The sequence below is a fragment of the Apodemus sylvaticus genome, chromosome 15, assembly GCF_947179515.1.
Source record: "Apodemus sylvaticus chromosome 15, mApoSyl1.1, whole genome shotgun sequence".
In the NCBI taxonomy this organism is placed as follows: Eukaryota; Metazoa; Chordata; class Mammalia; order Rodentia; family Muridae; genus Apodemus; species Apodemus sylvaticus.
In genome coordinates, this window is record NC_067486.1 from 70,399,477 (window position 1) to 70,470,733 (window position 71,257).

Here is a 71,257-nt window from a genome sequence, read left to right on the forward strand (position 1 = left end):
ATACTCATGGGGTCTCACACCCTGCTAGCTCTGCTCCAAGGGCAGAAACTGTGTCACACTGTCCCTTCACATGCCAGGACTTGGCAGATAGCTCAAAACAAACAAACAAGAAAGATGCATTATATAGAAGATAGAAGAAGGCAGATCCAAGATATCTGATAACTGGGCATAGTGGTCCATCCCTATAATCTCAGGTACCAAGGAGGTTGGGGACACAGTGGGTTAAAAGCTTGAGGCTAACTTGGAACATCTAGGGAGACTGTCTCAAAATAATAGAGGCCATGCACTGATGTAGCTTAGTAGTGGATCACTTGCCTAGGATACCTGGGGCTTGTTTTTGATACCTAGTACCTTTGAGGTAAAAAAGATAAGGTAGGGTGATGAGCATGAAGAAAGTAGAGGGGGCCATGAAGTTGGAGAGGAGGAAGTGGACCAGGAGAAATCAGGACAGTGATATTTCAGTCCTAGAGCCTACAAGATATCTAGGAGAAGTTAGTGGGCAGAGAGCTAAGACAGGATGTGGGTTTGTAGAGGAGGGATGCTGTGATCCACTCCAGGCACATTGCAAAAAGGTAAAAAAAAGTTCTTGGTACATGTAGGTTGGACATGCCTGTGGGGAGTTTGAAACACAGGCCTACTCTCAGGGAGTGGCCACAGCTGAAATAGACTTACAAACCAGGTAATGATGGAAGTTCCCATACAGGGAACTCAGGTGGGTCTCTGCTGGGCCCCCTACGAGATCCGTAATCTCTGTGCCCTAGGCAATGTCAGGAGTTGATTGTTCTAAAGCACAGCTCAGACTCGGTGCCCTGTTGAAATGTGTCCTTTGGAGGGTTTCCAATGTACAGTGAGATACTTCCTATAAGATTCTTTATGACCTGGCTGGCTTTGTCCTTCTAGAATGTGTTTCTTGTTTATGGAAGTATTCCTGCATTTTGCAAATCACACTCTCCTTTTTTTAATATGCTTTAATGTCTGTTTTGTTCTCTCCTATCTACTCCAAATGCTTCCTTTGTCTCTTCCTGCTGAAAGTTTATTATTGAGTCTTCAAAGAGTGAGGTAGCCATGGTCTTAATCCCCTTTGTAGGTGATCTTTAAGGTTCTCGCATCTCTTGGTTTAAATCATGATTGGTTAGTATTTTCTGCTGAGACATCCCACGCTATACAATACTGCCAGCAATAAGTGCCTTGTGCCACTCACTAGCCCCTGAAACTACTAGGGCTAAATTTTATGTCTTCTGCCCCCCAGTAAGGGACATAATAAATGCAGAGTACAGAGAATGTCTCTGTTAGATCTTGGCTTTTGAGTTTCAGAAGTTAGGAATGTAGAGTTACAAAACTAGACTTTTGAGTTCATATTTTATGTCATATAAAACAGATTAAAACCCAGACTTGCTCACTCACAAACTAGATGAAAGTTCTCCAAACTGAGGAAAATGGGAGGGTGGGGACTATTGGGGGAAGGGAGGGCTATATTCTTTAAGATGAAAGAGCCAACCTTGGAGCTGCCTCTCAGAGAAGAATCAGCCTGAAGGATGGCTCAGACCCTGCTGATACTCATTGGTAGGGGAGAAGCACGCGTAGACCACGTGGTTTCCACACCTGCAAGTGTTCATCCTGCCTTCACCTTGCTATGTCAAAGACCCACACGGACAACTCTTGCTCTTGGAACATCACCAGGTGTAGTATTAAATATTTATAAATAAATCCCAGTGTGGGGGTTACTACCTTCCTGCCTCAATGGTTTATGTTCCCAAAAGAAAGACACACACACACACACACACACACACACACACACAGCCTTTATATTATAATATGCCTTAGGCAGCACAATAGCACAATAGCTGGGTCACTGTTAGAATCTACCTCCCACCAATAATTCTGAGTTACTACTTACTAATTTCTAAGTCCAATCTTGGCCACTCTTGATCCAATTGAGCAGCCCCCTGGGCCACGTTCTCTTGGCCCCCTTATATGGTGGCTCTACTTCTCTTTCCTGCACACACTTCAGACTTGGTGTCTCCCTCCTCCCCCTTCCTCTGAGCCCTGAAACACTAAACCCTACCTCAGTCTCTCCTTCCCAACTATTGGTTACTGGCATCTTCATTTACCAATCAGAACTAACTGGGGGCAGGTTCCCTGCAGGCTACCCGCAGACCCTCTCCTGTAAACTGTTGTGTGTATAGGACCCAATTAGCATTAGGTTACAAGCAGCTACAACCATGGACCACCCATCAAGGGTAAGTAAGTTCTGTTAGCACTGGTGACTCTATGTAGTCTTGGTCTACATATTGCTCGGGTGTTTAATACCTTTTCCACAGCCTGGGACTCAATTACAGATTCTGTCCACAAGTCCCCCAAATACAGGCCGGGTCTCTGACAAACTGTGGGTGTTATGAGCTGCTTCTCTCACCATGTCTATATTGCTGGAACACTGCAGATGCAGAGCTCAGAATCTCCCTCCTGCAGTAGTAGCCTCTGCTACACACATCCAAAGCTTGGACTTTGAGTCTCTGTCACCCTATGAATTCCTACAGGACATCTATCTCCTTTGGCCTCTCTACTCTCCCCAACCCCACTCTCTTCTGCAATGGCTGGTCCGTGGGACATCAGACTTTAAGATTTCTTGTCAGTCCCAGCCCTTACAGATCTGAGGAGACTGAGGGGAGGGGACAGTGCGATACCTGCTGAAGTTTTCTGCTCTCCAGGACTTTTCTCTGACTGCTTCTTCCAATATCATTCCTGCTATATATTATTGCTTCTGAATCAGGGCACTGACAATTCTTCTGTTATAAACAGTCTCTGTCATACCTAGCTTTGGGTTTTGTCTTCCCTTCCTCTGCAACTTCTTTAGGAGTGTCTTCATGGACTCCTTTCTGAGTTATCACAGATCAGATGTGGCACCAGGCGTCCCATGGGAGCTGTCATAGAGTACATTTTTTCCAAAGATGGCTATGATGGCCTCTCTTCTCCCAACGCTCCTCTTCCAATAGAACTTACAAGAGTGAGTGATACTGCAACTTCTGAACTCAGGACAAAAGATGATGTCACTTCTGTCTGATTCTCTTGGCATGCTTCAGAGCCCTGGGCTGTCATGTAGAGAGTCTGACTTTTGGAGACAGGCAGGCTGTAAAAACCATCCCTCAAGAAGGGATGGCACAGAGAGGCCATGGCACAGAGAGGCCTTGACACCAGAGCAAGAGATTCCTGGGCTGCTCTCGAGGTTTCAGCAGGACTCTATGTGACGGTAACTGTAAGAGGGAGCGGAACACTTCTATTTCCTGAATTACAGATACACAAAGGATTGTTGTCTCCTTCCTCTACAGTTGGGGTGATGAACTGTGTAAGAGATGGCCACTGAGGGAGGCACTGGCGTGTCACAGAACACCCGGAGCTGTGCATCTTCAGAAGCAAGCAGAAAATGTCCGCTCTGGGATCTGTAATGAAGGGATTGGGTCTACTGTGTCTGCCAGAGTGGCCGTCATACAAGAGTCCACTCATGGGATTTAAAAATGTAGCTAATGCGTTTAGGCATTCTGATCACTTGAGAAAGGAGAGGAGGGAGAACACTGTGTCACAGACCATGTGAAGGAGACCTCAGATCCCACTTTTTCCACTCACAAATATGTCTCATTGACCCAGTGACCAGGGTAAGACATCTTGAGTTCTTCTTTTAGAATAACATTAAAGTAGCAAGCTCAGTGTCCATTCTGTTAAAATAAAATCCTGGGCTTTCCAACGATCTCTCGAAAGCTCTGGCTAAGTGTACCCTCCCTGTTTCCTCATGTGTGTGCATGAGTATGTACATATCTGTATTCATGTGTGTACATGTGTGTATGCATATGTGTGCATGTGTATGTACATGTGTATATGCATATGTGCATGTGGTATATGCTCATGTGTGTATGCATATGTGTGCATGTGTATGTGCAGGTGTATATGCATGTGCGCATGTGGTATATGTTCATGTGTGTATGCATGTGTGTGCATGTGTGCATGCATGTACACATGTGCTTGTGTGTATATATGTGCATGCACACGTGTGTGTGTGTGTGTGTCTGTGTGTGTCTGTGTGTGTGTGATCAATTCAAGGCCAGAATAGGACCTTCCCCAAACTGGGCAATGATGTTATATGTAGGGAAAGAGGCCACTGCTTGGATAACGTTCCTGCGATGACGGGTTTGGAAACTGGGAGTGCCAGAACTTTCCTGGAAAGTTTATTTTTGCTGAGTTTTAAGCCTGACTTCAGACCATTAGCTCTCATGGATAATGCCAGTTTGTTCAAACATGTAAAGGAGCCAGCTGTCTTAGAAAGGGGGTTATCTCTTGCCAAGTGAGAGTTTTGTGGTCTGGCTCGCCTCTGTGCTTGATTGCTGAACTTTTAAAGCAAATGGTAAGGGAATGTTAGAGGGGATCTCCGTTGCTCAGGCGGAGGGCGGGCTGGGGTGTGTTCATATTGGGCACTGCTCCCCGGGGGGGGGGGGTGTATTAGGGTGTGCACTATCTAACTTGGATGGCCTGAAGAGGGATTAAGGTTCTTCAGGCCTCCCGGCTCCTAACTAAGTACACAAGTTCTTCTAGTGAGCCTGGCTTACTTGAAGTGAGAAAGTCTGCTTACACATCTTCTTGCTGACCCCCCTATGTTGGGCTGCCTTTTCACTGACCCCCATGATGCCCTTCCCCCTACATCAAGAATCTTCTAAATCAGTGGTCCTCAGCCCTTCCTAACACTGTGACCCTTTAAAACAGTTCCTCATGTTGTGGTACCCCCCAACCACAAAATTATTTTCATTACTACTTCAACCATAATTTTATTACGGTTATGGATTGTAATGTAAATAGCTGATATGCTGGATATCTGATATGTGACCATCAAGAGGTTGTGACCCACAGGGTGAGAACCACTGCTCTAAACAGATAATACCCTTGGGCAAAAACAACATACAGGAAGGGCCTCCATCTGAATGTCAGCAGTGCTGCTAAAAGCAAAAATGTTTCAAACAGAGATGCAAGACAAACTATTCAAGGGACCATGATGACAAATGTGGAGATCACTATGCCCATCATCCGTATCTTTCCCAAGTTCCAACTGTCGTACCATATTCTGCTGACTGCTGTGGCCATCCCACGGCTATGGCATGTCCCTCTGACCACTGGGAAGAGATGGCTGTAGTATCAGGTCTGTGTTAACTTACCTGTTAATGGGAACAGTGTGGCTGGCTGATGCTCTGCTCAGGACCTCAAAGGCTGTGATTCATATCCACAGGCTGAGCCCTTTCTGTACACATCCAGAGTGCCTTCACAGTACAGGTCCTCCTTGCTGTCAGCTAGAAGGCCTCTGGCCTACAAGTCACACGCAGTGCTGCAGGCACCCCATCTACTTTACATTCCTCCTCTCTCTCTTTCCCCCTCCCTCTCCCTCCCCCCCCCCCAGATCTTTTGGTAAAGTCAATCAGGGCCACTCTGCTGACTTCCAAGTCCATTTCTATGCATCTATAGAGTGTTTTCATATATGCCCCAGACTTAAAATTATTGAATACCATGAAGGTGTGTGCACAGCAGCCACCAGGAATTTTGGAACCTTGGCTTCACTAAGGAATTCTGTTCCCTACACTTGGGACAGTGCCGGGACAGCCCAGGGCAGTGGGTTTAGAGCTGTGAGGATGCGAAGCATGGGTGTGGGATCTCCATCCCTCTTCTCCAGCTGGAAGCTAATAGCTCTACCCTGGCAGGTCTGGTAAGGTACCCTGTAGTGACATGTTCTTCAGGGACAATTGGAGCAAAGTGACAAGGAGCATGGGTGCCGAATCACACAAATCTAATGGACCTTTGATTCAGCACCTATACCCTACGAATTGCATTTTCTTTTTCTTTACAAATGGGAATGGGTACTAAGAACGTTCTTCCCTAAGGTTGCTGTGAAGACGAAAGGAGCTCATATTCACTGAGCACCGAGCTCAAGGTCCGGCATGGAGCAAGCACCTAGTAAAGTCAGGTATTACTATTAATAATAACTATTAATTATTATTAATAACAATTTTTAAAGATTTCTTTTTTTTTCTTTTTCAAGACAGGGTTTCTCTGTGTAGCCCTGACTGCCTTAGAACTCACTCTGTAGACCAGGCTGGCCTCAAACTCAGAAATCTGCCTGCCTTTCAAGTAATTTTTAAAGATTTATTTATTTTATTTTTATTTATATGAGTACACTGTAGCTGTCTTCAGACACACCAGAAGAGGGCATCAGATCCCATTACAGATGGTTGTGAGCTACCATGTGGTTGCTGGGAGTTGAACTCAGGACCTCTGGAAGAGCAGCCAGTGCTCTTAACCACTGAGCCATCTCTCCAATCCTATTAATAACACCAATAATGTTATTAATAACATTAATAATAACATTAATAACAATTTTAATTATTATTACTAACGACCTATCTCAGAGCAGTTGAGTGTTAGGAAAAGATAGAATGTAATGTCATCTCTAAGGCAAGATCAAAGAGAAGGGCTTATATGAGGGAGCCATATTCTCTTGTGCTTTGTGCAATAGAAGGATTTTCCTGCAGTGATGTCAGGCCCAGCCCAGGAACCTGAGCCCTCCTCTGAAAATCCCTTCAGTAATTTAGTGTAAGAAATACATCTTCCTTCAATTTAGAGCATTTGGGTGGTAGTGCAGTACAGATGCTAAATATTTTCTGCGTATGACTCCAGAAGGTGGGGGTGGAGGTTGGTAAGTCTGAATCCTTTGAACATCACAGGGTCTCACTGGATGAAAGGTTCGTGTTGAATGTGGCATTTTATAAAATTAAAAGAAAATAATTTTTGGCTAAAACAGCTGTGTGTCTCTGCAGAGCAGAGGGATATCTTGAGGCAGTGTGGACCCGGGAACTCAGGGCCTTTTGGAAAACATCTGGAAACTGCACATCCAGCATCAAACATCGCAAATCAAGTATGAAGTTGTTTATTGAGAAATTCCTCAGTGTCAGGGCATTGCAAGTGTGAACTCGTGTTCTACCATCCCAATTAGAATGATTACAATTTCCCATGATCCTTTGCACACCAACAAACAAACAAAAGCCACCCCAACTTCCCCTACTCCTCTTCTTCCTCCAGCCTCCCAGGGGGATTTACTGTCTCTGTCCTGCATTCTGCCAACCAGGTGGTCACACAATCAGCAACAGCCACAGTTACAGACATGACAATTTTCTACTTTGCTGCCATAAGCAAACACTGAGCAACCCGGCAGAGAAGGCCAGAAACACCAGCGGCTTCAACAGAAAAGGAAGACAACTGTTTGTCCCAGGATTTAGTTTAGGCTGAAGGCAGCTCTATAGTTTAAATAAAATAAAATAAAAATAATAAAAAAAAAAAGCACCCAGCTTCCTCCTCCTCCTCTTCCTCCTCCTCCCTCTTTCTCTTCTTTCCTTCAACACTAATGTTCCAGAGAAGGAACCCGTAATACCTAAGCTTAGTGGGGCTTAACGAACTGTAACAGGCCCAAACAGGGGCAGCTGTGACCTACACAATAAATCACTTTAGTACATCTCAGGGGAGAGGAACTTCCCTCCCTCCCTCCCTCCATGGCCCTGTTACCCTTCCTGTAGATATGCAGGGAGTTGAAGTTAAAGGGAAATTAAAGGAAAAGAATTCGCCTTCTCAAGTCAGTTTATTTATGTGGATTGTATTTCCCGTCCTCGTAAGGGGTTACATTTTGGAACCAGTTCTTAAATTTGAGTTGCTTTGCCCTCTTTTTCCAAGTCATTTAAAAGAAAGCTTCATCCCCAAGAGACTCTGATGTAATTTATAGCAATCTATTTAAGTGAGTGTCTCTGGGCCAGAAAGGACATCGGAGGTCATTTAAGCCTGGTGATGACACCACAGGGCTGGGCACCATCCACACCAGCCTGGGGTAAGGGGTAGGGAGGGAGGAGGGCCTTTACTGTGCAGTCAGGACTCCAGGGTCACCCCTGTCCTTAGAGGATAATAGGAGGTGTCTGCAGAACACTGGGAAGCTCACCTGTCTGGGTGTCTCCTCATTTATAGATGTAAAACCCAAGGTCTGGGAAGAGGCTGTGATCTTCCCAAATGAATGGCACAAAACTCCTCAATCTTGATGTTGAGCCACTCCCACAACCGGTCACACAGAGTGCCAGCGACAGTTTCCTAGCAGGGGCAGAGGGTGTGTTCTTGGAAGAATGCATCTCGAGAATCTATGACTTTCAGCTGATCCTCAGTCCAGGGCTCGGGGATGGTCCCACAGACGAGGAACTCGGTAGCCTCGGACAGGCTTACAGAGATTCCACAGCTCTTGGCGACCACCTTCACATCCTCAGCAGAACCTCTGCCCCTTACACAGCTGGCTTCTTCCGGTGTAGAGGTCTCCACGTCTTTTTTCTTGTCTGTCTGGGTTGTGTTTGTCCAAGATCAGTCATTACAGCTAAAAAGATTCAGATGACAGAAAATCACTGTTAGCAGAGTTCCATCTAAACTCTCCAGTCCTGCCATCTTTTCTCCAGCCCTTTCCCTTTAGCCAGGAATCCTAACAAAACATTCATTTGATTGAGATATATATTTAAAACAAAAGATCATGTGTGTTATTGAGTACGGACAGGGGCTCTGGAGGTCAGAGGGCAATTCTGTGTATTTGGGTCTCTCCCACATTTTATGCGGGTCCGGGGATTGAACTCAGGGCAGCAGGCTTGCACAGCCTCTGCCCATGATGCCCACTCCAGCCTTCTTGCTGGATTCTAACGAGTGTCTACAGAGGTGAGTGATGGCTCCGGCCTAACCCAAACACAGCCGGAGCCTGTCAGACATTTTGTGGAGCATCTGTGGACAGCTCCAGGCTTGGCTTTCTGGCTTCTTTACTGAAACAAAATGGAGGATTCTTCTCACACTCTAGTTCTGCCGTAGTGACAGCCTGACAAGAGGCATACTTTTTAATCCTGAGCATCACACGAACAGTTGATTCATAACTGAGAAAGCTACTCAGACTGCTGTTCCTCCATGGATCCCCTCCTCCCCCTCTCCACTCCCCAGACTCCCCCACTTCCTTCTCCCCCTCTGCTCTGCTGTGTTAGTTGGTGGTTCACACTGAGCTACAGCCTCAGCTCTTCCTCAAACTCTCTCTCCTTTCTCCCCTCCAGCCTATCTGTTCTTCTTCTTCTTTCTTTCCCCTGTGAGACTCTCCTCTAGTGTCACCAGAATTTCCTACCCTGACGCCTAGCATGCCTCAGGAGGAAAGATGGCAAGAGAAGTACGTAGAGAGTGGACTAACATCACAGAGTAGTTTGGACTCGACCCCCAGAGAAAGGCTAGACCAGTGTAATCTACCACTCAGACAGTGCTGCGGTGGGCTCCTTCCCTGCCTCCCTGCCCACAACCCCAACCATCTCATGTGGAGAAGCCAACGGAAGGCTCATCTTGGTGGTCTCCACCCTGAGCATAAGCCTCTTAGCATACCATCTTCCTGTCCTTCATTCCTATGCTAGATAAAGGCAGAGGGACCTCAGTGCATCTATCAATGCTGAAGTAAACCTCACGACGTCTACCCTACACCAATTCCTTCTCCTACAAACTTTTTCTTTTTAAAGCATTATGGTGTTGGGACCTGAGGGTATTCTATATCTACAGCCATTGTGAGCTACACTGGAGACCGTAACGAAATAAGAAAAAAAAATCTTGTTTTTATTCAATAATATTTTATACATCATGAATGTTGCCATTAATTTCCATCTATAAAACTATTGAATTGAAATACTATCTCTCTTATTCACTAGAATTTTTGAGTCTTGCTTAAATTTTGCCCAAAACTCCTCCCAACTCTTCCAATGCAATTTAGTTAGTGATAACCCTCTCAATTCTGAGAAACCCGATCAGATTCTGATGCCTGTCCTTCTAGAGTGACAACAGGACAGAAGTCACTGCCCTGGAGTCTGCCCTGGAGATCCCCATATTTTGTAGACCGTGGCTGTCACATTTTGCTAGTCCCTCAATTCAGGTCCTTGCCATTTGGGTCTGTGCCCTCTGGGCCAGCTCTAAGGGTGGATCCTGGATGCACAAACCTCAGAAGTTCCTTTGGGATGGAACCTTTAGCGCTACAGGTTACAGCTATGGAGGGTGGAGAAGCAGAGTCGAGGTTCATCTGACATGACCAGAATTCCCCTACGACTGGACTCTGCCAATGACTCTACTATTACTTTCGGTGCTCTTTGTAATTGGAGGCTCTTTGTAAAGGGCTTCACTAAAAGTGTTACATTGTATCTCATGGACCCTAGATGCTGTTAAAAGTGCTACATTGTATCTCATGGACCCTAGATGCTGTTAAAAGTGCTACATTGTATCTCATGGACCCTAGATGCTGTAGCTTGGATCTGTACTTTTTCAACTCTAACTGAAACTACGTGGGCATTGATTGAGGTAGTGCAGGGAAGGCAGGGCTTTGCTGATTTCATTAGGCCATTGAGAAGGCCGGGCACCTTCCCCTTGTGAGGTAGTTGCCTTGAGAGTGGATTAGCAGAAGGCGGGGCTGCCCTTGGCTTTGCTTCCTCCTTACACCCACCCACCCTTCCAACTTCCATCTGTTTTGACACCACCAGACACCGGCAGCATCTTCTCCGGTCTTCTACCTCCAGAACCATGAGCTAAATAAACGTCTTTATAAACCATCCAGTCTCAAGAACGCTGTTATAGTAACAGGAAACAAACAGACAGACAGGCCATTCTCAACCACGTGCTTATCCTGGTTTTTAAGGCTATTTCTATTCTTGCTATCAACAGTACTGTAGTCAACATCTCTGTCTTTCTTTCTTTCTTTCTTTCTTTCTTTCTTTCTTTCTTTCTTTTTTTTTTTTTTTTGCATATCTGTAAGTTTGTTGAAGCAACCAGATATATAATTATTGAGCTGTAGAGTAAACATTGTTTTCTGATAGAGCCTGCTAAAATCTGCTCACAGGAGGACAGACTACTAGGAGAAGACAGAAAGGGTTGGGGGTAGGGGTGAGGGTAGGAGCGCGACTCCCCAAACCATGTCCATTTGTGCAGATGCTAGATGTCCACCTGAGATGCTGAGATGCATTGGGTCCTAGGGGTCCTCTGCTGGCCCAGGTGTTGTCCTTTGATAGCTAGTGATGAGGAGACAGGGCTCCCGGAGGTGAAGCTGGGTGGCTCGGCCAGCAGGAAATGGTGAGAGTGGTCAGGGCAGCTGGTGTTTACCAGCTGTCATGGATCACTTAAGCACAGCGATCCATTTGCTGCTTCCCCAACCAGTGCAGGCTACAGCTTACCTGGCTGTGTACCACAGGTAGGGCCACAGGCTCTCTTTTGTAAGGCGTGGCTTCTGTGGTGTGCCTCTCTTTTGGATGGGCAAATCTGTCAGTGCATAGCTATGTTTACTGTCCCCTGCTCCCTGTATGTCCCTAAAGCTAGAAAAGACCAAGGAGATGGCGTGAGAACAGAGCCTGAGCCCTGTGCTCCGTGTCCTGGGGCTCCCAGGGAGGGAAGGAGAATGTCTCCCTTGTCTTTGTACTACCCAGCATCACCAGAAATGGTGTTACTGTCCCTGTTCACTGCCTACCACTCAGCTCTCTGCATCCCAAGACAGCAACTCTGTCAGGACAGAGGCCTTGAGATTGCATTCCCACACGCCCAGATGTAGCAAACTGTGGCTTCTCGTTAAATATTTGAGTGACTAAGGTCTGGCTTGTAGGTTTGCTGCCTCTGTCTCTAAGGAGAGGAGGAAGTTGAAACTCGTGGATGCCCCTGCCCTGTTGGAGGTGTGGATTGAGCCAGACCCCAGGTCAGGGGACAAATCAGAGAGTACCGAATCTCAGCACTAACGCACAAAGACACCCCTGTCCCGGTCAGAAGGCCCAGGAGAGTTTACATGCTTCTACTGGTCCTTGGCTTTATGTCAGAAACTTTCAAATGTTGAAGAGGAAGAAGAATAAGGAGACTGTTTATCGTCTTTGGGTTTTGAAAATGCTTTAAGGACCAGTGAACAAAAACAATGGGCCTCAACCCAGAAGAATGTTGCAAGGTGCAGTCCATTGTTAACCTAAGCTTGTAAGGTAGTTAGACAAGGAAGAGGAAAGCTGTTACCAGGACAACTTCTGACTCTCTGTGGTGAGTTCAGAGGATGTTTGACACACATGGCTGCACATCATTGATCCTTGGCATGATCATGATCATGCTTCCTCATCTATAGAATGGCGGTGCTATTCTGCAGTGGCTGAGGAGAAATGGGGAGAGAGAATGACTTTGAACTCACCCGTGGCTTTAAATTCAGCATGGTCAGTGGTTCTCAACTTTGCTAAAGCTTTGACCCTGTCACACAGTTAGTTCCCCATGTTGTGGTGACCCTTGACCATAAAATTATTTTGTTGTAGGCCGGGTAGTGGCACTCACCTTTAATCCCAGCACTCTGGAGACAGAGGAAGACAGATCTCTGTGCATTCAAGGCCAGTCTGGTCTACAGAGTGAACTCCAGGACAGTCAAGGCTATACAGAGAAACCCTGTCTTAAAAATTCAAAACAAAACAAAAGTAGAATCAACCAAAAAAATTATTTTGTTACTACTTCATAACTGTAATTTTGCTACTGTTATGAATCATTATATATCCTGGCATACAGGATATCTAATATGAGACCCCCAAAAGGGTTGCAATCCATAAATCAAGAACCATGCCATGGTACATGGCAAGTGCTTCTGTCTAATTTGCATACTAAGTTATAAAGGATAGAATTTGTTCTTTCTTTTTTCTTCTTTTCTCCTCCTCCTCCTCCTCTTCCTCCTCCTCCTCCTCCTCCTCCTCCTCCTCTTCTTCTTCTCTTGTTGAAACAGGCTCTCTTTTAGCCTAGGCTGGCTACCATCTTGCTGTAACTGAAAATGACCTTTAAACTTGTGGTCCTCCTGCCTCCACATCCCTTGTGCTAAGAGTGCGGACCAGACCACTGCACCTGGTTTGTATGGTACTAGGGGTGGTTTAGGACTTAGGGCTTCCACATGCTAGGCAAGCATCTCCCAGTTGAATTTATCTCTGGCTACTGAGATTTGTTTTCATTGTGTCACCCCCCCCCCCCCCCACACACACACCTTATTCTCGGAGCATGATCTGGCTTCTGGGCTTCCTTGACCCAGGACTGAAGGAATGAAAGTAGGACTTCCTCAAGAGCATTCTCTCAACCGTTCTGCACTGAGGGGTGATCATACTAACAGGGAAGAGAGCTGGAGTTGGTGTGAAGGGCTGGAGAAGGAGCAAGGGATTGGAGTTGGGGGGATTGGAGTGAGAGACATGCAGAATTAGCAGAGGCAGCTGGGGCTCTAAGCACTTTCTGTCCCCAGGGTCTGAGGATAGAGGCAGAGCCGTGGGAGGGGGAGGGGAGGCTAGAATCCAGGAGCAGGAGAGCTGCCAGCCTGCTGTGGTCTTAGAAGCAAAGGGTTGGAAATCAGCACTCTTGGGCTGCTTGTGCGCTTCTACACCTCGGGACCTTCTGTGCCTCTGCCACTCCGCCCCTCCCCCACACCTCGTTTACCTGCTGTCTTCCAGAATGAGCCTTCACTTCTCAGTCCGGAGCTGTTCCGGGCACGCAAGAACCTATGGACTCCTAGTCAGGATGACTTGAGTTTTAGAGAAACCACAGCTAGAAGGATGGCCCAGTGGTCAAGACCACTTGATGCTGATTCAAAGGACCTCGGTTTGAATCCCAGCACCCACGGCACGGCTCACAACTGTATGTAACTCCAGTCTAGGGGTTCTGATGTCCTCCTTGGGGCCTCTACAGGCTCCAGGCACACAAGTGGTACATATACATAAATGCAGGTAAAACATTCATACGCATAATATAAATAAATGTGTGTGTGTGAGTGTGTGTGTGTGTGTGGTGTCACATGTCTTTAGTCCCAGCACTTGAAAGGCAGAGGCGTCCAGATTTCTGTGAGTTCCTGGCCAGCCTCCTCTATATAGTAAATTCTAGGATAGCCAGAACTATTGAGATGCTTTTTCTCAAACAAAACAAAACAACCCCAAACAAACAAACCAATAAAACAAAAAACCCACCAAAAATATATAAATCTAAAAAGAAAAAAAGATACGGTTTATCCTGGCCATGGTGGTTAACACCGTGAATTTGAGGCCAACCTGGTCAATGTAGTGAGTTCCAGAACAGACAGAGGTACTTAGTGGAGACCCTGGAGGGAGGGACAGAGCCTCCATGGGGGGAGGGGATAGGGGATGGGGGGGATGTTAGGGGTTTGGGGGGGAGAAGCTGGGGCAGGGGGTGGTGGTGGTGGTGGTGGTGGTGGTGGTGGTGGTGGTGGTCATGTGGCCTTTCATTCACATAAGTTTGCAGAATCTATACAGAGAACACAACACTGAACAAATATCCCTGGGCCAGAGTGTTAGATTCAGGGCACCCCTTGGAAGGAGCAGGCCCTGGGAGACCCAAACTAACCAAATCACTGTGTGCTTTTGCCTCTGGTATCAACACACTCCCTGAATTGAATCCCACCACCCGACCCCCATCTGAGCCAATCCTTTGTTTACTGGTTAAATGACAGGGATCAAGACAACATTCCCCTACTGACTGCTTCCAGTTCAGACTGGATTCGGAAACCGTGGAACTCTGTTCTTGACTGAGCTGTGGTCCCAGGGACTGCTCCAGGCCTGTTCATTTCCACTTCAAAACAATCAGCTTTTTGCAAAAGTCAAGTTTCTGCAACGGCCTAGATAATGCACTGTTGGTGATCTGTGCTCTCTCTCTCTGTTGGAATCTGGTCCTCGGGATAGGATGTACGACTTGGAGTTTTATTTTTGAAAGCGCAGTGCCCCAGGGCGGAGGGACACCAGCCAGCCAACCCTTCCACAGCAGTCTCATCTTTCACCAGGCTTGGAACAGTGTAAACATGACTGCGTGAGGTTCCGTGTTTATGTTTTCTCAATGACTTCCAGATTGAATTTGCTGTGTTTACAAGTTGGAGACACTTTTTCTAACCGCCAGCTCTGCAAACTCCAGTGGGGCCTGATGCCCCAGCTGGGCTCCCTCTGCTTCTAGTTATCCTGGTCTCTGACAACATCGCAGTGGTGCCCCAGCAAGAGGAGAGCCCGGCTGCCTAGAGACACTGGCTGTTCAGAATTGAATAGAATCAAAAGGCTGTGATATTATCAAGATTTTGAACTTTAAACCTGGAGACCAGAGGTGGGGTGCTGGCTAACTACAGTGTGTCACCATGCCGAGCTGATAGTTTGATTTTCCTAGCTTCTCTCTCTCTCTCTTTCTGTCCTTGCTCTATCCAGACCCTATGAACCTCACTTTGAAGTTTCTCTAAATCCCCTGGAATCGAGAGCAATGCTGGCCTCCTGCCCAGGGCAGCCCTGGATGCCACAGTACTTGCAGATCATCTGTAACAGTACTCATCAGAGTGGTGCGGAACTTGAGAGAGAAAGTTCTTGAATCTTCTCCCTGTGTAAGAAACACTGAAATTAGCATCTCTGAACTTCTCTTATGTTAGATGGTCAGTGTTTACGAGAGAGGCTGCCCATGCCACGGGGCACCAACTCGCACGCCAAATAGCCTCTCAGAGTTCTCAGCCTTGGATCGGAGGCACCTGGCTCACACCCACCAGCTGCTCCCTAGACAGGCAGAGCATTGAGAAGCAAGAGGGCATCTGGCTCTAGAGTGTGGGATCTGGGATGGGTGCAGCTGTCCATGTGACCTTGGACCACACTGGGCAGCTCACAAACACCTGTAACAGGGACGAGCTTGAGCTTGGGCCAGGACTGTACCTAGGTAGGCACTGGGAAGGGCGGGTCCAGCAATGGAGCTCAAGGCTTTAGGAAGATGCTGAGAGGGGACCAGGGAAGCAGTCTTCTGCTTTGTGAGGGAGGTTGCGTGTAAAAGTAAACTGCTTTGTTTTGTTTTGTTTTGTTTTGTTTTGTTTTGTTTTTTTGAGACAGGGTTTTTCTGTGTAGCCCTGGCTGTCCTGGAACTCACTCTGTAGACCAGGCTGGCCTCGAACTCAGAAATCTGCCTGCCTCTGCCTCCCAAGTGCTGGGATTACAGGCATGCGCCACCACTGCCTGGCTAAAAGCAAATTTTTAAAAATTAACATCTTTGTTTTCTCCTATATGTAGAATGTAGTGTGTGTGTGTGTGTGTGTGTGTGTGTGTGCGTGTCTGTGTGTGTGTGTGTGTGTGTGTGTGTATGTGTGAGAGAGAGAGACACACACACACACACAAAAGGGGTTATTTGATGGGGGATCATGAGGACCAGCAGGAGGGACATGGCTCACTGGAGGGCAGCAAGAGAATATGAGTGATGTATAATGACATACATGCATAAAAATGTCATAGTGAGGGCTTGGAGAGATGGCTCAGTGGTTAAGGTATATTGTGTGGCTCATTGTGTTTAATCCCAGAATGCTTGAGGCAGAAACAAGCGAATCTTTGTAAGTTCAAAGCCAGCCTTAGAAAGTTACAGGCCAGCCAGGGATATATGGTAAGACCTTATTAGTATTGTTATTATTATTATTATTAATATTTTAAAGTACACTCTGTGCAGAGGACCTGAGTTCAGTTTCTCACAACTGCACTGGGCAGCTCACAGCCACCTCTAACTCCAGACCCAGGGGATCCAACAGCATCTTCCAGCCTCCTCTGACATCTGCCTGCATGTACACATACCCCTCCAACATAGACACAGTTTAAAAAGCTATTGTCAGTCTTTAAGGCAAATGTCATAATGGAACCCACTGTTTTGTATGCAAGCTTAAACAATAATTCTAAAAGGCATTACTGTTCATGAAACTCAGACACAAGGGGTCCCACCATGTCTGCAGGACACCTTTTCCTTGAACTCTACCATTGTTATGGTTAATTATTGTTTTTCCAGAGCTCTGTGTTGACTGGAAGGTTGGACTTGGTGCTGACCAAGGACTTCCAGCTCTAGTGTGCTATGATTCTGCTCTGTGGTTCTCAGGCTACAATGCAGAAGAACAGGATGAACTCTGAGGGGAGAAAACAATGAGAAAGCTGAGTTACACAATCAAAGACTTTGGCCAAGTGGAAAAGCAAACATTTTATTGCAATGTATTAAATTAATATTAATATTAATTAATTATCGATATTAATTAAATATAATTAGTTTGATGATGATTTTTTTATTCCTATTTCATAGGTTTGGGCCCCACACACCACATACACACAAACCACTTACATATGTACGTATTCACCATACATACACTTATCTTGCCCTCCCCTTCTGCCTGCGTGCCTTCCTCTCTTGCCTTTCTTCCTGGTTTGATTGTAAATATCTCTATTGATGTGTCTGTGTGTGCAGAATTGTTTCTCTCAGTCCTCACGTCAGTCCTGGAATCAGTCTCAGATCTGGCAAGCAGCGCCTTTGCCTGCTACACCAGCTCACTGGTTCCGTTATGTTTTATTTTTGAATTGGGTAAATAATAAGTTTATTTCTTTTAACCGTAAAGCATGCAGACACTGGAAATAGACCCTGCTCCTTTACATTTTTGCTACCCTAACTGTGCTCCAGAAACTCATAGCTTGGGCACCGCTCTATAATGCAGCTCAGGGGTGCCTGGTGGACGCATGCCACAGTGTCCCCTAAGAAGTCACACCATGCAATAGATCTGGTATAAAGGGAATTTATTTGGGGGAAGGGAAGAGAGTGAGGGCCTGGAGAAAGACTAGAAACAGACAGACAGACAGACAGATGACAGACAGACAGGAGCAGAGCCATGGGGGCAGAGAAGCAGGGACAGAGGACAGAAAGAGGGAGAGACCAACTGGGAACATGTGGGAACAGAGAGAACTGGGGTGGCGAGCAGTCCTTATGTGCCGCCCACACCTGGCGGTGGCCGGTAATGGCAGCAGGTGCTGACTGAGCCATTGCTAGGGAGGAGCCTAAGGAATTGTCTGTAAGCTAACACCCCTTCCATGTGCCTGCTCCCCAGGCAGATTCTGGACCGCGGTCTGGAGGAATGCTCCAAGCCCCTTCTGGTAGCCCTGCTGTGTGACCTGAGCAGTCCCTTCTCCTGCCTGTATCACAGCCACCTCGTGTGACTTTCAGACTTCCTGCTCTTTACATAGCTGTGGCTCACATTAATAAAACCCAACAGCTAGCCCGCTACGTGAAGCCCACCTACTCTAGACACCTTTTGACTGACAAGGCAGGTAAAAGAGATAAAATTGCTTCGATGAGTAAAAATTGTCTTAAAAATAACTGCTTTCTTTTAGAAATAATTTATGTATAGCTTTTCATACCCTCACATCCTGGTAATTGATACGTTTCATCTACTTGGACATTTTAGTGATGGCTTTTTATCCTTAGCCACTAACTCTGCCACATCCATCAGACAAATTCCTAAGAAACGCCCCTTTGGCAGTCTGCTGAAACCTCTAATGGGGGTGATCAAGCCAGGCTTAATGTTCGCGCCGGGGAACAGCCGTGTTGGGAGACTGCTATTGCTTCCTCTTACTGTTTTACGTTCTACTATTAGCCACTTTGGGATTGTAAATCACCATCAGCATCTTTCAGAGTGGAAGGTAACCCTTCACCTCACAACTGATCAGCATCCCGAGGAAGACTTGGAAATCTAGAGTTGAAGACTCATCTCTGGTATGACCTTGGATATGTCACCTCCCTTCTCTGGACCTGTTTCTTCATGTGTAAATGGTCATTAGGACAGGCCTTTGTCAATGTGTGTGTGTGTGTGTGTGTGTGAGTGTGTGCTCCCAAAGAGGTGAGACCTCTGAGAGGTACCTGGGTATCTTAGACTTTTCCCACTGTTGTGATACAATATCCAGGGCTCAGTCATTTATAAGAACAGACTTTTGGTCATAGGGAGAGCAGTCGCCACTATGTCCACCCATCTTCAGTGGATGGTTGTTTGGAACTGCTCCAGTTTCTTGATCAAGAGGAATAAGCAGACAGACAGCACAGAGCCCAATAATCTGAAGGCTTGAAACTCCTTCTGCTACAACGGCTAATTCACCACAAGACCATCGGAGCGGAGCCCGCGGCTGATGCCAAAGGGGCCGTGGTGGTTATGAAACGCAGATCCGGTCAGCGAAAACCTGCCACTTCCTCCATGAGGACCACCAGCAACAAGAATGCTCCGGCAACCCTCAGCAGCAGGCACGTGATCCAGAAGGACAAATACTGCCCTGATCTGCGTATGGCGGCCATCCGCAGGGCCGGTGGCATCCTTCGAGGCCAGAAGCCTGTGGTGGTGAAGAGGAAATGGATCTGCCTCACCAAGAGCTCCTGAGCCCCACGCCCCAGAAGCGATAAAGAGTCCAATGACTTGTTCAAACACACACACACACGGGGAGAGAGAGAGAGAGAGAGAGAGAGAGAGAGAGAGAGAGAGAGAGAGAAAGAAAGAGAGAGCGAGAGAGAACAGATTTCCTCTTCATGGTCCCTGACGATGGAAAGTCCAAGTTCATCAAGTTCTTGTGAGTTTCGGTGAAGGCTGCCTTTTCTCCCAACATACAACACAGTGCTTTGTTACTATAGTTTCCCAGGGAAAGGTCAAAAGGTTAAGGTTAAGAAAGCACGGACAGTTTCCTCCTTTGCATAGGGCACTTATGGGGAGCAGCTCTTGTATCTGCCCTGCCCCTTAAAGACCCTCCTGTTACCCATGCGGTGCTAGCAATTGGGTTCCAACAGGAGTTTGGGAAGGGATGCCAACACTCAAACGACAGTAGCAGGAAACAAATATCTGTGGTTTATAAGCCACCAAGGTGTGGTCATCTGTTATGGGAGCCTGAGAGGACCAAGGTGGGCGTGGCCTGGTCACTCGCTCACGAGCACAGGCTGCTGGGAGTAGCGAGTCGATCCCCGGTTCTGGAAAGCATTTCAGGTGACTGCCCTTCCCCAGTCCATGCTGCCGTTTTCAGATCCACCCATCACATCCATTAGCTTCTGAGAAAAACAGCGGCTATTCAGGCGCTCCGAAGTCATAAGAGGAGAGTCAACAAAGGCGTAGGGGGCATAAACCGATGCTTTTGACCTTATGTGCACCTTTAGTGGGTTCCCCCCACACCCACCTCCCCCACTCCCAGCCCCTTCCACCCCTGTCAGCAGTCCCTGCTTAAGTATATCCTAGGCTGGGACCTAGTTCGTTCATTCCTCCTCTTCCTCTTCTCCTCTGCTGCCGCCACTGATGTCCCCTCCCCTTCCCTCCCCTTCCCTTCTCTTTCCTTCTCTTTCTTTCTTAGACAGGGTCTCACTCCGTAGCTCAAACTGTCCTGGAACTCACTCTGTAGACCAAGCTGACCCCAAATTCACAGAGATCCCCCTGCTTCTGCCTCCTTAGAGCCAGGATTAAAGTTGTGCCCTGCCACGCCTGACATGAGACCTATGACATATGAAGTCATATAAGGGAAAAGACAAGTCCTTAGATAGGTGACATTCTGGACCCTAGGAAACAATAAAAAGGTATGGCTCTTTTTTACTTTATTATTATTTAGTTTTGAGGAGAAGCTGGTCTGTCCCTGTAGCCTAGGCTGGTCTGGAATTCCTCACCTCAAGTGATTTTCCTGCCTCAGCTGCCTGAGTAGCTAGGACTACAGGTTCAGATGGCCACAGTCAGCTTCCAAACTATAATATTCTGAGGATGGGCTTTCCACAGTTTGGAGACCCCAAAACCTTTTTTGTTAAAGGTCTAGTAAAGAGACTTCACACAGACCCAGCACATACATAAAAGCAGGTTTAGCACATACATATATACATATATATATATATGTATATACACATATATATCTGTATGTATGTGCTAAACCCATTTTATATATATATGTATGTATGTATATATGTGCTAAACCCATTATATATGTATGTATGTATGTATGCATGTATGTATGTGCTAAACCTGCTTTATATATATATATATATATATATATATATATATATATATATATATATATATGTGCTAAACCCACTTTATACACACACACACACACACTCTTATTGTAGCATTCATTATGAATTCAACACAGGGCTGTTGTGACTAATAAAATGGTAAAGCCAAGATTATAAGCAGCTGTTGCTGGTTTATCCACCTCAGCATCTGGTAAACGTGGGCATTGTGTTTGACACATCCTTCCAGGTTGCAGCGTGGGGTTTTCTTAGAATGGCCTTGAGCAGAGGCTACTCCTTAAGTACACAGAGAACAAGCTTTCAGCTCAAGGTCAGCTCTAAAATGAGTCACAGACAATCTATGCCACTGGATTCTGGTGTCCTACTGACATCATACTTATTTCTTGTTGGAGTCCAATAGAAACGTTTCCATCTGTGAATAAGGATGTCAGATCAATTCATTACCAGCTTGAGAGGGATTTCTTTGGACTGTGGACGTGAGGGTTTGAGGTCTCTGAGTCAGCTCTGCAGGGGATGTGGAGTGTTGGGTGTGGTCCTTGATACACAGAGGCAGGGCAAAGGATGCAGGCCTGGATGCTGCCAGGTGGCCCTCAAGCCTCACAGGAACTTCAGCTATGGGTTTGTTTCCTTCTTTTTAACTGTCAACATTCTTGTCTTCCTTCAGCAAACTCCAGACCACACCTGGAGAGGCTTTTAGAGCCACCGTGTCGGAGGAAGCCTGCCTCTCCTGTGAGACTGCCTTGAAGATGGGAATGGTGGGCTTCAGGAGACTCCAAAGAGAGGGGTCCTCCACCTACCGTCCATAAACCTCTTCCTACCCACTAGTTCCCTTCCACTGTGGCACTGGAAACTCTGGCCTTCACTGTCCCTAATTAAAGCTGATGTTTCCTTCAGACTTCAATGTGTCAGTTGTCTATCCAGTCCTATAGGACCCCAGGGTCCAAGAGGGCCAATCTGGTCTGCAATGGTTCACAGTGCACAGAGAGGGGGTCTCCAGGCCTGTCACCTGAGAGACAAGGTAGGGTCTTCATGGAGTTTTCAAATGTTATTATCACTGTCAGCTTGCTTCGAAGGTCTTGGGACACTAATTTTTCAGGCCCAGCTGCAATATTGAAGTGTCTCATTTCTCCAGGCCTGAGAAAGCATTTGTTAGTCTGTCACTCATGATTGATGACTCTGTCCGGCTTGGTTAGGTCCAAGTCCCAAGGTTTGCTTCAGACTGTTAGGAAGCACTCAGCACGGGGAGATAACAAGTCACCTGCTAGTAGCATCTTACAACTCAAGGAATTAAAACAAGGATTCACTGATATCTATTGCTCAAACAGTTTCTCACAAGCAGGCAGAAAGCAAATCCTGAGAGAAGGAAACTTTTTAGAAAAATAAGGAAAATAAGAAGCAACATACCGGGCTGGTGAGATAGCTCAGCCATGAGATGCTTTGCCCATACAATGGCCTAGGGGGTAGACATTCGTATAAGCATGGTGGACTGAATTCCATCTCTGGAACTCAACTCCTGGAAGTTGTCTTCTGGTACCTGCATTCAAGCACAACAACAACAACAACCTCAACAAAACACACACACACACACACACACACCACAGAGTTAATTATTTTTTATAAAATAACATGTTCCTTGAGCATGTTAATGCTAATTTTCTATTTCTTATTTCCCAGGTCTCTGCCAATAGAGAAGCTGGGATCCGCACTCTCCAGGTCCTTGGTCCATAAAGTAACAAGCAGTCTGTGGTCCCTGAACCCACAGGCCTCTAGAGGTCACTCAAGTTGACAGAAGCGTGGTAGATGTGAGTCTGTGAGTAGCTGTCAAAACTGCAAATAGCCTGTCCATCATTGCCCATCTGGTTATGCTGCTTCCTGCCTTTGGGGACTAGAGATGTGGTCAGTTGGCAGAGAGCTTGCTCACCTGTGCAGAGTCTCACATCAGACTCCCAGTGCTGACTAAACACGGTATGCTCGCACACTCTAGAGGGATAGGCAAGAACACGAGTTCTAGGTCATTCCCATGTATACCAGGTTGAAGACCAGTCTAGGCTACCTGTGACTTGTCTGACAGACCTCTGCTTCCGACTGGGTTATGCCGGCTCCCAAAAAGAGTCCCGAGGAACCCCTGGCCTGATAGTTATCAGGGCTGGGGCAAGCTCTGAGACTATCTAGTCCCTTCTCAGAAGGTTCTGGTAGAGCCCCATGACCTCGCTAAAACTCAAGGTCTGTGTTTGTAAATAAGCACAGTCATATCTAGCTCACAGTGTCCTTGGGGCACACAGAGTTAGCCCTCAATAAAAGGAACCCAGTGCTGTTAATACTTATGAATAGTGGAAATGGATGGATGACTTAATAAAGGCAGCACGCCTGTAGACAAAAGTTCCTCAAAACGCTGTCCGAGGCGTTCAGACGATAAAAGGTTAGGACTTCTTATGCTAGTCAAACCTACAATTTCTCATTTTCAGTGGGACTGGGGTGGGGTGGGGGCAGCTGCGATTTAATTGGGAACCCTTCTCTCCCCTTGTTCTCATTATACATAATTTCCGTTGTCATAAACCTCAAGCCCACCACATGCCCCATGGTGGTGACTGCCTTCTGAGCCATCTTTGTGTCCTCTGATTGAAAACTGTTGATTGAGATGCATGGAACAACACACTCCATCATAATGGCCTCTGGTCCCATTCAGTCAGTACAGCATTCTGTTGACTCAAAACTCTGCCTCCCCCCTCAGTGACACCAGTAATCCAGAAGGGGTGTAAGAGGGGGTTGAGGTCCCTTTACCTGGGAATGAGGGTTTTAACCATACAGCGTCCAGTAATACCAGGGTGGCGAACCTTGTTCTAGCTCAGATACGGCTCCCCCCCTCCCCCCGGCCGTCTTACCATTGGGCTTTGTTCCCGAGGACTCTTCTTTGGCAAAATGGTGAAATACGTGATTTTTCTCCTAAAAACAACAAACAACAAAACAAAACAAAATCTGCTCCACAAATAGTGGATTTATTTAGATTAAATAAAATCTATTTAAAAATAAAATTGTTGAGAACAGCCTTGAAATAAAATTTGGCTCTTCAGACTGGAGCTTTGCACTAAGGTGGCTTCCCTGGTGATTAAGCCCAGGAAGAAATATGGTCCTCCCCTCCCCCTTCTGATCCATGCCCTTGTCACCAACTTGCTTGCAAGGGAACTGCGGGTCTCCTTTACAGTGTCTGTCACCACTCAGAGGCTGCCACGAACCAATTACAGTAAGGCTATAACTTAAAAAATGAAAAAGGACAAATTCATCTTCTTCTCCATAAGACACTTGAAATGTTCACTGAAGAGGGAGGGGAGCCTCACTGCTGACATCCATTTGGTGTCTGACTATGACAAAAATGGGGGAGATGGAGACTTTTAACAAGTCAAAATGAAGTGTGTTAATTAAAACGAGCTACAGTCACATAGCTTTCTGGGAATCATCTCTTTCCTGCTTCATTATGAGGATGAAAACTCATTTTTTACTGGAATAAAATGAAGTCTTCCTTAGCAGAGAGAAAAATGTTTCCCAAGGCTGACTGAAGAAGTACTGTTCTTCTAGGGGAAAAAATATTTAAAAAAATATTTAAAAAAGCAAAAAACAAAAACAAACAATAAGAAAAACAAACGAACAAATCTGGTATCCAGAGACTGGGACAGAAAGAGACTTAAAGCGTGGGTTCTCAACCCAGGGGTCCCAACCCCTTCAGAGATCAAAAGACCCTTTCATAGAGGTCACGTATCAGATATTCTGAATATCAAATATTTACATTATGGTTCATAGCAACAGCAAAATTACAGTTATGGAGTAGCAATGAAAACACTTTTGTGTTTGGGGAGGGGGACGTCACCACAACATGAGGAACTGCATTGAAGGGTAGAGGCATCAGCAAGATTGAGAGCCACTCTCCTAAAGTGAACCCTTTCATGGAGTTGCTTCCGGTCAAATACTTGGGTGCTAGGAGATGTCTTACACAATGAATTCAAGCAACTAATCTGGGGGTAATGATTATAAACACCTTAAGAGGCTCAGGGCTGCTGAATCCGTATCACAGTCTGTGTCTCTGTCACAAGTGTAATTATAATTAGATATGGTATGCTAGATTCCCCCTCCCTTTAAAAAATGTGTTTATTCTCACAGGGCTGTTGCTGCTACAGTCATGTAGTGATGTGTAGCGTGATTAAGCAAGCCCTCACCTATTAAGACGTTGAATCCAATCTCTTCCCCCACAGATTCCACTCCTGGGAGAAATGCGATAGTTCTAAAGGAACCAGAACAAGAAGGATGTAGAGCCATGGGCTTTAACCTTGGAATAAGCAACTCTACAGTGAGAATAAGACTCCAGCCTGAAAGGCAGTCTCTACCGGCTCCAGGGATTAGGAGGGACTGTTCACCGCTGTGGCCATCTGTCCTGTCCACCTCCCCATTAGGACAGACAACCCGTTGGGAGCTAAAGAATGACCCTTTTATGTCTGAGTCTCACCGCCCCTGAGACTGCCCTTCAGAAACCCTATCTGTCCCAACCTCTCTTTTCTCAGCCACACTAAAAGTCCTTTGTAAACATCCTCCCGGAACAGTCTCCAGATCTGTCTGATAAACCACAAATGGAAAGGCAGATTAGGTAGAGAGTTTAAAGGAGAAGTCTGTCAGCGAAGTAGCTGGGGTCTCTTTGCCTGAAAAGCTCCAAAAAGGATACTGTCCAAAATCCTGGGTGTGGAGCTGCAGTCTTGTAGTTCCGGCATTTAGGAGGCAGAAGCTGGGCGGTCAGGAGTTCAAGGTCATACTTGGCTACAAAATCAGTTTAAGACTATCTCATGAACAAACAAAAGATTACATTGTCTAACAATGTTGCAGACCTTCTCGTTTGCATAAGTAATGATACTATTTACTCTAGGGGTGTATTTCTCTTTATATATGGTGATATTTAAGTGACACACGACCATACTGATAGATATCATCTTGTTTTACTGCTCAGGAGAAATCCTCTTGTGGATTATTTTACCTATTCATTGTAAGATAAGAGTAATAAAACCACTTTGCCTGGCTCATGTATGAGTTTGTATGTGAACACATGATCTCATTTCAAGTCTAATAGATTATGTGTTGGGAAGATGCTAAATTAAAAACAAGATTGTTTTCTCAAACCCTTTAGACCACCTCATCTTCTGTGCCCATTCTGTTACTTGTATTGTTGGTCTTGTTTATTTCAGAGATTTGAGTGAGTATGTAGTAGGCTTGTGTCTTGTAATTATTTCACAAGGCCTAGCTGATATCCTTAACTTACTATCCTACTGCATTAGTTTCCACAGGACTGGGCTTACCAGCATGTGCCTGCATAACCAGCTATCATTGTGGCTTTAATTTGTGAACTTCTTTTTTTGTTGTTGTTAAAGCTTTATTTACTTATTTTATGTATGTGACTACACTGTAGCTATTTTCAGACACTCCAGAAGAGGGCATCGGATCCCATTACAGATGGTTGTGAGTCACCATGTGGTTGCTGGGAATTGAACTCAGGACCTCTGGAAGAGCAGTCAGAGCTGTTAACCCCATCTCTCCAGCCCCCAATTTGTGAATTTCTTTAATGGCTGTCTCTAGCTGTCTTTTCATTTGCCTTTGTGCTTCTTGGGTGAAATATCTGTTGGAATCCTTTGTCAGTTTTGTAAAATTTGTGTATTTGGATGTAGTTTATCCTCCACTCCCCCCCCCCCCCCCCCGACCCCATCCCCCGACCCCCCCCCCCCCATACACGCACACACCGGCAGCTCATGTGCTAGGAGCTTCACCCTCAGTGTAGCAGTGGTAGGAGCTTTAAGCTGGGGTCTCGTTGAATCATGGCGGCTGTCGTCAGAGAAAACTCGAGGCTGTTCTTTAAGGATGGAGCTGGTTCCTCTTCCTGTTCCTGCTCTCTCCCTGCAATGTTCTGGGTACAGTCCTTGCTCTGTCCCTGCACTGTCCCTGCACTGTCCCTTCACTATCCCCACACTGTTCCCCACACTCTGCCAGCACAGTCTCAGCACTGTCCTCTCACTGCCCCACAGTGTCCCCGCACTGTCCCTGTACTGTCCCGGCACTATCAACACAATGTCCCTGGACAATACCCGTACTGTCCCCTCACTGTCCCTGCACTGTCCCTGCACTCTGCCAGCACTCCCTACACTGTCCACGCAAGGACAGTGGTTGGCCTTGTTCAAGGTTGGCCTTGAACTTCTGATCCTTTTGCCTCTGAAGTGCAAGTGAAGGATAAAAACTTAATGTTTTAATTTAATATTTAGCATTTTATGCATGTAAAGATCACTATATCCAGCTTTACTTTTTCCAATTCTTCCGTATACCCCACAATACCAACCTTTATATCCTTGAAGTGAAATTCTTGGGTCTTTTAAATTTAATTCCTCTCTTTCTCTCACTTTCCCTCCCTCCGCCCCTTCTCTCGTCTAGGCTGGCCTCAAACTAAGCAACCAAGGTTGGCCTTGAACTTCTGATCCTTTTGCCTCTGAAGTGTACTGATTGTAGTGTTATGCCTGATTTATGCAGTGCTGGGGATTGAACCCAGGACTTTGTGGATGCTTAGGAAGTCCCCTCCAATCTGACCTACTTATAAAGTTCCAATGTATAGTTCTGTGCTTTTATAGCCTTACAGCTAAGAAATGTTTTCCTATTCCTAGCCACAAAGATTTTTCTCCGATGTTTCTTCTAGCAGTTCTATCACTTAGGGTTTGTATGTAGGGTTCATATCTACAATGAGTTAGTTTTTATAATGTGGAAACAAATATTACTTTTTCTTTTTTTTTTTATCCAATTTCTCAGCATAATTTATTGCATAGCTTTTCTTTTCTGTCTATCGAAGATCAAGTAACTACATATTTAGCATATCTATTCCTGGATATTACATATATTATTACATTGAGCTAATTGCCTTTGTTATACATACCACACGATGGTATGGTTACTATGGTTTCATAATCAATCTTGACATCAGATCATGTAGGTTTTGCAACTTTATTCTTTTTCAAAAGCATTTGAATATTCTACTTCCTTCGTTTTCCAGGGTATGTATATCTGGGCACTGAGTCTGCGGTACCCGTGACCCACTGAAGACCACACATCATCTGTGCACTGAGCCTGCAGTAGCAGGGATCTCTGTAGAGCACACGTGCCTGCACTGAGCCTGTAGCAGAGTGGTCGTGGTAAAGCACACATCTGTGCACTGAGCCTACAGACCAGCTGTCCCTGTGAACTCACATCTTTCCATAGCTTTAGCCACATTTCCCTGTTTGCTGTTGGCCTTGGCAAGAGAGAGGCAGCAGGATGGGGGTTGGGGGTCGAGGCTAGGACTGTGGGAGAGGCTGACTGGCACCTGGGTTTTAATTTCAATGGAATGTTTTCCTGGGCATTGCCTTTCTCTTCCTGGGTGGGTAGATGCACACAGGTTCCTGGGGAGGAGTGTTTTTCTTGGGCACTTTTATTGGGTTTCAACTAAAAACACAGGATATTGGGACACGGACCTTTAGGTTGAATTGCAGTCCACCCTCAATACTTCCTTGAGGATTCATTTTACCCAACCTTTCTTAAGTCTTGCTTGCCTGCCCAGCACAGAGTTACAGAGTGCTAAAGCTGGAAAGGGCCTTTGGGACCATCGAAATGTTCTAATCCTCCAATCTCACTGTTCAATGAAGAAATGAGAAACTCAGCTCCAATCATGTGGGTCTGATTGGTCACAGCACTGGCTTCTAAAACCTGTCGATGGGTAGTGTGAGAAGGCACCCAGGTTCCCCCAGGAGAGTTCTTGGTGCAGTATAGTGCCTTGGTCCAGTATATATACCCCTTTTCTCTAAATGGACAGGTTAGATGATGAATTCTGTAGCCAATGCTTGGTAATCATTCTGCCACGTGGGTGCCAATGTGGAGGAAGGTACAGAGGAGTCTCAGAGTTACATTCGTAAGCTTGTGAGAACATCTGTAACTTCTCAGGCATGAGAAAGAAAATAGGTTGCTAGGTCTGAAGGGTCTAGAAATATGCTACTCAGAGGGTACACAAAACCTCCCTGCTGTGTTTGGCTGACCCAGCCTACAAGGCTCCTCTTTCCCAGCCTCCTCCCTGTGGACTCATCTGCCAATGCTGTTCAGCTCTGGCCCTGGAGGCCATTGTTTTTTTCGAGACAGGGTTTCTCTGTATAGCCCTGGCTGTCCTGGAACTCACTCTGTAGACCAGGCTGGCCTACAACTCAGAAATCCACCTGCCTCTGCCTCCCAAGTGCTGGGATTACAGGCGTGCGCCACTACTGCCCCACCTATGCTCTGGGTTCTTGATTACATTTTCCTTCTGTGGAAGATTCCTCTCCCTGACCACCCCACCACTTCCTCTCATGTTCCCAGACACTTCCACCCTCTACCCTAACTCAGGGGCTGGGCTGCCCTTCCTTAGAGAATCCCACCATCCTGGTTACCTGGCCCTCTGTCTACCTTTATCCTCCTGGCCTCCCCTCCCCCTTCTCCTCACAAGGCTCAGGCTATGCTCACTCGGGACTCTTCCAGATGTTCCTGCCTCTGGCTATGCTCTCCCTTTTATCTGCAATAAGCTTTCTCCTCCACCATACCGAGAGTCCCGTTCTTTTTTTTTTTTTAATCCCTCCCCCCAACCCGTTCACACCCCCTGCTCATTTCTTTCTTGGGATTTTGTGCTCCTTTAGGAGAAAAAAAAAAATATAATCAGTCCATTAGTCTTTCCCACGAAGTTTATTTCTGAACTAACAGCATAAATCTCTGATCTATTTAAAAACAAGGAAAGGGAGGTTAAAATAACTTTTTCAAGGCCTCTGAAGTGAGTAGTTGTCCCCTGATTGTTACACCCTGTGCCTTGGACCCTGGCTAGCTCAGCCCTGGGGAAGGAGGTACCCTGGGCCCAGCCCATCTTTGCCCTTGCTTTCCTAAGTTCAGGGTCTTTCCCAGAAGTGTTTATGAAAGGTAGGACAGTGTTTGTGGCTGAACCAGCAAGGGCTTTTCCCGGAAGGCTGCCCAAGGCTGGCCTTGGAACTTAACAGAAGCCATGGTCGCTCTCTAGTGAGAAGGGCTCCGTTCTTGGTGACTGGTTTGTGAAGTTCCTGAATTGAGATGGAAAGTACACATCGGAGATCTACTCCTGAGACGCAGGTCCAGAGGAGCTTGCCCAGTGGAACAGGAAGCAGGAGACAAAGGGAGATGCGGAACAGGAGCACAAGTCAGGGTGGGGTAGGAGGCAGGAGAATGGGAAGGAGAATCTGGGATCCAGCTGTGGAGAGGGAGAAAAGATTAGAATTTTTTAAAAAGATTTATTTATTATTATTATTATATGTAAGTACACTGTAGCTGTCTTCAGACACACCAGAAGAGGGTGTCAGATCTCATTACGGATGGTTGTGAGCCACCATGTGGTTGCTGGGATTTGAACTCAGGACCTTTGGAAGAGCAGTCAGTGCCATCTCTCCAGCCCAACTTTTTTTTTAAGATTATTCATTTTATGTATGTGAGTACATTGGTGCTGTCTTCAGGCACCCCAGAAGAGGGCATCAGATTCCATTACAGATGGTTGCCAGCCACCATGTGGCTGCTGGGAATTGACTTCAGGACCCTTGGAAGAACAGGCAGTCAGTCAGTGCTCTTAACCACTGAACCATCTCTCCAGCCCCCAAGACAAGAACTTTTATTCTTCAGATTACTGCAAACCATCCTCGCCTCCATTCAAGTCAGACATCCTCTAAAGGCCAGCCCAAAACCTTGCTTTCGCTTCCTTCATTCGGAGGTTGGGGTGACTTCTTCCTTGCCTGAAGAACTCTCCTTGGGTCTGAGAAGACTGTGGTAAGATGCACACAGAAGGGAAAGGTGATCACGCCAAGGGAGCTGCTCTTCCCAGGCCAGGTGATCATTCCAGTCATCTGGGGATCTTGTATGGTTTCCCCCAGTGGACTTCTCCCAGCTCAGAGCAACCATCTGATTTCACCACGGCCCTTTTAACTCGCAGAAAATATGAAACCACAGAGGCTGCTGTCAGGGAGCCTGGCCCCAGGAGCCTGGTTACTCAGACACTCTTTGAGTTTATCAGGGTCTCATTCCAAACTGCCCTGGGCCTTCTCCTTCTCCTCCTCCTCCTCCTCCTCCTCCTCCTCCTCCTCCTCCACCACCACCACCACCACCACCACCACCACTGCACAGACATCCCCTGGGAGAGGGAAAGGGATGGATTTCCTGAGCCTAAACGGACAGAGGGTGTGAAGCTTAATTTGGAAATGCTAGATTGGAATGTGATTGGATTCTCTTGGACAGAATCTCCCATCAGTCTTCACTCCAGGAAATCCGAGGGCTGCTATGTGGGGCCACATGGCAGGACAGTCCCTTCTTCAGCCCAGAGCGTGACAGCTGGAGGGGACTTAGTGCTGACCTTCTGGGTTAGCCTGCCGTGTAAGATGGCCCGGCCAGGGGAGGGCCTTCTCTTCCTCTCTTTGCACCTCTTCAAGGTGGGGTCCAGGGCAGGTCTGGGTACAGAATATAGCATCTGGCACCTAAGAAGCACTAACTGTATTCCTGGGATAAACCAATTAAATAAGAAGCAGCTGCTTTTGATGCATTCTTGAGCCTAGGCTACGTCCCACAAGCCTACCTCAAAAAGCTTTATAAAGAATAAAACAACAGCAAGAAGAAAACCCAGAGTCAAACAGAGAGAGGGGAATAGAGGAGACAAGGGGATGGGAAGCTAAGGTTTAGAGTAGACACATGGTATAGCTTTTAAAATGTCCTGGAAGGGTAGAGGGACATCACGATGGCTTTTGCCACCAAGCCTGACAACCTAAGCTCCAGTCCCAGAGCCTACTCCATAGAAAGAGAAAAAGAACTGCCACAAACTGTCCTTTGACCTCTACACATGCTCCTCGGCACACATACGCAAATGAACAAATGAATGAATTGGTCTCGAGGTATAAAGCATGTCCTTAGAACTTTGTCCAAGCCTTTGAAGAGTTACAGGTCCACACAGCTTGACCCCACCCAGGGACTAGGTCTACGGAATGGCAGGTCCCAAGACTCTTGTCTCAAGCTCCAGGAAGCAAAGGGTACAACGTTCCCAATGTTAACATTGAATTGTTAACAATTTTAACATTAAATGGGGGTAGGTGACCTTGTCACGCTGGTAGAGATTAAGGGGAGAGTCTGTCTCCTGGGTAAATTGTTCTGGCTTCCTCCTTGTCCCCTGTCAAGGATTTAAAGAGACAGCTTTGCTGGGATAAAAAGCATTTGATGGCAGAGATTCATTAACTCTTTTATTTTTATTTTTTTAAGATTTATTTATTTTATGTATGTGACTACACTGTGGCTATTTTCAGACACTCCAGAAGAGAGCATCGGATGCCATTACAGATGGTTGTGAGCCACCAGGTGGTTGCTGGGAATTGAACTCAGGACCTCTGGAAGAGCAGGCAGTGCTCTTAACCACTGAGCCATCTCTCTAGCCCCCCCTTTCACCTTGTAAGAGGAATTTTCAGGCACCTAACTCCCGGCCCCCTAACACTTCACTTGTGAATTAATTCAGGAGTGAAAATATCACATCGATCAATAGCCAAGAAGAGCCTGAATGTTCATTCATCACTCCTATGTGGATGGCATATGAACTTTTAGTGGACATTTTTTGGAGTGGAGGCTATCAATATTACATATTCAAGAGAAGATGACTTGGTTGGCAAAATGCCCGCCACACACAGGAACACCCGAATTCAGCTCCCCAGCACCCTTGTAAAAGCCAGGCATGATGGTGTGGAAGCAAGGATCCTTGGACACCACTGGCCATTAGCCTAGCCAAGTGGAGGTCATGGGGGGGGGGGCCCGGGGGAAGGAAAGGGGGAGAGGGGAGGGGGAGAGGGGAAGGGAGAGAGAGAGAGAGATCCTGTCTCAAAAATATGAGGGGGGCTGGGCAGTGGTGGAGCACGCCTTTAATCCCAGCACTTGGGAGGCAGAGGCAGGTAGATTTCTGAGTTCGAGGCCAGCCTGGTCTACAGAGTGAGTTCCAGGACAGCCAGGGTTACACAGAGAAACCCTGTCTCAAAAAACCAAAAAAAAAAAAAAAAAGAGGGGGACAGTGGGGGACAGTGATCCAGGAGCATACTCAACATTGACCTCTAACCATTACACACGTGTACATACATGTACAGGTTTACACCTCACATTTATATGCACCACATAATAAACAAGATATTCAGTTAATTGTTTTAACTAAGGAGGAAAAACAAAACAACAATAAAAAAAAAAACCCATAAGCTCAAGAACTGTTCACTATCAAAAAAAACCCAAAACCAGGCATGAAAAGCCCTCTTAGAGTTGCTTCAGTCAGAGTTGTTTAAAAGAGTTCAAAACCTTTGGGATATTGCTAGTTCCCTTGGCTGCCCCCTAGAGGTGGGACGTCAGTCCTGCAGCTGAGCGCACCATACGCCTCAAACACACCCTGCCCTGATGACTCAAAGGCCATCTGACCTGCAAGCCTTTTGCCTGAGGACTACACTCATGTTACCAGAATAACATTACTGTAACTATTATTTGTAACTTTAGTTTTTTCAAAGTCTACTTTTAATGGTGGTCCTTAAATACATTAACCTCCCTTTTATCCCACCAGAGGCAGTGGAAAAGAAAGGATACGGGGAAGTGGACCTGGTTAGACAGGTTCTTTGGAGCAAATCCTGTCTGTGTTGTCTGGAAATCCGCAGATCAGTTCACAGGGCAGCAGCGGCAGCTCAATCCACTCGCAAACACTTCCCGGATACACCAACAGTCCAGTTCGGTAGAGTGGGGATAGCAAACAGGAATCCGCACTACCTAGCAGAGACAGCCAGGTCTCAGTCTCAGGGACCAGGAGGAACACCAAGAAGAGTTGTCGGCTGTGAGGAAGAGATCGGCCAAGACTAAATGTTGCACAGTCAGCTCTATGAGCAAGCCTCGCTCAGCCTCCATCACTGTCCGTGGAGTTGTATTTATCCCTCCACACATCACGTGTCCTCCTCTGGTCTAGCCTCAGCACGAGCGAGCGCCAGTCTCAGCTGACATCACTCTGCCAATCAGGCCAAGTCCATGGAAGCAACAAGAAACTGCAGCACACTGCCAGGAGGTTTTCCGTGTGTTTCTCTCTATGGAGTCTGGACCAGTGGAGCTCAACTGCACAATGTAAGGCAGAACAATACATGCGAGTCATTAGCAAAGCATCCTTCATCGTGTGTCCTTTCAACTGATTGCGTTAGCAGAACATCCTCTCTCCTGTGTCTGCTTCAGCCAAGTGTTCCTTCACGAGTTTGCCTTTGTCTTTCACCCGTGTCTTACTCAGGGTTTGCATCCCTGCACAAAACAACATGACAAAGAAGCAAGTTGGGAAGGAAAGGGTTTATTCAGCTTACACTTCCACATTACTGTTCATCACCGAAGAAGTCAGGACTGGAACTCACACAGGGCAGGTACTTGGAGACAGGAGCTGATGCAGAGGTCATAGAAGGGTGCTGCTTACTGGCTTGCTTCCCCTGGCTTGTTCAGCCTGCTTTCTTATAGAACCCAGGGCTACCATACCAGCCCAGGGATGGCATCACCCACAATGGGCTGGGCCCTCCCCTCTTGATCACTAATTGAGAAAATGGCTTACAGCTGGATCTCATGGAGGCATTTCCTCAAGGGAGGTTTCTTTCTCTGTGATAACTCCAGCTTGTGTCAAGCTGACACACAAAACCAGCCAGTACAAACAACCTGTGTCCACTTCAGGAAAACATTGCTTCACATGTTTGCCCCAGCAAAATACCATTCAACACGACTGAGTTTCCAAAGAACCCTTAAGTTTCCACTTCAGTTGTTACTATACACGCTTCCAAAGGATGGAAGCAACTTGCAATTCTACTCAATCATGACACCTGTGAGCCATAGCAATGACCAGTGTGGAAAGAGAAACTCAACGGTGTAGTAGTGGTATGTATACCCTGGTGGTAACCAACAGCTCTCTAATTAGATTTAAGTAAGGTCTGTTCAACAAGAGGGAAATCATGTCTGGTACTAGAGACCTAGTCAACTACCCAGGGCTAGTGAAGTCATGGATCTTGGAGGGGGAACCTACAACAGCTACTTTAACATAATAATCCCAATATAATAATCCCAACTACATTCTAATTATTTATGATAAATATTTTCAGATAAGTGTAGTTCTCCTCCCATCAAAGAAACTTCTTTTGTAGCAAAGACCATTACAGAAACCCACAACAGATGAAAGTGCAGAATTGTAGAGCCTATTCCCAAATGATACATCCATTAACCAACTCTCAACCCTAAGGCCCAGGAATCACTGCAGCAGAAGGAGAGGAAAGAGTAGAGGAGACAGATGAATAGAACATTTGCTGTGAGACTGTGTCTCTTAGAAACATCAGACACGGGCTGAAGAGATGGCTCAGCAGTTAAGAACACTGACTGCTCTTCCAGAGGTATGGGGTTCAATTCCCAGCAACCACATGGTGGCTCACAACCATCTGTAATGGGATCCCATGCCCTCTTCTGGTGTCTGAAGACAGCAACAGTGTACTCACATACATGAAATAAATAAATCTTTAGAAATGTCAGATGCTATGTTCAGGAAGCCTTACCAACATGGTTGGTAAGGCTAAACATGGGGTGAACAAGCGGGACCCCAATAGACATGGTAACATGGATGGGAAAAGTTTAGTAGACCTCAGCTCAAGATCGAGAACCCCAGGGACGAACCCCAGGGAAGAACAATACCAATTTGTTATCCAATATCACATAGTTTCGAAAACATACACATATAAGTAACAATATACAGACTGAGCAGGTTGCATTTATATATTGAGGAACACACACACACCAATTAAAGAAAAAAGGCCATGAATGTGAAATAGACCAAGGACAGGAGTGTAACATAGGAGGCTTGGAGGGAGGAAAAAGAAGGGGGAAATGGTCTAATAATGTTATATTTTAAAAATAAAATAAAATAAATAAATATCAGGCTTTCAAGTGCACTTTAAAGGTAGTGGCCAAGAAGCTTCTCCAAGGTCATAAAGAAAGTCAAAAAGAACGTCAGAGATCCTCAGACTAAATTTTTAATATCCTTTAGTGTTTCTTGTGATTTAAGCGCTGGCCCAGGTTGTTCAAAATGCAGGAATACTTTAGCTTAAATTTAGTGCTCACAAACACCCCACAGAACAAACTACAACCCTGTTCCCGAAGTTTCTCAGTACTGCTGGCTTCTTAGAGCATGGCTAAGGCCCCTCAGTGTGCAAAGGCAGAGCCTCGAAGGTCCGCAGGGCATCATCATTACTGTGCCTCTGACTCTAAGGTGTAGCAGGGCCAGCTCAGAGTCAAGGGGAGGAGAGAGTCTTTAAATCTTTGGGGGTATTGGGGAATTGAACACAGTGCCTCCTTATACCTGCTGGACAGCTACTTCCCTAGTCCAACCTCCACTCCTTGACTAGAGGACTTAACTTGATAATTCAGAGAGCAGAACTGACCTGAGACAGGATCCACTCTCGGGACAAGGGTAGTAGAACCAGAGAGGTCTCCCGGGCCAAGAAGGAAAGCCTCCTGCTGTAGCCTCAGGCAGGTTTCTGGTTTGTTCCACAAGTCAAGGGATCAGTCACTGTTCTCTGAGAATGACCACATCTAGGCAGGTTCTGGGTGGAACTTATAAAGAGATGTTAAGAAGAGCTGGGAATCATCTCTGATGCCGGCCCGCTAGTGACGGACCCACAGAGACATTCAGGACCCGGAAGAAGATGGACAAGTGTGTGCTGGGTTAGCAGCTGATCTTAGCCTGAACTGGGAGTCAAAAGGGGGAAATATTTTCCTACAGGTTGTCAAAGACTCATTTTAAAAAATGCAGATATGTTGGATATAAAAGTAGCACAAGTACTTGGGAACAGGGAGGAAATAGTTACTACCCATCCTCTCCTGACACAGGCTAGCCTCATAGCCCAGTCTCGTGAGTGGATGCTGTTAGGCTTCCTGGGAAACTGATAAGGGATGTATGTGACTTTGGGGGGGGGGATGATTTCATCTTAGAAGGAAGGCATCAGAATGAACTTTCGAGTCTTTTGTAAAGAATTCAGTTGAGGAAAATCCTGCTGGAGCTGGGCATTTCTTGAGTCTCGGCAAAGGAGATCATTTACACTACAGGCGATGAATTGCGATGAATAGGCAAGACTTCCCTGGTCACTTCTTGAAAAGCAGGGCTTGGGGAATCGCTGGTGAGTGAGGCCTGCCAGCAGGGCCTGAGGTGGGGCAGGGAGGCGAGGGAAAAGCCAAGGCAGGTTGGACTGCAGTGCTGGGTGGCGCCAGGATGCCCAACAGATTTGGGGAATTTTTTTGCCTGCTTGTTTAAGCAAATCTTATAAGTCCCTTGACATAGACAACTCCAGTTGTCAACTTGACACACCCAGGAAGGAGGAAGCTCAACGGAGGAATTGCCTTCCTTAGATTGGCCTGTAAGTATGTCTGTGGGGCATTTTCTTGATTGGTAATTGATGTAAAGGGCTCAGCAGCTGTGGGTGGCCCCAGCCCTGGGCAGGTGTGCCTGGGCTGTTACACAAATAGAAGCAAGCCTGTATGCAATGTTCTTCCATGGTCTTGGCTTCAGATCCTTCTTCCAGGTTCCTGGCTGGAGTTCCTGCCTTGGGGTCCCTTGATGGTGACTGTGTGACCTGTAAGCTGAGCGATCCCCTAAGTTGGTTCTGCTCGGTGTTTATCACAGACAACAAGAGCAGACGAGGCTAGCCCTATTGCAATACAGGCATTTCTTTTTCTTTTCTTTTTTCTTTCTTTCTTTCTTTCTTTCTTTCTTTCTTTCTTTCTTTCTTTCTTTCTTTCTTTCTTTCTTTCTTTCTTTCTTTCTTTCTTTCTTTCTTTCTTTCTTTCTTTCTTCCTTCCTTCCTTCCTTCCTTCCTTCCTTCCTTCCTTTCTTTCTTTCTTTCTTTCTTTCTTTTTTTTTTTTTCCGAGACAGGGTTTCTCTGTGTAACCCTGGCTGTCCTGGAACTCACTCTGTAGACCAGGCTGGCTTTGAACTCAGAAATCCGTCTGCCTCTGCCTCCCAAGTGCTGGGATTACAGGCGTGTGCCACCACCGCCTGGCCAGGACAGGTATTTTAATAAGTCCAAAGGATGCAGTTTGACCACGCAAACAGTTCACACACTCTCCAGATTGGAAGTTTAACATGTGAACTACTGATGGCAGCCCAGTACATAACGAAATGATATCAAGACAAAGTCTGAAGAGGAGGCCCAGGTGAGGCTTCTGAGGCCGCAGAGTCTAAACTCACTGGTCCCTTCCAAATCAGGTTGCACTTTTTGTTTGGCCAACTGTGTTTTCCTGCCTTCCAGTAGCATCCAATCAAACTCAGGGCTTTGCAGACACTAGCGCCTGCTCTGTCTTGAGCTATACCCCAGCCCCACCAAACGAGAATGCGAGATGCCATCAGCTGCAAGTGGGAGGGAAATTATATCCAGGATGTCAGTGTGGCCATGCACTGTCTACTTGACAAGCTCTAAACCACTTAAGAGACAAGCCTCTTTGAATATCTGAGGAAAGTTCTGGATTGGATTGAGTTGGGAAGATCCACATTAAATGTGGCTGGGGCGCTATGCTCAATGAAAAGAGAGAAATCCATCAGCTAGGGAGGCAGCTCAGCTGGTAACGTGCTCATTACAAAGGCAAAAGAGCCTGAGTTTGATCTGTGGCCTCCCTACACCTGAGTCTGGGTCTGCAGCATTCAAAATAAATAAATAAATAAAAATAAAAATCTAGCTCTATGGTGCTCTCCTGTAGTCCCACTGCAGGGAGGTAGAGGCAGGGGATTCCTGGAACTTGCTGGCCGTCAGCCTAGTAGAATCAATTAGCTCTAGACTCAATGAGAAACTGTGGGTCAAAAAAATAATATGGAGGGGGCTGGAGGATGGCTCAGCAGTTAAAAGCACTGTCTGCTCTTCCAGAGGTCCTGAGTTCAATCCCCCAGCAACAACATGGCGGCTCACAACCATCTGTAATGGCATCCAATGCTCTCTTCTGGTGTGTCTGAAGACATGACAGTATATGCATGTCACCAACTCATACAAGTCATACATGCACTGACATGTATACACATACTAAAATAAAAAAGAGGAAAAGAGTGGAACACTAACATTTCATCTCTTTCTGTCTCCTTTCTGCAGACGCAGTGTATTAGCTGCCTTCCTCAACTGCCGCCCTGCCTTTGCCGTCAGGATGCTCTGTGTCCTCAAACTGGGAGCCCAAACAATCCCTTCCTCCAGTTGCTTTTTGTCAGGGTAAAGAAAAAGGCGAGCAACACCGTTGGCATCTGCTGCATCTTTTCATGGGACCTGTGCTAATCTTGTCCCAGACACATTGCCTTTATACCTTTGGAACTGTGGCCTGACCCGTAGCTGGTGTTTTGGCTTGCCCATGACTTGAAGCTCCGGAACAAATACTGGATTAAAGATGGCTGACGTGGTTCCTTCGTACAGATGTGCATCACCAAGAGAAAATGGATTTCGGTGGAAGGTGGGGTGGAAGGAGAGTCCAGAGGTGGAGGCTGAAATACTGCAGAGTCTCTAGAAGAATTTGAAAAGCAGGGACGGCATGTCAGGTACGGAGGAGGAAATTTCATGAGCGGAGTTTTCGTATGGCTCAGCATGTGCCAACAGTTGCTGAAGGAAGAGAGTGCCGGGAGTGAGTGAGTGGCCCTGATCAGGGCCTGGCAGTAGAGCACAGCGTGCAGAAGGAGCTTGCCTAATGAGATGTGAAAGATATGCCAGAGCTGAGCAAGATGCAGGCATCCTTGGAAGGAAGAGAGGATAGAGGTCTCAGGCTGTCTCTTCCAGAACGGTGAGAAGGGACCGGAGTACCAGCACTTTCTACTCCTGCAGAGGACCCAGGTTCAGTTCCCAGCACCTGCGTGATAAGTTACAAGCCACCTGTAACTCCAGTTCCAGGGGAGTCGATGCCCTCTTCTGTGCTTCAGAGGAATCTGTACGAATGTGGCACACACACACCGCTCTTGGCATGGTGTGTGGGAGAAACGAAGCATTAGCCCCCAACTCTTAAGTTCCCACCTCTTTCCAGTAGTGACTGGGGACTGAGAGACCATGGTCTTCCAGAGATGGTCCAAATCCAAACTATAGGCGGAGGAAAAGAGAAGAAGGGGAGGACGGACAGGGGCAGGGGGATTATTAAAAGTTCAAAATAAAGCCAGGGAGTGGTAACACATGCTTTTAATCCCAGGAGACAGGCAGGCTGATCTCTGTGAGTTCAAAGCCAACCTTGGTCTGTACGGGGGTGGGGGGGGGTGGGACACCTAGGGCTACACAGAAAAACTCTGTCTCAAAATAATACAAAACAACAACAACAACAACAGCAACAGCAGCAGCAGCAGCAGCAGCAGCAATAATAAATATTGGCCAGAAGGCAATGAAGAGGGAAGAGGACAGAATTTAGGGACAGTACTTGAGAAACAAGGACGGGATGGAGGAGTCATGAGGGGGTAGGGGCGATGAATTTAAGGGGAAAACAGCACAAGATAAAAAGTTGGGAAGTAGAGGATCCTAGGGACAGGATTTACCCAAGGAAGGAGGAGCAGTGGGTCTGCCAAGGCTTCGGAGAAGGAAGGCAGAAAGTGTCTCTCCTCTCCATCTCTCTAGCCCTGAGGCACTCTCCTGGTCTGGTGCCTTTCCTTATCCCAGTCTTCAGAGCTTCTGAAGGAAGAAAGGCCATGCCAGGTGTGTGTGTGTGTGTGGGGGGGGGGATGGAGGGAGAGGTGTTCCTTTAAAACAGAGCATGCTTCCAGAGATCGGCAAGACTGAGAAGGGCCTTATCAGAGGACAAAAAAATAACTGTTCCTTGAAACATTTGTTCTACCTAAGGTAAACCTTGGATCCTAGGCCCTATTCCAGCCCTCATTAGAGAGTCACAAAATAAATAAAATTGTATATATATATATATATATATATATATATATACACACACACACATATATACACACACACACACACACACACACATATGTGTGTGTATGCATGCTATCTCATCCCAGGAAACAATGCTGTTTCCTCTTAACACATCTTAAATGCTGTTCAGTGCCTTAGCTTCTGAAATGGGCTTGACATACTGAATTTAGTCTCTTGAGGTCTGTTAAAGAATAATCCCATTTTATGGTCTTGATGGCTTAGGGATACATTTTATACCCATATATCAATGGGGGAAAGCTGATGGAAGACAAACTCTCTACCAGAAAGCACCAAGTCTTTCACAGTGCTTGTCAACCCTAGTAGGCTTCTCAAGGCTGGAGTGTTTCAAACTGCATCTGTAAAGATCATGTCTCACATGGACGACTAAATTATAAAGCAGGGGGAGCGTGAAAACAGATTGCACTTGTGAGAAAAAGTCTTTAAGCGAAAAGGTCTTCCTCACCAAGGCCGTGTCACTCCGCCATGTGTGGGGCCGAGAAGGAGAAACACAGGTAGAGACAGGAAGGATAGTCACAGTGAAACCTTATTAATTTCAATTACAAGCATTTACTTGGGCTGCAGTCGGGGCTCCCTCATTCTTGTTTCAAGGATTTATAGCATATGTAATAAAACCAGAGCCATGTTTACCTGCTCTGACTCTTTAAATGACGTTTCCCTGTGTTGTGTTGCTCTTAATTATATGTAGCTGTGCATGTGTGTCTTTCTGTGGGCATGGACATGTGAGTGCAGGCATCCCAGAGGCCTCTGATCCCACGGAGCTGGAGTTACGCAGTGTCCTGAGTTGCCGGATGTGGGTGCTGAGAACCAAACTGAAGACCTGCTCTCAACTGCTGAGACATCACTCCAGGCCCTCACTACATTCATCTTGTGAACGTAAAGTATCTGTATAAACCAGATTCAGACTCACTGCGTGTATTTTAGAAGTGACTGTTGTACCTCCTGGATAACTGAGATTTGGTCTTTCGCTAATTCAGACTGGCATAGGTGTTTAGCCAGACTAGTTCATTAAGTTCACTTAATTAGGCAAATAGACTAATGGGGAGAGCCTAGCCAGTGGGGAAGTAGGCTTCTGAAAAGGAGGGAATCCTGGGCAGATTGCATCTTCTTTTCAAAGAAGCAGAGTTGGGGGTGGGGTGGGTGGCGGTGGGAGGGGGCGGGGCAGATAGATGCAAAGGGTGGGAAAGAGGGAAAGCAGGAGTCTTTTACTCCATCCTGCTCTGATAATCCCAGCAAAGGGTAGGATCGCAGCAGAATACATCAGAGAAACTCTGTGAATGTGGTCTCCCTCCAATGCACTAGCGCAGAGAGGTTCTCAATCTTCCTGATGCTGTGACCCTTTAAATTCAATTCTTTATGTTGTGGTGACTCCCCAACCATAAAAGTATTGTCATCACTACTTCATAGCTGTTATCTTGTTGTTGTTATGAATTGTAACATAAATACTTGTGTTTTCCGATGGTCTTAGGCAACCCCTGTGAAAGGTCATTTGACCCCCAAAGACGTAGCAGCCTGCAGGTTGAGAACCACCGTGCTAGCTAGCGGAAGTATGAGTCTTATTAGGCTGTCAGGTTTCTAAGTATCTGAAGTGTGGCCTTTTTATTATAGTGGTGCTTTACAGGGTCCATTCTCGAGGTCTCAGTTTCTACATGTTAATGGTGGGTGGAAATAACGCTGGGCGTGGCTGACAGTCTGGAAGTCTGCCTCATACAGGTGTTATCAGTGGGAGAGCACACACAGAGACTGTGTTGATTCCTTCAGTGATTCCTGATTTAGCCTTCTCACCTCACTGGGTGGGAACTCAGACCTCAGAATCTTATGTGGACCCCCTCAGCATCTCCTAGGGAGTGGCCCACTTGGCACTGGAAGCCACATTTCCTGTCTCTCAGTCCGTCTCCTTGACTATGTTGACTATGGGTTTTTTGTAGGCAATGGTATGGTTTTAAGTTCTAGGCATTGAACCCAGGGTGTATAGGCCCCTCAGCAAGGGATCTATGACGAAGCTACAACTCCAGACCACAGAATGATTGATTAATCTTGAAGATAAGTATTTGACAATTTTCGGTAGGTAGACTTTGAGTATTTATTGATTATATAGGTAAATGTCATGTAATTGTAATGGTTACAATGCTAAGATAACTCAGAAGGCCAGAATGTTGCTTGGTGGAGAGTTGGGGTTTTGTTTGTTTGTTTGTTTTTGTTTTTTGTTTTTTGTTTTTGGTATCAGCCCTGAGTAACACTTCTCCTTTCATATCATTTAATGTGTAATGGCGTTAAATTGTTATTTTTTTCACCCCAGTCTCTTGAGGGCCAGGCTGTATTTAGCTACAGAATTCATGCCATTATTCCTCTGCTTGATTCAATAACTAGCATGAAATTAGAAACTATGGAAGAAACTGTGACCTCTCTTAGGGTGTGGTACAATTACAAGCAGATGCTAAAAATCAATGGGCAAAGGCCATTGATAGCTTTCTTTGTTGTTGTGGTTGTTGTTTTTCGAGACAGGGTTTCTCTATGTAGCCCTGGCTGTCCTGGAACTCACTCTGTAGACCAGGCTGGCCTTGAACTCAGAAATCCGCCTGCCTCTGCCTCCCAAGTGCTGGGATTAAAGGCGTGTGCCACCTCCGCCCAGCTCATCCTTAGTTTTCTTATCTGGTGAATAATATACTTCCTGTGGTAGTTTTGGAACCTTAATGGCTGATATACACTGTGGTCTTTCCACTAGGCACCATTGCAAAGGCTTCAAGTCCATTTACATGTAGACATCCAGTTAGACCAGCACCATTTGTTGAAGATACTTTCATTTTTCCATTGAATGGTTTTGATTTCTTAGTCAAAAATCAAGAGTCTGTAGGTGTACGATTTCATTTCTGGGGCTTCAACTCCATTGGTCAGCCTGCCTGTTTTTGTGCCAGTGACATGAGTTTTATTATTCCTGCTCTGTAATACAGCTTGAAGTCAGAGCTCCTCTACCTCATACCGCTACAAGTTCTTTTATTTTCAGATATTTTTAGGTATCCTGTTTTTTTTTTTCCATATGAAATTGAGAATTGTTCTTTCAAGGTCTGTAAAGAATTATGTTGAAATTTTGATGGGGATTGCATTGACCCCCGTAGATTGCTTTTGGTAAGATGGCCATTTTACTATGTTACTCCTACCCATGAGCATGGGAGGAATTTCAATCTTCTGAAATCTTCAATTTCTTTCTTTAGAGACTTCAAGTTCTTGTCTTGTGACTCTAGTTAGAGTCACACCAAGATATTTTATATTATCTGTGGCTATTGTGATGTGTGTTGCTTGCCTAATTTCTTTCTCAGTCTGATTATCATTTGTGTAAAGGAGGGCTATTAATTAATTTTTTAAGTTAATTTTGTATCCAGACATTTTGATGAAGGTATTTATCAGCTGTAGAACTTCTTCAGTAGAATTTTTGGGGTCACCTATGTATATTATAATGTCACTTGTGGATAGTGATTCTTTTGACTTCTTCCTTTCCAGTTTGGATCCCCTTGATCTCCTTTAGTTGTCTTAGTGCTCTAGCTAGAATTTCAAATACTTTATAGCCAGAAACTGGAAACACTGTAAATGTGCCCCATCTGAAGAAAGGATAAAGACAATTTACACAATGGAATCCTACTCAGGATTAAAAACAAGGACATCATGAAGTTTACAGGCAAATGGATGGAACTGTAAAAGATCTGAATGACCCACAGCCAAACATTAGGTGGAGGAGTTTAGGGAGTCCTGTGAAGGTCAGGAAAGTCTGAGAAGGGGGCAAAAGACCTACAGGGTCAACTAACCTGAGCCCCATGGGGGCTCCCAGAGACTGAGCCACCAACCAAAGCATGGGCTGGACCTACACATCTGTAAGACATGTAGCAGATGTGTGTCTTGGTCTCCAAGCAACTGGAGTGGGAGTGTCTCTGACTCTCTTGCCTGCCTTTGGATCCCTTTCTTGTAGCTGGGGCTGCCTTATCTGGCCTCAGTGAGAGAGGATGCCCTCAGCCCTGCTGGGACTTGATGTACCAGGGCAGGTTGGTCCCCATGGGGGGGGGGGAGCTCCACTTCTATGAGGAGAAGAGGAGGGAAGAATTGGAGGGAGGGTTGTGAAGGGTGGGACTGGGAGGAGAGAAGGAGGGCTGAGATGGGGTGTGAAGTAAATAAATTAATGACAAACATGCTAACAACAAAACCACAGCACAAACAGATGGATGATTTGACAGGCTCTCAAAACTTTTAGGGAATGAGACCCAGATCATGAGCTTCCAACCTGATAGCTATGTCTCAGTAAAACAAGAACGGAGGCAGGGAAGGAAGGCCACCTCTGCCCTTTCTGACCTCTAACAGAACTTGTATTTTAAACTGTAAATTCAGGGGGGAAAAAGATAGTAAAACATTAATTAAAAAAAGATGGTAAAACTAAAATTTCCCCATCTACATGTACATTTTAACTCTCTCCGTTTTCTTTGACAACCAAATCCTAACTCTTATTTCTGTTGTTTTTAGGTAGCCCAGGCTAGCCTAACTAACTGAAAATGACCTTGTTCCTTCCCTCCTTTCTCCAGCTCCACCTGCCAAGTGCCTGGGGGAAATTGTCACCACACCTTGCTCCTGACTTTTTTTTTTCTTTCCTTCCTTCCTTCCTTCCTTCCTTCCTTCCTTTCTTTCTTTCTTTCTTTCTTTCTTTCTTTCTTTCTTTCTTTCTTTCTTTCTTTCTTTCTTTCTTTCTTTCTTTCTTTCTTTCTTTCTTTCTTTCTTTCTTTCTTTCTTTCTTTCTTTCTTTTTTAAGTTAAACCGTTTTATTAGAGAAATGAGAACCGGCCACCCCTGTGGTCCAGGCAGGAGGCTTCGGTCTCCGGTTTCCTGTGCCAGAAAACAACAGGACACTAGGGGACACCCAGAGCCTGACTGGCCTTTGGGTTGAGTTTTTCTCCTCCCTCCTTGAACAGGGAAAAACTTCCCTGGTTTTTTCCTCAGTAAGAACTCATCTGTCTGGGCGCCCTCTGTTTAAACTCCTGTCCTGGCACCTAATATATCACCCGTGGGATTAGTCACAAGGGGATCTGTCTTGGTGGCTAACCAGGGCTGCAGCGCCACCAAGGTTGTCATCTTAGCGCCAGCTGCAGGCTGCCGGGCGCTTAGTAGGTGCTCTGGGTGCTTAGAAACGAGGCTCGCCTCTCTTGGTGCCCAGTGAAAGGCATTTTTTGGGGGGCAAGGGGTGTCCGAGGTGGTCCCTGCCTGCCCTCTCCGGTCCCGCTGGCCTGACTCCTGGCAGGGCCCTGCGGGCCTCCGGTGCCCCGACCCTGGCCCCCGCCCAGCTCCGCGGTTTCTAAACGCTGCCCGGAGCTACCGGGAGAACTGGAAAAACACTGGCAGGCCGCCCCACCCCCAGCGGGCCGGGCGGGCGGGCGGCCGCGGCTCTGCGGCTGGGGCCTGCTGCCTGGGCGGCGCTGGCCCGGGGCGGGGAAGCGGGGGCGGCGGCCCGCCTGTCAGCGGGAGCGGGCGCGGGCTCGTGTGTCAGCGGCTCCCGCCCCTCGCCGCCCCCGCCGCCGCCCGCCGGGCCTCCCGCCGCCGCCGCCCGCCCTCCCCGCGGCCTGGCAGGCTGCCGGCTGCACAGGCGGGGGTTCGCGCCGTTCTCACGACCTCTCAGGTTGCCTGAGCTCATCTGGGAGCTATTCATTTCCTGCCAGAAAGCAGCCGGGCCTGCTGAGCGAGCCACCTTGGCCGCGGGGCCGCCGGGGCCGGCCCGGTGTGGCCGCCCTGGGCCGCTCCCGCCCGGCCGCGGTCCCCGAGGCCTCCCAGGAACCCCGAGCCACCCCGGCGGGCGGGCGCGCGGCGGGGGCACTTCGCCCGCCCATCTGGTTGCACTTAAAAGCCCGGAGGAAGCGAGTGGCGGGTTGTTACCGGCCAAAGGGTGTGGGGAAAGTTAATTGACTTTAATGACAGGTTCCCCGTGACGACGGGGGTCCGGTTAAACCTCAGGGTCCCCACTGCAGAAACGCGTGGGAGGGGGGCAGGATGAGACCCGAGGAGGGGGCGAGCGTCAGTGGCTCACCCAGAATCGGGCCCTCACCCCTGCTTCTCCAGGTTGATGCTAGAAACCTCCGGAGAGCGGAGTAGCTCCAAGGATCTTCTAGGGGAGGCCCGCAAGGACCCTGGCCTCAAGGACAAAGTTTGGAGAAGTGTCTTATCACAGGAAAGATCGACTCATCTGGATCTGGTAGTGGGGAAAAGGCAGCTGGGTGTGCCCTGAGGCGGTATAATTAGGCAAGGCCCAGAGGATCTGCTGGGATGCCAGCATAAACTGGGATGCTTCTTCTCCCCCACCCCCAGCTACTTATTTAAAAAACAGCAGGGATACAGGAGGTAGCAGTGTCTAAGAAATCAATCTATACCATTTATGAACTTGGTCCTGTCCTAGCGAAGGGAAATGACTTATCCAAGGTGATGCCTGCCCCGATGTCAGTGGCATATAAGAATATAAAACCCCCCAACTAGAATGTAGTCTTTGTTATATTATACCGAAAAGGCTTCATTTAATAATGTAAACCCAACTTACAGGGGAGGGGGGGCTTTTCAAAAGAACAAATGGTCTATTTTCCTCTCACTTTACTTCTTCCGGGTACTGTAGCGAGACACTTTTGGTGACATTAATAAAGATGCATGAAGAAATTGAAATTTCCCTTTTAGTCCTTCCCCTCCCCCCAGTGAAAAAGGAATTACTTTTATGAAATTGAGATCCTGATGTCTTGATTTTTTCTACTAAAGAAGCTAAGAATTCTTGGTGGAAACAAGAGGACAGGGTTTCCCGGATTTTAATATTTGAATTTGGGATGTGTCTTCATGGAGTAATTGTTACTATGTTTATGTATAAACAGAAAGAAAAACGAGAAAAAAATGGAATGACAAAGAAGTCACTTTCTTTTGCAGAAAATAAGGCAAATAGCCAATTTAAAAAAAAGAAAAAAACCAACTGTCTTTAAACCTCTCTCTGGGGTCGAAGCTGAAGGTACTGGAAAGAACCGGCTGCTGTCTGCTAGATCATTCCTGTGATAGAGCCGCACTCCACACTGGCCTGTGGGAAAGGCTAGAGCCAGGCGGGGGAGAGGTAAGGCTTTTGAAACAAGACAGAAAATCGTTGGCTTTATCTTTGTTAGGAAAGCTTCAAAGATTGATCTCTCCCGCCTCACCCTTCTCCTCCCAGAAGCCGCTGCAAGGGAAAGAGGGTGGGGGGTTGAGAGGCTGGCGGGCGGGAGGGCGGGCGGCAGGGGCGGGGGCTGGGCGGAGGACTGGCCGGCTGTGGGGGAGGAAGGGCGCGCCGGCCAGCCCCACAGCGCGGCTGATGTGTCTGGTCTCGCAGGGCTCGTGGTTTTCATTTCCCCAACACCTGGATGCAGTCAAACACCTGGCCAAATCTGAGAAAATCTGACAAGCCTTTGTGATGGGATTTGGAAGAAATTCCCTGCAGATCCTGGCACAGTTTAAAGCTGTCCGCTTTGAGTTAGGACTTGTTAAGGAGGGTTGTGTGAGCTGAAACCCGAGACAACCCTTTTGCTTCTATCTGGAGCCCACATCTTGCCTGGAAATGGGGCATGACCAAGCGAAGGGGTCGCTTGCTGTTTGTATTAAAAGGGGGAAAACGGCCCGTGTGCCTGCCAGCGCAGCCCCCACATGCTTTCTCCATTAAAGTCGAGCGCAGAAACTTATCAGAAACATATGTCTGCTGTTAATCATCTGGCCCGGGCTCCACTTGGGAGTCTAACTAGTTGTCCCCTGGCAGAGAGAATCTGTTGACCTTTTCAGCTTGCTTGAAGAGGGTGAAGAGAGGTATTTCAAACTTTTGTGATGCGGGTGCTACAGGATGCCTAGCTGCACCTAAGGAAGGACAGACTTAAGATCCCAACACTGGAGGCTGCAGCGGGGCTTAGGTGCTTTTACTTAAGGAGGTTAGCGGCTACCCCAGCCAGGGAGGGAGTTTTGAGTCGCCCTTTCCAAGGGAAAAAAATGGCTGTTTGTCTTTAAGTTTATCAGGAAAGTCCCATCAAATGAAGTCTCATAAATTAGGTCTTTTTAGATCATTGAGTGTTGGTGAAAGGTTTGATGGTTCCTGTTTAAAACATTTAAAAAATATCCTATTTCTGAATTCCCAAACTACATGAATGTCAAGCCTCCCCGCCCCCCCCTTTTTTTTTTACAAATTTTGAAATAATCAGTTCTAAAACGTAAAAGCCTTCACTCTTTTATTATATTTTCTCAAATAAACTTCCCCAAAGGAAGATATTTTAAGAGCATTTTCAAACATCTTTGGCATCACATAAAAAAAGAAATCTCGTGTAAAAAACGAAATGTCATCTCAACTTTTATAATACAAAGGCGCAATCCAATATGAACATATAAAATATATACAAATGCAGTGCATGGTCAGTCACTTAATACAGCTCTCTACAAAAAGTAACTTTTTAGAATTAAAAAAAGCAACAAAGTAACCACCGAATTATAAAAGTCTCTCCTAAAATCCAAGTTCATATTTAGTGTCCGTCAGAAGAGAGAGGTGGGCTAGGGAGTTTATGTGTAGCAGTGGCTGGAGCCCTTCAGTTCCGCCAAGGCCTCCACATGGAGTCCGCAGTGAGCGAGGAACCGCTGGAAGGCGACACCGCGTTAGGACCCACCGAGGTCCCACTGTTGCTGGTGTAGACTGGGATGACCGGACCGCTGTGGGCGAAGGCCCCGTTGGGGATGAGGAAGGCAAATTGGCCGTCAGGAGCCGGCACCACTTGGAAGCCGCCAAAAACCTTGGCAGCCTCTCCAGCCTGGCTGCCTAGCTTGCAGGGTGCGCTGCCGGGAGGTGGCGCCGCGCCCCCGGGGATGGGCACAAGCGGCGGCGGCGCGAATGGCGCGTGCTGGGGACCGCCAGGTCCTGACGCGGGCGGCGGCGGCGGCGGCGCCTGCAAGGCGGGGTGCGCCTGCCCGGGGTAGGTCATGGCGTTGATCTGGGTCATGCAGTTGGCCAGGTGGCCCAGCAGCCGAGTGCGCACCTCGGTGTTAACGCCCTCACACGTGGACAGGAAGCGGGTCACCTCGTTCATGCACTCGCTGAAGCCGGCGCGGTACTTCCCCAGCACGCTCGGGTCTGTGCTGAGCGCGGCTGCAGGCCAGAAGGAGAAAAGACGGGTCACCGAACAGCCCTGGCCCCGGAGCCACAGCCTCCCGCCCTGGGAGGTCTCCGCAGCGCGCCTCCGGAACCACCTGGGGTGGGGAGGGTGGAGTAGGCTAAGAACAGCCAGCTCCTTCTCCCTAGGCTGGGGACACAAGCCAGGACACTCCCTCCATCTAAACCGATCTCAGCTCCAGATCTGCCACCCCTAGTCCCGCGCGCGACCTGACCTTGGGCAATGCCACCCAAGGCGCCTTCCAAACCCCACTTCCCCTCCTGCGGCAGAGGTTGGACCGGTGCTAAGCCACTGACCCCTTACTTTCTATCCAGCCCCAAACTGCCTCAGTCCTACGTCCTTTCGCCCTCACCGGCTTCCACCACAGCCAAGCTGCCCACCTCCCTTCTCGGCTACAACTGCTCCCTCCATTTCCGGAGCAGTAACAACTTGGGAGTTGTGGCTATAAATAAGACCCAGACCGTGGGAACGCGGAGTGAGCCAAGGCAGTAAAATGTAGCTGAATGCCTCTCACAACCGCGGGCGGAAGTCTGGAAGAAATCACCGCCGGCCGAGAGGGACACCCGCAGAGAGGAGACGCACGCGCGATCCTTACCGGTCATCTGCGCCCGCTGCAGGTTCCGGAGGTGCTTCACTGTCATTTCCAGAATGTCTGCCTTCTCTAGCTTGGAATGCCGGGAGCTCTGAGCAAAAGGAAACAAGGGATGAAAGTGAGACCCCCTCGTCAGCTGCCTCCGAGTTGTGAGCGCCCCCGCCAGCAAGTCCCACATCCCAGGGCCCTGCGGCCTCTCCCGCCAGTGGGAACGCAGTGCTGGCGGGGTAAGACCCCCACACACAGCAGGCAAAGAGATTATTTCTTTGTGCCTGGGAAATGTCATTACATTCGTAATTTAAAAAAAAAAAAAAGCATTGCTCACTTACATCTTTCTTAAGTGCATCCAAAATCAGTGTTTTCAGCTGGCTCAGACTTTCATTTATTCTTGCCCTTCGCCTCTTCTCCATGATAGGCTTTGATGACTGCAAAGAGAGGGAAAAGAGGTCCTGAGTTCCCACAGGATCTGCCATTTCACCCCGAGGTTTTCAGAGAAAAGTAAAAGGAGCCCCGCTGCGCACAACCCACTTAATTTCTCGGGGCATTAGAGAGACGCAGGTACTGTCTTACCTTTCTGTGCTCGGAGGCCGTCTTTGGTTTGTCCGGTGTCGTGTTGACACTGGCTGGGGTAGCAGCCACCGGGGAGGAGGAATTTTTCTCCATTATATCAGCTGGCATTTTCTATTTTTTTTCTTTCTTCTCAGTCCCCAGAGAATTTTATTTTTGGAATCCTTCACGCAAAAAAAAAATAATTTTTTTCCTGCTTACGTCCCTTTTACTTGACTTTCATAAGAAAAACTACTGAGCAGTTGAGGGTTTGTTATGTCTGAGGGCTACTTAGTGATCGGTAGCGCTATTCCAGGACCAAGGAGAGAGGTAGACAGGGGATTCCGCTGTTATCAGCACCAGCTCCAGATCCTGTGTGATCCGCGGGCCCTGGCGGCCTCTATATATATCTGGGACTGCACGCGAACGGCTCGTGTGAAACTTCCCAAACTTTCTTTCCCACAGTAACTTTCAGCCAATGGGAGGAAGAGACACGCGGCACCGCTCGTGGACTGCGCCCCCCCATTGGCCGCCAGGCACAAGGTCTGGCGGCCAATGGCGCGCGCCTGAGCCCGGGGCACCGGAGGCTACAACGTCAATCAAAAGGATTTTAACCCTTTGCTAACTCTTTCCTCTGGGCTTTGCTTTAGAGGGCTTTTTATTTTCCGCCTTGGTTTTGGTCTAGTCTATTTCTTTTGTGGCCAGGTCTTTGGTTTTTATTGTCCTTGCTACATGTGATATAGCTACTTGCATAATAAGTTCCTTTGAAAAATATTCTGAAAAGATATAGGCCAAGACAAAATTTAGTGATTGAAAGGGGAGAACAAGGTAAATTGGATGGATGTGTTTGTTACTCTAACCTCTTCGTAAATTCCCGCTCGAACTCTGTATGTTTAGGAGAGTCAAAACTGCTCAAGCGGTGGGGTAATACTACCCCCCCCCCAAGCTAAACACGCCCTTACCCTCCCCACAAATGCCTTCCCAGGCAGGGTTTTCGGAGCAAGGTGTCTTTTGGATGCCTCTCTCCCCTCCAGCCCGTTCATTCCTCTCCTGGAATTGCAGTCTTGGACCTCACGCTTCTCCAGGAAACAATCAGAATAATTTCCTACTGGGCAGAAAGGAAATGGAATTTCAAATGAAAAAAAAAAATGAACAAGGGGGGCTTTGATACGAATGCCACAGGAGGGGCACGCTCGCTCCTCCGCCACTCTCTCCCTTTCTCCCCGCGGGCTCCCAGTTAGCCATACGGAGAGACGGGAGGCAAGGGAGTCGGGGCTCCCCCCCTCCCCACCCTGCAGGCGGCCAAGGCGGCCTCGGCGCCCCGCGCGCGAGCCCTTTAAGAGCTCCAGCAGCCGAGCTGCAGTTTGACATCAGCCGGCCGGCGAGGGCGCGCCTGGAGTCGGAGCACGTGCCAGGATGTTTTATTGCCGCCGCGGCTGCGGCCGGAGCCCAGAGGATGTGTGTGTGTGCGTGCGTGGGTGAGTGTGTGTGTGTGCGCGCCCCGGGGGCAGGGAGGCGGGGGCCGGCGGCGGGCGGCCGGGAGCGGGGGGCCGCCTCTTGTCCCCGGGAGAAGCCAAGAAGGTAAATAGCAGCTGCTGTGCTCGAGCCTGGGAAAACCCCGCCCCCTGCGCCTGGCCGGGGCTCATTGGCGCGCGCTGCGTGTGGAGTGTGTGTATGTGTGTGTGTGTGTCCGTGTGTCCGGGGCCCCCTTCTCCGGCCGGGGCGAGCCAGGAATCCGTGGGGGCGGCTGGCCCAAAGCTGAGCCCCCGCGCTGGCCTCTCTTCCCCCGCCCGGGCCAAGGTCAGCCCTTCCGGGCGGGGAGCGCACGCCCAAGGGTGGCGATCGGGGAATTCGTGTGTCGTCCCCCCCCCCTCCACTCCCACACTCCCCACCCCCCTAGCCTGCCCGACTCCCGGCTTGGGGATTTGTGCGCGGCCGAAACCTCCCCGGCGACTGTGGGCGGGGGAGGAGCCCGGGCGCCCGCCGCGGTCACGAGATGCCTGACCGCACTTAGGAAGCGGCCGGGTCAGCCTCCTGCCTCCGCTCAGCGGCTTGCGGTTCCAGAGACTTCGCGGCCGCCCGCCCCTTCCCCCGGGTCCCTCGCCGCGTCCAGGAGGCCGCCGGCGGACTGCTGGAAAGAGACGGGCGGCTGCGTGCTGCCGGCTGGCCGGGGCCGCGCGCCGGGAGGAGTCGCCGCCGCCGCCGCCGGGTGCCACGTGGCGGGCGCCGGGCCGGGAGCGCCAGGGCTCTGGCGGCGGCCTCCCAGGGGGATTTGCCGCGCGACGCGGGCGGCGCGCACTGCCCCGGCGGCTGCCTGCCTCCCTCCTGCCTGCCCGGGTCGTCTGCCCCTGGCCTCCACCCGGGTGCCCCCAGACCCCTCGGTTTTCCCGCCGCCCTGAACTCGGGGCAGCTCGGGATCCCAGCGCGTTGTTTGATCCCCGCCCCCAGTCTTTCCCGCGTCCGGGAGGCCTAGGCACACAAGGCGCACCGGCTCGGCCCTTCCTCCCCTCCCCCAACCTCCCACTGAGATCATGTGAACGATTTCTCCAGCTCTGGTCCGGGGTGAGGCGGCAGTTCCTTGACTGCCTGACCTTGGGCAAGCCCCCCTCTCTTTTGTGATGGACCGCCAGACACTGTTAAACCCTGGGATTACCACGATGAGAGATACAGTGGCCGCTCCCACGGAGTATTCTGCAACCTACTGCAGGGGCGCACACCACCCGGCTTTCCGGGATGCTTGGGGATTCTGTTTTCCCTTTTGGGGGCTTAGATGGTGTTGCGGGGGATTGGATCCAGGGGGTGCCTGTAGAGCATGAAGCCACACCTTCATCAGGCGTGGTACAAAGCAGTGTCTTTAGAAAGCTCGTTTCCAGGTATCTGTTGTTTGGTTGCCATCTATAGATTTTCCCGAAGATTCCCAGGGAGTGCCTTTAAAAGAGGCAGTAGACAGAAGTAAAACGGTGTAGAGAATCCAGGAGAATTAGTCGTACATTAAGCTTCTAGTAGAGTTACTGGTGGAGAGGATCTGTGTTCTGTACCTCAGAAAAATATGGCTGAGGCGTTGGGAATATGCTGAGTCATGGGCTGTGCCTTAAACCCGTGGCGTTTAAGGCACAGAACCTGCTGTCTTCAGTCATAGAACATCCAGAGTGTGAAAGGGCAAGGAAGAAATTAGCGACCACCACACAAGACCCTTGGACATCCTGCTTTATGACGGACCTTGAACCTTCTCTTTAGACAATGAAGAGTCCCAAAGTAGGTTTGTAGTGGAGAAAAGACACCAGGGTTCTCCTTAGGAGGCCCCGAGGAAGGTGTCAAGAGTGGACTGCAGGGCGTGGACACGGGCCACCAGAGGGGATCAGACCAGTCGAGATGGCTCCTAAGTAACACACGTAGGCAGACGTGCTACCTGCTTGGTTCAGGTCACCTGGCCACTAACCACACACTCCACTGACTTGAGTTAGGAACTGGTTTGCCCTGGGTGAGCTGTTGTCTGTTATTTCACAGGGTTCTAACCATTTTATCGTCCAAGTCTCTCTTCTGCCTGCCAGGGCAGCCCTCCCCAGAGTTTGCAGACAAATCTTTACCTCAGTGTTGACTTGCCCTTTTGGGTGCCCCCTCCCGTGGGGGGGGGGCTGTGTGTGTGTGTGTGTGAGAGAGAGAGAGAGAGAGAATATATATGCTGCAGAGTGGGCTGGGCCCTATCTTGTTTGAAGAAATGATAAACAATGCGTTCTTTGTTGCCCTGCAACCTGGACCAGTGGGGCTGGACCCTCCTTTCATGTCCTAAGCAGATGGTAAAGTGGTGGCTGCCGAAAATCATCGGTTGCCTTTTAAACAGTGGGGTTTTCCTGTGTGTTTGAAATACTCTAGGTGAAAGGTGGGGTTACCCGTTTTTCTACTATACCCCTAACAACCTTCTTAGGCTTCTTTGAAAGCGCTTACTTAAAAAAAAAAAAAAAGGCTCAACAACAACAGAACATGGCACAAAAGCACTCCCAGAATCTCCTGGGGTGGGGGGGGGGAGGGGGCGGGGGAAGGGGGGGTTACCTCCTGCAATAAGGTCTGTTATGACTCTGGCTGCTGGCTGCTCTTAAGCCCTGATGCCCTAACCTGGGATACCATCGTTCCTTGTTTCTATTGCCTTTGGGGTTTGGATCCTGGCAGCTGTGTGGAGGACGAATATGTCACTTATAGTCTCCCATCCGAGCCTCTAGCAGCCCCATGGGTCCAAGAGTTAACTACAACTCCTTAATTGTCATTTTAGAACATTTACCCTGCTAGAATGAGCAAGTGACTTCATAAACACACTTCTAGATAGAGGGACAGCAGGCCCATGTGACCAAACATTATATATACATTTGTGCCTCTGCTCTGCCCCCTCACAATAAGGTTAAGAAGCCATGGAGGTCCTAAGTCTTGACTCTGCTAAGTGTTCAAGAACAAGGCCGCTTTGCAGATGGACCCAGAGATGAGGTTTTAGTCTCTTACTCTGGACAGGGAGGCTTTGTCAAAACAGTGCTGTCCACCCTCCAGCGGGGGACAGTGAACTCAATATCCAGAAAGACTTTTAGACTTGAAAAGTTCCCTGGCATGTTTTCATTCCTAGCTTCCCCCTACTCCCAAAGCAGGAGGAAAACGGAGTCCTGCGCATCAGTGGGGGTGTTTTGAATGGAGGTCTTTTTGCTCCCAGTATGGTGTCAATAAAGCAGAATCTTACACGGTGCATTGTACCCAGTAATCAATCATAACAGGCGTTCTGCTCCCAGTGTAACCCACCACCTATGAGGGTCTGACGGCTCTGTCTTGTTCTATCACCTGTTTGCTTTTAAAGCATAAAACAAATGTCTGTGGCTTGGGAGAGACTCCCCCTCCCCCCTAGTTTTTTTTGGGACTGTTTTGTGGGTTTGGCTTAGAGCTGGGGGTGGCGGTGGTGGATATTTTGCCTGAGGACTCAAAGCTTTTTTTTCTTTCTCCTTCGCATGACTGACTTTCTCACACTCGGATTCCCTGCAGCCTGCCAGAGACTAGGTTGCTGCCTTGCCAAGAGCTATCCTGGTAGGGCTATTGAAAGAGCTCTGAGTAAGTACACACGGGGCGGATCCCTCTTCCCCTCCTACCTGCCCCACACCTGTACTGGGAGCAGTCCCACACATATCACCTGATCACGGCCCTTTCAGACACCGTGAGAAAAATAAAGCCTAGGAGAGAAGGGACATGTTTGCCTTTCCTCCCAGGGTGGCAGCCCGCTCCCTGCAGCTGGGAGTGTCTAGAAGCACATTTGACATTCCAGGCATCCTGTGCTTGCATGTTTGTCTGTGGGTGCCTCCTGGCGACACTGGGACAAGAAGGAAGTTGGAGATCACTTTCCCTGTGTCCGCTTTTCTGGCCTGGTCTCAGGCAGGCATTCGGATGGCATCTGGCATCTGGATCTTTTACTGAAATCAGCACCACCAGCACCAGCAGCAGCAGCAGCAGCAGCAACAGCAGCAGCATGTCTTCTTAGGTCAGAGTCTTTGAGTTCATCACAGAATCCTCAAAGAGAACTTCTCATAACCAGAACAGTCCCCCCAAAATCGAATTCTAATTTGGTCCTTTATATGTCTTTATGTCCCCTTTATGTCTATCTAATAAATATGTCCCAAATGAACAAGTGAGTCACTTTCTTACCCAAGGATAGCCCACAGCTTTCATCAGATACAAAGATTTTGCGGTCAGAAAGGTTTAGGCAATCTGTGCCTCCTAATGTGCACCCTAACCTCCAGAGAGGGAAGGAGCTGGGTGGGGGATATACAGCAATGGAAGGCTTGAGGCAGGCCGGCGGGCGGGGGCGGGGGCATAGCCAGTGCCCAGGCTCACCCACTGTGGCAGTACTGTGGTCCTCAGATGGTTTTAGGGCAGGATTTACAGAGTTCCAGTCACCAGCCAGGGCCTGCATTTTAAAGTAGGGACATTAATAATGAGTCTTAAATTTTTGCAATCTCATCTTCTTAAGCTGATGCCCGGCCAGCATTTAGATGGAGAAAGGGGAGAGATGTCTGCTGGGAAAAGCAGGTTCGGGAATGCTTGGAACAAGAGTCTGGTTGCTCTGCAGAGGCACTGGAAACAACTGCAAGACTGCATTCCATCTCTGATAAAAATAAGTCACCACTTCTGAACAAAAAAAAAAAAAAAAAAAAAACTGCCTGCTTGATTCCTGGCCAAGCCCAGACGGTGCTAGGAGAAGTCGGGAGGGGGTGGGAAACAGAGGCTTTCAACATTGGCTAATAGCCTGTAATGCTCCCCCGCCCCCTAACACTCACTGGAGCCAGCCGGACCAAGGGAATGTGCACTTCCCTAATGGGCTCTGAAGGAGGGTGGCTGCCAAGAGGGCCCTGCTCAGCAGGGTGGGGGTGGGGTGCCCATGGTTGGCTCTCCCACTTGGCCAGGCCACGGGGTACTGGGGAGGCCCTAACTGCGCTCCTAGCCAATAGCCTAGCCTCAGAGTCAGATTTCTGTGAGGTAAGCTTGCAGGCTCAGAGGTGAGGCAGGCGTTTCCAGGCACCATGGGATGCTACCTCAGGACTAAGGGCATGGAAGGTTCCAGCTGGGTTAATGACTGAGGCATGTGAGGACAGGCTCAAGGGCCTTGGGAAGGTTAGGAATGTGGGGGTGAAGCTGGAGCCCTAAAAACCCCGGATCTGCAATTATTTGGCTTGCAAACAAGCCACTCAGATGGTGACATCAGACCCAAGTCTCTGTAAAAATCAAAACCAAAATAAATATAACTGCCCAGAAAAATCAATAGAGCAAAATTCAGGGTTGAAAATGCTATAAGCTGGGCCTGGTGGTGCTGGTCTATAAATCCCTCTGAGGCTGGAAGATTGCAAGGTCAAGACCTCCCTGAGCGAAAGAGTTCAAGACCAGCCTTGGTAACGTAGAGAAATCCCCCCCCCAACCCCATCTCAAAAAGTTGAGGGCTAGATACAGCTTAGACTTAGGTGACCTATGTCGAGCACGTGTGAGACCTTGTGTTCTACTCCCAGTACCTCCGCAGGGTGTGTGTGTGAAATGGATGAACACATACACTATATTTTTAGTCTCCTCCTCTCCGCTCCATCCTCCAGCGCATCTCAGATTATAGGAAGCCGTAGGCCCAGGGCACCATGGGAAGAGATTCCTCATTCATGTAGTGAATGAGGAAACAGGCCAAGAGGATCTGGCTTGTCCAAGTGTGGTTACCTTTCTAGAGAAAAAGTACCAAAGCCTGGACCAGCCTCGGGCTCTCCACCTACCTATCTAGAAGCTCGCCCCACCATCTCTACAGGAGGAAGAAGCCCTGCTGCTGAGCACCATGGGTAATCTGGAGCAAGGCGCCTTGAGCAGGCATTCCTCTGAGTTTTCTGTGCTGTGTTTCGCCCAGGTCTCCTTATCATGCTGTCTTCTCTGTGGGGGAAAGGATCTTGTCTTCTCAGTTCCGGGAGACAGGAAAGCTTTTGTAGGGGCCACAGGGACAGGCAGCCTGGCCCCTCCAGTTGTCCAAGCTAAGCCAAGCCGCACGACCTTCTCTCTTCTGGTTAATCTTTATGCACTAAAACAATGGTTCCCAACCAGTGGGTCAAGACCGCTCTAGGGGGTCACCTGACCCTTTCAAGGGATTGCATATCAGATATCCTACATGTTTTTATTATGATTCACAACTAGCAAAATTACAGTTATGAAGTACCAATGAAATACTTTTATGGTTGGGAGTTACCTCAACTTTAGGAACTGTATGAAAGGGTCACAGTGTTGTAAGGTTGAGAACCACTGCTGGAAGGGAAGATTGGGAGAGAGAATAGTTCTGTCCCCTGAAGCTGAATCTTCAGACTCTTTAAGTTTTTCTCTCAGGAGCAGAAAAACATGACTTTAGGGGTTAGAACACACAGAGAGAGAGACCTTGTTTGAGCTTTGGGCCAGTGTCACATTTATCAGAGGGATGGATAAGACAAATAATGATTTCCCAAGTTGCTGAGAGATGATGCTTGTGTGTGATCTATATATTTTCCTTTGGGATGTTGAACTTAGAGAACAGTTTAGCAAGAGAGTCCAGGAAGACGTCACAAGTGTCCACTACAGTCTCAGAACGTGACACCAGCTTTCCTATTGAGGTCCCTTGAAAGAATTCTGGAACTTGTGCCCTTTCTCAGTGGTTAGTCATCTGTTCTGTGTGGTCCTGTAGCACTATAGTCATAGGTCAAATCTCATAGAACGGAAGGGGGCTTTCATGACGACGGGGAATGGGATAGGGATACTGCATCCTGCTCTGAGGTCAGCACTGGAGGAAGAGGTTTCAGAGAGGACATGGGATGACTCAGGACAAAGGGAGACACAGGACCAAACTTTAATCTCTGTCATCCCTCAACTTCTGTGGGCGTGGTGGAGACTGTTTTGAATCCCCTTGGGGTTACTCAGTATGTGGACCTTATGTGAAGTGTGAACGGAGTTCTTCCTTTTGTGGGACTGAACTGCAACAGGGCCAATCTTGGCTGCTATCCTAGAAGGCCCATGGAAAATGAGCTCTCTGGAAACATGCTGGTGCATGCCAGGCTGGCCTGACCTCACAGGAGGCCTCTTGATCAAGTATGTTGCTAGCTCCTGGGGAGGTTGCCAGGGGCACTGTGCGGCTCACACAAATATCCAGCTGGGTCTTAATCTCTACAGGTTCCCACAGTCACTAAGGAACCAAGTACCCAAGTTCAAGTACTGTCCTGGGTGGTCCACACCCTCTTCTCGTACTCTCAAAGGCCTGCTGTTGGGGGCAGACAGAGACGTGGTATCTGGACTGGTCTGTCACCTTGGTGGAAGGGTCCTAGTCGGTTTCTTTGGTGTCTAATGAGCACTATTGACCGTGGTTGAGCAATATAGTGAAGGTTAGATTTTTTTTTCCATTTCTGGTTAGTTGATTAATTCTGTACAATAAATATTTTTTGAGCACCTAGTATGTGGGAGTCAGAGTTATGTGCCTATTTGACAGTTGCTTCCATATCTACCCACTATACAAATGTTATTCATCTGTGTGGAATGGTGACGTTCCAGGTTTATAGTTCAAAAACATCCCCCCCCACTTTATTTTCTTATTGAACGTTCATTTGATTATTTATTTACTTAATTTGTGTGTGTGTATGTGTGTGTGTATGTGTGTGTGTGTGTGTGTGTGTGTGTGGTGCCGAGGATTGGAACCAGGGCTCTCCCTAGGCAAGCACTGTATGGTTAAGCTATGCATGCCAAGACGCATCTCACACTCCTCATTTTCTTGATTCTTTAATAAACGAGCTACTTGGCAGATCCCTCCTGCAGAGTAGACACCCTGATATCTGGATCAGAAATGCAGGGATCAGCTTTGACTTAAGGGGATAAGTTGTCCAGGCAGTCAAGGGATCCCCAGGCTGAGCTTAGTTTCCAAACTTTCAACTGCTTAGTCGAAGGGACCGGTTTACTTTTGGCCACTCCTGGTGATCACCTGGATACTCCTTTCTTGAGGAATCTGTGTCTGCCCGTGGTTTCCCAGGCCTATCTTTATTGATGGTTATTAAATGCACACCAGCACACGGCAATGTGGAGGTACAGAGCCATTCCCAGGGTAAGGTACGTGGGAAGGAGCGAGATACTGCACTCCCAAACAGTTCCCCTGTAATCGCAGCCTGCCATATCTGTGTTAAGTTAATATGTAAGGTTTAAGCACGCAGGTCCCATGATACTACGCAGACAGGAAGGGTAAAAGTGCCAGTGAGTAGGCCATGCGTCCTTCTGGAAGACTGGCAGAGAAAAGGAGGCGGGTGGGCGGGGCAGCTGGCACAGGTGACCCCTGCAGGCCCTCACTTAGGCCATGGTGGAGGGCAGCGCATGTCTGGGAAGTGAGGCCCTACCTCTTGCCTTGCCTGCCCTCCTGCTTCTCTTTTCCTGCCAGCTCCTCCTGGGAGAGTCTGTGCAGTCGGGAAGTACAATCCTATTCTGACACCCTGGGTTAGTGTGGCCGGAGCACACGAAACACCTGTTTTTATAGAGCAGCCCAGCACACCTGTGGTTTTATGGTGCAGAGAGATAAAGGGGGCTGTAAAGTCACAGGGCAATGTCCTGCTACTTAAATAGAGCCTTCCCCTGGGCGTGGCAAGTGAGCGCCAGCTGAGGGCTGATTGACCTAGTGATGACTTGCAGTAGGAATGTTGAGCATAGACCATGTATGTGCTCAGGAAAAACGGGAGAGCAGAGCATCTCCAAGGCTGACTTCCTAGGGAACCAGACTGCCTGAGTTCAAGTTGGAGCTATTTGATTTCTAGCTGTGTAACATAGTAGTTCAGACCCTTAATTTTCTTACATGTATATACATATAATAAACATATATTTATTTATTTATTTTTAATATTTTTATTTTCTATATTCTTTGTTTACATTCCAAATGATTTCCCCTTTCCTGGATAAACATATATTTATATATAAATATAGATAATATATAACTGTATATAATATATAAATATGTATTTCTATATAAATATATAAAATATATTTTATAATATACTATATATTGTATACTCAAACATATATTTATCTATATAATATCTTTGTTTATATGTATATTAACATACTAATATATAATACATATAACATATATTATATAATAATAAATATAATATACACATATGTAATATAGGTTTAGATATATGTGTGTGTTACATATTAGCATATTTTAATATATGTGATATATGCATGTATGTATATATGTATATATGATACTTAAAATAATTTGCAAACATAATGTACATGTTTAGATGTTTTTATTTTTCTTATATGTATATTTCTGATAAGTACTTTCATTCATCTAAAAACATTCACAGATTGTTAATATTTTTTAAAGAAATAGATGGGGAAGCACCGTAAGGAGTTAGTCCATGCCCATATTTGACAGAACGGAAGCTTCATCCTAGTTAAATGAAGCACAGCTCCGAGGCCAGGAGAAGGCTTTAAAGCCGATGTGACCATGCTGTCTTTTCCAGGAAGGAGGTTCTGCTGCCCACACGTTTTGGCCCCGGCTCACAGAGAGGAGCCTTATGCACAGTGTCAAGAGCGTCTGAAAGAGCGTGTCCCAGGGGATGGGGTGCCCTTCTCCCACTTTGCCCAGCTCAAGGGACCAGGACCCAGGACTCCAGGAGATTCAAACAAAGAAACAAAAAGTTCCAGGCTTACTTACAAAAAGTGAGATTGGTGGAAAAGATAAACATCCAAGACCTTTCTGTCTGGCTCCTCGTCTGTGTGGGTGGCCTCAGCCGGGGCACACTGAGGACAAGAGGCAGTGCTGTTCGTAGTAGACAGTGAGACCGGGGTAACCTGGGACACATGACTGTCCTTGCTCCTGTGGCCTCTGACTGTGGTAGGTAGTTCGTTCACCAGTTCCTTCAGCCATCTGGAGGCCTTCTGAAGGGAAGTGAGACACGATTCCTGTGTGACACCTGTGGGAGGTGATGCCCTCGGTCCAGACCCACTGTTCCTCAGGGAAGAGCTCCAGGTTGTTTGTTCGTTGTTGTTGTTGTTGTGATAGGATTCCAGGAAGCCTAAACTGGACTTAGACTCTGGATCCTTCCACCTTCTACTCTCTGTGGTAGGATTACAGACATGTGACCCCCCCCCCCATGTCAAGCTTGAACCCCAGTTCTTAACCAGAAATCTTTGATTCAGCACACATAGGATGCGAGGAATGGAGAGAGGGGCTCAGTGACAACTGTGACAACTGCGCCTTGTCCCGTCGCTGTCGCCATTGCTTGGTCCCTTTGCTCTCTGGTGAGGTTACAGCTCAGCAATCCTCCCTCAGACCCTTGTATCCACCAGCCTGGCTGAGAAGGTCCATTTCTCCTTGGTGTGTGAATACTAAGAAGGCAGGTGTTCCATGCAGTTCTTAGGCCATTATTCAATAACTGGCAGAGGCCTGGGGGAAGGAGGCCTCTCCCTCCTGGATATCTGTCCCAGAAGCCTTGAACTTGGCAAGTCTCAAGTGGTTAAGAAAGTGCAGTTATTTTCTGAACAGGTCAAAGACAGAGTTTATGTTTTGTTAACTTGGGGGGGGGGCAGGGAGAAAGAGGGGGAGGGGAAGAGGGAGGGGGGAGAGAGTAAGAGAGGTAGAAAAATGGCTTCCTGGATTGTGTGTTCATCTCTGTGCCTATTTAATGATTAATACTAGCTTCTGGGCTATTATTTGATGTGGCCTCTGCTGGTTTGAACAGGCGGATACTGATTCACTCTTCAGGCATTTAGGAATCACAGGTGTTTACCTTGAGACAATAAACGAAGGGGGAGGGGATACAATAACACCCACACATGCCAAGTGCTTTGTGGGGCCTGCTGTTTTCTTGCTCAAAACAGTATTGTGAAGAACGCCCCAGACTGGGGGTCTGGGTGTTGTTGGCTTTCTCTATGGCTTGTGGGGAGATTGAGGCGACTGTTACCTGGTCCGTGGCTTGTAAGGCCATCACAACTTGTCACTTGTCTGCAAGAGATGCTAGTCTTTTTCTTTTCTCTGTGTTTTATTCTTTTTTTCTTTCTTTCTTCTTCTTCTTCTTTTTTTTTTTTTTTTTTTTGTTTTTGTTTTTGTTTTTGGAGACAGGGTTTCTCTGTGTAGCCCTGGCTGTCCTAGAACTCACTCTGTAGACCAGGCTGGCCTCGAACTCAGAAATCCTCCTGCCTCTGCCTCCCAAGTGCTGGGATTAAAGGTGTGCGCCACCACCGCCCGGCTCTCTGTGTGTTTTGTGTGTGCATGTGAACCTGTGCATGGAAAGGCCAAAGATCAATGTTGAGCGGTCATTCTCTACGGCTCTTGGCTGTCCTTATTTATTTATTTGTTTATTTATTTATTTTGAGGTGGGGGTCTCTCACTGTACCTGGAGCATGACACTTCAGACTGGGTCACCAATGAACACCTGGGACCCTCTGTCTCTGCCTCCCAGTGCTGGCGTTAGAGGTGTATTCAGACTTTTCACACGGGTCATGGGGACCCCGACTCAGGCCCACATGCTTGCGTAGCAGGCACTTAGCACACTGAGCCATCTTCCCAGGCTACACAGAAAGCTCGTGTCTTTATTCCAGGGAGGCTCCAGGAAGAAAAAAAATTAGTGTAACCTTGCGGAAGCCCGCCTGAACATGGGGCGGGGAGGTTACGTGCTCTGAGAGAGCCTGTAGGATGATGGAGAGCCGCGACATTAAAGGAATACGGAGACTACATGGAGAAATCAGGCGGGAGGGGCTGCAGAATCAAACCACGTGCTCCCCAAAGGCCCCATAGAGAAGGCCTTCTGTAAACACTCAGGGAACAGCTCTCTAGAAGGAGCAGGCGCAGAGGCAGGGCTTTGCCCACAAGCTCTAAAACCCTCAGGAGGCCCCAGTGAACCAGCAGGGAGGGAGGGAGGGAGAGAGAACAGGGAGGAATGGCGGCCCAGTGCTGGACCATCCAGCTACACCTCAGCCCCGCTGCATCCTCAGACATGTTTGGTTTTTTTGCTGTGCATTTTCAGTGCTGGGGATAGAACTCAGAACCCTTGGCTTGCTAAACAGATGCTCTACCACTGTGCCACACTCACAGCCTGTTTTGGTTTTTTTTTTTTTTTTTTTTTTTTTTTTAATGTGTATCAGCCTGCTTCAGCTTATCATCATCATCATCATTATCATTTTCTGTATATGGGTGTTTTGTCTGAGTGTGCATCTGCGTACCACATGGGTGGATGGTGTCCTTAAATCTCCTGGAGCTTAAGTTACAGACTGTTATGAACTGGCACGAGGGTGTTAGATCTGCACTCAGGTCCACCGGAAGAGCAGCCACTGCTCTTAGCCGCTGAGCCATCTCTCCAAACTGGTTCAGCTTTTTAAAGAATCTCTTTGGTTGCTCTGAGATAGACAGAGATGAAGGCAAGGACACCACAGTGGCGCTGATCTGGGTAGAGGTGTAGATGTCTTGGACCAGAATGGTAGCCGAAAGGGACTGGATTGGTGTGTACCAGGAAAGTAAGCTAGCTGATCATTGCTGGCAGCTCCCCCAGGAGGCCCGAGTGAGGCCTCTGTCCTCCCTCACGGGGTGGAGCTGAAGGAAGGCTCCTCACCACTCTCGATTGCCCATCACTGAAGCCTTCCATAATCTGCACGTCTTACTTTATATTTCACACAGATTCATGGTTCCTTTAATATAAAACTCCTGTCTCTGCCTCTCCCTCTGCCCAACCCTCTAAGTAAAATGCAATTTCCCCCTTTCCTCTGCGTGTGACACTTTGTACCCTGGACAGGGGCAGGTGGAGAGGAGATACTGTGTGTGCTGGTCAAAAAGTCAGATGGTTTCATTGAAACTGGAGTGTACATTTTTAGAAGTTTTCAATATACCAAGACGTGTATCCTGGAAAGGGCCCTCTTGGTCTGTGACCTCTGACCTAACTCCCATGAGCCTACCCAGGGATTGTCAGTGGCGGTCACGGAAAGCAAAGCGAGCAGCTCTGAAGGTCGGTCCCCAGCTCCGAGTTCGCTCCCACTCAGGCAGCTCTGAGGTGGGCTACCTGCTCTTCCTGTTGCTGTCCTTGGCTCTGACCATGTAGAGGTGCCACACTTGAGTGGGACGGGAATATTGGCTGTCACCCTGCTTGGCTTGGGTCTGTGCCTCGAAGGGAAACTTGTTGAGACTCCCGGGGTTGGCTGTTGTCACTCCCTCAAAATCAGCCTGCTGGAGAAAAGAACACATCCCAGCATTCCTTGGGACAGGAGGCAGGTGGCAGAGCAGGTGTGAGGAGGCCGTCCATCGGCGCTGAGGAAGGTTGGAGGCAGCTTTGTCGTGCCTCTTGCCCCTCTCGCACCTGACAGCCTTCAGCTGCTCACCTGGAAGGCAGCACTCCCTGTCACCTTTCCCGTGGGAATTCAGTGCAGCCGCTGCAACCCCTGACCTCTGGGCCGCTGCCAGCAGCTCTCAAGCCTTTCTCCTGGGCCATCAGGGCGACATGATGTCATTTTTATTGAGGCAAGATTAGATTTAGAAAAAATTTTTTTTCTTTCAGAAGCATATTTCACATGATCTCTGGCCCTTGTTTGAAGAACTGTCAGTTTCAATTGGCTTTAGCGTTTATCATCAAAAAGAAGACACACACACTCACTCACACACACACACACTCACACATACACACATACACACAGAGAGAGAATGGATGAATGAATGAATGAATGAATGAAAATATTCTCTCTGTCTCTTGAAGTGGTCACCCAAATCACCTCTCCCTTTGTGTCACCACTGTGACTAAGAAGACATCAGGAAGCTGAGTACCTGTGCAATGACACAGGATGGCCAATAGACCCAAGAGTTCTTGTCCAATAACTAGAGAGGGACACAACCTGAGGCCAGTCACAGTGGTTCCCAGGGTGTCACAAAGGATGCTGACCTGCTGGGACATGGCAACACTAAGTCAGAAGCATTCTTAATTTCTATTTTCAGAATTCTTTATGCTGAGCAGTAGTGGTGCATACCTTTAGTCCCAGCACTGGGAAGGTAGAGGCAGGAAGATGTCTGAGTCTGTTACACAGAGAAACCTTGTATTGAAAAACCGAAGCCAAAACCAAAATTAACCAAACAAAAAAGACAAAAAGCAAGCAAACAAAGAAACACAAAACATGACACCCCAAAACAACGAAAAAGAACTCTTCTCTTTGGAGGCAAGATTCCTGCCCCCCACCCCCCATCTGCATTCATTGAACACCTACTATGTTCTTTGCTCCACAAGGCGCAAAAGCAAAGGAAGCAAGGGTGGAACTATCCACTCTGTCTGTCTATCTATCTATCTATCTATCTATCTATCTATCTATCATCTATCTATCTACTATCTATCTATCATCTATCTATCATCTATCTATCTATCTGGCTTTTTATTTTTTTCTTCATTTGGTTTGGTTTCACTTTTAAAGGGAGACATAAAAATGCCTCTTTCCTTACAGGTGCTAATTTAGTCATTGAAATGAAGAGTATGAGGAATCACCCTAGAAAACATGAGAGCTGATTGCATTGTTTTGATAGGAAATCAGAGAAGAAACCTGAGGAAGGGACTTGCTGAGACTCTAAAGGCCGCACACCGCGTGGCAGGGAGCCTCACAGTAGAGACACTCTTTACCTGTGATGGCCACTTAACTAAGGAGCCCCCTCCTGACCGCTAACTGTTGCCTGACGATCTCTACAACAACCTGAGAAGCCTGGTGTGTGTGTGTGTGTGTGTGTGTGTGTGTGCCATGACTCTGCAGGGTTAGTTGAATGAATGTTAAGCAAGACCATAAGTTATGGCTTTTGAAGCAGGTTCAAGAATAATGAAGAGATAGGCCATGTCTGCTAGCCCTCTGCAGAGCCCTGCCTTCAGTGTAGATGTCCTGAATACACACGTCACTGTCACAACTTCCTGGGCGCCTCCCTCTGGGGATTTCTGCAACCTGTTTCCTTCCAAGCCACTCCACAGCCCACTCCCATGAACTGTACAGTGAGGTGTTTTTTTTTTTTCCAGAACCATTTGGATGGGCGGGGCAGAGGGAGGGTTCAGGGGTCAGCATACTTCAGGTATGTTGGCTGTTTTACGAAGACCTGCCTCTTTGGATAGGTTCTGCCAGGAGTAAGTTGGTTGGACCAAGGACGCTGATATTAGATGTGAAATTTTAAATGGCATGGATCAGCTAAAGACACTGTTGGAGTTTGTTTCATTTCAGAATTCTATGCACTTCCCCCACTCCTGAGCCTAATAACAATTATACAATTTTTTTTTTTTTAAGTAGGGTCAGGTATGATCCCAGTACTCAGGAGGCAGAGGCAGAGGCAGAGGCAGAGGCAGAGGCAGAGGCAGAGGCAGAGGCAGAGGCAGAGACAGAGGCAGGTGGATTTCTGTGTTTAAGGCCAGCCTGGTCTACATAGTGAGTTCTAGGACAGTCAGGGCTACACAGAGGAAACCTGTCTCAGAAAACAAAGGACCAATAACAAAAAGCAAACTGAAGAAGAACCCACTGTCTGTACTCACCTCATGATTCTTGTTTGGCTTCTTCTTCTTCTTCTTCTTCTTCTTCTTCTTCTTCTTCTTCTTCTTCTTCTTCTTCTTCTTCTTCTTCTTCTTCTTCCTCCTCCTCCTCCTCCTCCTCCTCCTCCTCCTTCTTCTTTCTTCTTTCTTCTTCTTCTTCTTCCTTCTTCTTCTTTCTTCTTCCTTCTTTCTTCTTCTTCTTTCTTCTTCTTTCTTCTTCCTTCTTTCTTCTTCTTCTTCTTTCTGCTTTCTTCTTCTTCTTCTTCTTCTTCTTCTTCTTCTTCTTCTTCTTCTTCTTCTTCTTCTTCTTCGGGATTGAAGGGTGGTTGTGTGTGTGTGGAGTCAGTCCCAGGTGGTTCTCTCAGAGCAGGAAACTTCATAGTAGAGTGGAGACGGCATCCAGAAGTTCTTTCCTGGCCCCTGGGACTGGCAATGGAGGGGTCAGAATTCCAAGGTATGCTTGGGTTAGGGCTAGGGTTAGGGTTAGGCTTAGGGTTAGGGTTAGAGCTAGGGTTAGGATTGGCTTTGGGTGCCATCTCCCTCCACCAGGGGAGTGAGTGCTGGGGAAGTGTGGGGGCATCAGAAAAGGGTAGTTGGTCTGGTTGCCAGGGGAGATCTGGGAACATGGGTAACCATGTATTTTTTAAATTAAATGCATATGGGTGTTTTGTCTATCTATCTATCTATCTACCCACCTACCTATCTATCCATCTATCAATCTATCTACCCATCTATCCTCCATATACATATCCTCCATATATATATATAATTTGTGTATTGTATGTGTTTGATACCCAAGGAAGCTAGGAACTGGTGTCAGATCCCTTGATACTGGAGTCACAGATGGTTGTGAGCTCCTATGTAGGTGCTGGGAACTGAACCCTGGTCCTCTGGAACAGCGACAAGTGCTCTGAACTGCTGAGCCATTTCTCCATCCCGGAGTAAACCAAATTACATTTTGTGTCTGTGCGCTTGTATGTGTGCACAACTGGAAAAAGTCAGTCCCCATTCTGCTGTGTGGATTCTGGGGATGCGCCTGGGGTTGTTAGGTTTGTCGGCAAGCGCCTGAGGCTTTGTATCTGTGGAGCCATCTTGCTGCTCAGCTTTTCTGTGTCACCCTAAGAATCTGAGTGTGTGGTAAGTTTTCCAAAGGAAATGAGAGAGGCGCTGGGTTCCAGAGCCATCTCTGCACACTCTGTCACTGTGTCTGACGAGCAGACACCTCCAGGGGAGGTAGAAACTGATAAGACTGTCAACTTGACAGGATTGAGAACCGCCCAGAAGCTTAGTTAAGCACATCTCTTGGGGTGCCTAGAGCACACCTCTGAGGGTGTCTGTGATTTGCTTCCAGAGACAGTTAGATCAAGAGGATTCTGACCTAACGTATGGATCAACATGACGTCATCATTGAGAGCCTCTAAAGGTGGGAGGTGCCTAGTGAGGTGAATACAGCCACCCAGGGCGTGTCCTTGGAGCCCTGGCTCCAGCCCTGGATCCCTATCTCGGCTTCTGGACTGCTGTGGTGTCACGCCTTCCCTGCCACAATGGACTGAATTTTCTGAAACTGAGCCCAAGTCAATCTTTGCTCTTCTGAACTGTTTTCTCAGGTGTTTTGGTCACAGTGACTGCAAAGTGCCTAACACAGTAGCCTACTGTTTCCCTTTTAATTACGCCTGGAGAGTCCGCTCCTGGCGCCGGGCGAGGGCCCACAGGTGGTGCTGATCAGGAACCGCTCTTGCGAGCCCTCTCACCCGCTAACAACCTTGTGATTACACACTCCTTGCATGTGTCCTCACGGGCTTTGGTGTAGGGGCTGAAGACATGGCTTTGTACACGCTAGGCAAATGCTCCACCACTGAGCTGCACCCCGGCCCATGCCTCACTGATTTTCATGTTGAAATTTGAAAATCCCCACTTAATACTGGGCCGTGGTGGTGCACGCCTTTAATCCCAGCACTTGGGAGGCTGAGGCAGGTGGATTTCTGAGTTGGAGGCCAGCCTGGTCTACAGAGTGAGTTCCAGGACAGCCAGGGCTATACAGAGAAACCCAGTCTTGAAAAAAAAACAAAAACAAAAACAACAAACAACAACAACAAACACCTGAAAACTCCCAATTAAAATACATTAAAAAAAAAACAAACAAACAAAACCTCTGCATTTTGAGAGACTTTCTTCTACCGTCTCGACTTTATGGTAATAAAAAGTTAGTTTTGGTGTAGCGTGTTTCTTTAATCACTTGATGTTTGTTTTTCCTATTGCTGAGTATTGCAGCATACATATATTCATAGTTGAGTGTGTGGGATATGGTACAAACGGAGGCCTGGGGCATTGTACCTGACCCCAAACTGCCCAGATGTCACCTGCATTCTGTATGAAAAAAAATTCCAAGGTGACATTGTCTTTTAATATTCTCTCCAGGTGACACAGGCCACCCACAGCTGGTGTGCACTGGGTACACCAAATCATTCTGAAAGGGCAGGCAAACCAATAGTTTGTTCCTCTCTTGAGATGGCCGAATTAGCTTTGCTAACGTGGAAGGTGACAGGAACTGGGTAGAGCCTGTAGGTGCGCTGGGCTCTTCTGATCTGATTCTAGCTGCTGGGGCGTGTCACGTGTTATGGAAGTGTGTCCTCAACAATGATCTTCATTCCTTATCTCCGGTGGCTTCATTTGAAAACAGTCATTGCAGATATAACTAGTTAAGGTAAAAATTCTAATGAAATAGAGCGGGCCCTTCAACAATAGGGCTGCTATCACAGAGCTAGCAGACTCCTACGCACAAGGCCAGGGTGTGGAAGGGGGCAGGACACGAGGAAGGACTAGGGACTAGATAAACTCCCTGATAGCCTTGGGATCTCAGCATCTTTCTTACCTAGTTACAGGACAATGGAGAGAGAAGCTGAAGATTGTTGGTCACCACCAGAGAGGAAGAGGCCATCTGGATTCTCCAGGTGGAGCGCAGCCCAACTAACACCTCCATTTTGGATTCCCAGCCTCTTGGCCTCTGAGACATGTCTCAG

The 71,257-nt window shown here is 47.7% G+C and overlaps 2 protein-coding genes across 2 annotated transcripts; one reads left to right on the forward strand and one right to left on the reverse strand.

Annotated features, from left to right (window-relative positions):
• Positions 1-18,866: 18,866 nt before the first annotated feature.
• LOC127665731 (60S ribosomal protein L28-like) lies at positions 18,867-19,276 on the forward strand. The gene is given in 2 exon segments (XM_052158264.1): positions 18,867-18,990; positions 18,993-19,276. Coding segments are annotated over 2 exon segments (408 nt in total).
• A 29,858-nt stretch (positions 19,277-49,134) lies between these two features.
• Hes1 (hes family bHLH transcription factor 1) lies at positions 49,135-51,616 on the reverse strand. The gene is made up of 4 exons (XM_052158263.1): positions 51,244-51,616; positions 51,003-51,098; positions 50,677-50,764; positions 49,135-50,056 (listed from the first exon to the last, which is right to left on the reverse strand). The coding sequence occupies exons 1-4, from the start codon at positions 51,349-51,351 to the stop codon at positions 49,503-49,505; spliced, it is 846 nt and encodes a 281-aa protein (XP_052014223.1). The 5' UTR covers positions 51,352-51,616; the 3' UTR covers positions 49,135-49,502.
• Positions 51,617-71,257: the final 19,641 nt, after the last annotated feature.

Excerpts from the sequence above, each read along its gene's own strand:
- Hes1 (XM_052158263.1), bottom strand. The coding sequence starts at position 51,351 with ATGCCAGCTGATATAATGGAGAAAAATTCCTCCTCCCCGGTGGCTGCT. Across the intron at positions 51,099-51,243 it reads CGGCCTCCGAGCACAGAAAG|TCATCAAAGCCTATCATGGA; the intron begins GTAAGACAGTAC and ends CTCTCTTTGCAG. Across the intron at positions 50,057-50,676 it reads GCAGCGGGCGCAGATGACCG|CCGCGCTCAGCACAGACCCG; the intron begins GTAAGGATCGCG and ends TCTGGCCTGCAG.